The sequence below is a fragment of the Mustela erminea genome, chromosome 4 (genome assembly GCF_009829155.1).
Source record: "Mustela erminea isolate mMusErm1 chromosome 4, mMusErm1.Pri, whole genome shotgun sequence".
Classification (NCBI taxonomy): Eukaryota; Metazoa; Chordata; class Mammalia; order Carnivora; family Mustelidae; genus Mustela; species Mustela erminea.
In genome coordinates, this window is record NC_045617.1 from 137,858,304 (window position 1) to 137,930,101 (window position 71,798).

Below are 71,798 nucleotides of genomic sequence, written 5' to 3' on the forward strand. Positions count from 1 at the left end.
GATAGTGGACAACTGAGTGTCTGATCACGTTTTGATCTTTAGGTGAGGTCTGCTCTGTTTGCTGTGAGATGTGAGAAAGCCTGTGATTTAGTTATGTCATGCTACTTTGCGCTCAGGTGGGCTGCTGTGTGTGTGTGTTGTGGAGGGGCCCCTTTAACTTGTCTGCATCTCTCACTCACGTGAGTGACCACAGTCAGACGTGAGTGATCACTTTTCTTTTGGCTCCATGTTCATTTGAGTTCCCTGAAGGGCAGTTATAGAGTAAGTTCTGTGGGGCCCTAAGGAAGCATGGGCCATGGGGCTCCTTACCAGTGGGACAAAGGAGCGAGTGCAGATTCTGAAGTCCCAGCCAGGGACCACATTTAAGTGTGGAAAAGAGTATTCAAAATTTGCAATGCTCAAGACATATGCTTACCATATCTAACTGTAGTCTTTTTGGTCCGGTCTAGCGGGGCATCAATTCCCTCAGGCACAGAAGTAGACATTATAGTATCACCTATGGGAATTGTTGGAAGGATTAAGTGGTGTGTTGTGTGTGTGGTGAGGACCACTCAGGACAGGTTATTTCTTTTCTCTTCCTATCCCTAGTGGAATGTGTTTTCGAGGGGCACTGCTGACATATATTCTTGGGGCGCCTGCTTGGCTCAGTCGGTTAAGCATCCAACTCAGGATTTCGGCTCGAGTCCTGATTTCAGGGTGGTGAGATCGAGCCCCATGTCGGGCTCTGTGCTCAGGGGGTCTGCTTGAGATTCTCTCCCTCTGCCCCACCCCACTCTCTCTCTCTCAGAATAAATAAATAAATCCTAAAGAGAGAGAGAGAAAGAGAGAGAGAGAAACCCTTAAGAAACCTTAGATGCTTTTGTGTGTGAACATCTTTACTGCCATTATGGTCGGAGACGGACACTCTGACGTATCAGCTTTTCCTCTGACAGCTGCTCCCAGATCTGTTCGGGTGGGGGAGACTTTTCCTGGCCTTCCACAGAACTGTCATTTGTGCAGGGCTACACACAGCAAGGAAATGAGGGAAAGTAAGCAACATCTGGCACTAAACAAATACCATCATCTTACAAATGAGTTGTCTGTGGGGTAATGATTCTTGCATATGTAGAGCCCAGGGAAGTCAACACCAGGACCAGATCCTAGAGAATCAACACCTGGAAGGCAGTCCTCAGGCTTCGTGATAGCTCTGCTGTGTCTACAGCTGAATTCCAGGAGAAAGCTGAATTTGGAAGAAAGAGTAGGTGCCAGTGTTCATAGATTTCAGTCCCACCAGATGACGGAAAACCCACCTCTGGCTCTGTGGTTTGAAGAGCAGAATTCAGCAAGCAGCATGAGAGTGGGTCAGTGTTCGCGGGGGTGGAGGGTGAGCTCGTGCGAGCCCCGGGAACATCTCTTGTCTTGCTCCCTCACCCTGGCCGAGACCATTCTCGGTGTGTGTGTGTGCCAGGGTAGCTGGGAGCTCCTGAGATGTTCTCTAGCATCCTACACAGGTATGCATGTAAATGACTAAGACAGATGCTTTATGCCTTATCTGGTTCTTATGGGGGGTTATACCCCCAAAGAAGAAAAACTTTCCTGAATCATTCAGTTACACTTATGTAACTCCAATCAGGCTGTGATGAGAATGGCCCTGGGGACAGCTGGTGATGGAAAACTCTGTCTCTGGCATCCACGTGCTTTGTCCTCTCTCCTCTTAGCATGACTTTTCCTTTCTCACCTGAAATCCCAGGCCATCAAAGATCCTCTCTGTTAGGTCCCAGACAAGCCTGCTGCCACCAGATGTTGCGTGTCACAACATAAAGGAGAAATTGCATGGGGACTGTCATAGAGGTGTTCAGTTCGTCTTGCATGGTGTTCAGACAAAAATCTATTATTTGCAGCATTTAAGAGATTTCATAAATATCTAAATTCTTGGCTTCTCTCTCTCTCTCTCTTTCAATCATGTGTGTGTGCATGCACACACATGCACATGCACACACAAACCCTGAAGGATTTGGCAAGCCTTGTTTAATTTCATATTAGCAGCCATTGGCTGGAGCTGAGTAGTGGCTGCTCCTTTTAGATGGGCTGCTGTTGTTCAGTTTGCCATAGTCCCCACTATTCCCTATTGCCTCATTCTTACTTAGTTCAAATTTAGTCAGGCAACTGGCTCTTTTTATTCACTCACACTTTCCTCCTGGTCCTGTAGGTGTTTATTTGAAGTCTCTGTTTTGGATCTTCTGAGCATTCTACCTCCTCACCTGTTTCCATACAAACCTCATCAATTTGTGCCCATTTCCCCTAAGCTCCCCTGTTTTAATGACAACTGAAGATGCTCTAATTGGATCAGCAAACTCACAGAACAATATTAACTGTCCCTAATAGTTGGATAACTACCAGCTAAAATGGCCTTGATAATATTGTTTAAAAACAAATCACAGAATCTTTGTGGGGATTCAGCAGAAGGCATTCACTTTGTTCAAGTGGTCTGCTCGTGGATGAAGGTCACCTGCTCCAGGTTGGGTTAGGCTGGAGGGGAAGGTGGGGGATGGCTCTGTTAATGTTTCTTATCTTCTTCCTGGGACTTGTGGGCCAGCTTAAACATATTCTTCTTATGGTAACAGCAGAGGTAGGAGAGAGAGACCTAGATTTCTGCCTTATTCTACCACCCAGCAAGTCACAAGATGAAACCCATGGTCAAGAGGTATAGGGGCATTCCCACCCACAGCTCAAGGTGATGGCCAAGTTATAAGGCATATGTATAGAGACGCGTTAACCTTATCCCAAAACAGATCTGGCTTTCGCCCTTGGCTATTGGTGGATGGTCACTAGGACCCTGGAATGTCCTGCTTGGTAGGATTCTCCTGTCAGCCTGGGGGCTTTGGCCACTGGACAAAAAAATTTAGCGATGTGATTTATGGTGGAGGCTTGTGGTGGAGATAGTGTATCAAGGCTGGCTACGGAGAGACTGAGGACTAAAGGTGACTAGGACGTGATAGAACCCAGTAAAATCTCTGGACACGGAGGCTTGGGTGCACTTTCCTGGATGGTAACAGTCCACGCATACTGTTGCACATCATGGCTGGGATGGGGGGATGCTTCTCAGACTTTGCCCAAAACCTCTTCCTGATTTTAATCTGCATCTTTTCCCTGTAATAGATCATAGCTATGAGTGTAAAGGTTACCAGTGAGTTCCGTGATTTTTCAGAACTGTGGGTGGTTTGGGGAAACCCCTTGAAGTTGACTTCTGTGAGTGGTTCCCTAACTTTGCAGTTGGCCCAAACTCACAGCACAGAAATAAGAAGGGATGAAAATCAAAGCTAATAATGCAAATTACCACAATATCCCTCTCAAGTACATCTTTACCCATTTATTTCATTCAGCAAACATTTATTGAGCACCTACTATATATATGCCTAATGCTATTCCAGGATCTGAAACTAAAAGAAGTTCTTTTACTTTAGCGGAGGAGACAAAATATAAAAAAGCAAACCAATATATGAGATCATGTCAGATTGTGAGACACACAATGGAGAAAAATAAAGCATGGCTCAAGAGGTGGTGGAGAGAGGCTCTATTTATATGGGGTAGTTAAGAAGGACTCTTAAAGAGGTGCCTGGGTGGCTCAGCCGGTTGAATGTCCGACTCTTGGTTTTCGCTCAGGTCGTGATCTCAGGGTCCTGAGATCCACCTCCATGTCAGGCTCTGTGCTCCGCAGGGAGTCCGCTTGTCCCTCTCCCTGTGCTCCTCCCCCAATGCTCTCTCTCCCTCTTTCACTCTCCCTCTCATTCTCTCTCTCATAAATAAATAAAATATTTTTAAAAAAAGGACTCCTAAAGTCCTAGAAAGGTGACATTTGAATAGACTTGGATGAAATGAAGGAAAAAATTGGGATATGATTCAGGGCAAGAACGTTCTAGAAAGATGGATGAGCAAGTCCAAAGACATCGGACGAAGGAGCATGTGAAGCGGGCATTCTGGCAGAGATGTTACGGTAACACAAGGAATTCATCCTATGGAAGGTTTTCCTCCTGTGTCCTTGGAGGACAGTGTTGTACCTGAAAGGCTTTTCTCCCAAGTGTCTCCAGTCAAGCCTGGGGCCAATTTCTCTGTGTTTTGTTTTTGTGCACCTTGTTTAGGAGTGTGGTCGGCGTGGGGATCATCTCACCCGCCTCTCTCCTCCCTCGCAGAGGATGAGCAAGTGTCTCCAGAGGCTTCTAGCTTTTCAGAGGGTCAGAAAAAAGCAAGCAAGAGAACTACAGGAATACGAGTTATTTCTGTTTATTTTGTTCATTAAGTGAACAAATGAGCCCATAGCTGGAAAGTACACGGTGACTAAGAAGTAGCCCAAAGGGAAAAACCTAATGGGGGAATTTTATTAAAAAACATAATTTACATATCAACCCTTTGGGCTTCCCTCTTGGCCTCTCTGTGGTTCTCAAAACCCCGGGGGGAGTGGGAGGTGTGGGATGGCAGGGCAGGAGCTGATGCCAGAAAAAAAATGAGTTGTGTAGGGTGTGCATGAAGGTCCTTTGGGCTTGAGGGATCCAGGGCCTTGAGACCAGCTGATAGGAGTTCCCCACATGGAGCTGTGTTGGAGGCTGAGATGCAGAAGGTGCTTGCCAAAACCTTGACTCCTACAGGGCTCAACAGTTGGTAGCCGCTGTGGTCGATTTGCTGGCGAAATTAGTCCAAGTGTATTCCTTTCTCTCAAAAACCCTTCTCTGGAAAGGTTCAGAAGGCACGATTGGGGCAAAGGGGAACCCCGTCTTCCCTTTTCTGTAGGACTTCCTTCTCTGCCAGATCTGTCAACGCAAGGGCGAGAGACTGCAGGGACAGATGGGTGCTCAGAGGATTAACGCTGCTCTTTGCCCCCACCCAACCCTCCCACCAACCAGCAGCTGTCACCAGACAAGCTACTCCTAGTCTATCTCAAGCATCTTTTGCAAATTTGTGATGGGCTTAGCGTTTGAGAGGTACCCCAAGGCGACACCACAAATGTGCTCCCAGGCCCCTCCTGCAGGATTTTCCTTAAAGGGTATGCCTTCCTCTCAGTTCCTTTTTCCCCTTATCCGATCTGTGCTTTCCCTGAATGCTTGCTGTCCTCACTAGTTCCTTCCCTCCTTGTAGAGCTGCCCTCAATCCCTGTACGCCACCCTCCTTGCCCCTAGCCTCAGGCTTTCAGAGAGAGAAGGTGTAGAGTCGAGAGACCAAGCTAGGTCCACCTTAAGAAGTCATGTCCTCCTGCCTCAACTTCTTGAGAACAATCTTCTGTATGCACAACTTTCAAGCTGCTTAATAAATGTTTAACAGTGAGCTACGATTTTCTCCTGGCCCTGCCCATTTCCCCGTGTCCCTGCCCTGGAAGGGGAAGGTGAGAAGAACTTAATGGAACATTCTAGAACTTTCTCCTCTGGGTCTCCAATCTCTGAGAGCTCTCAGATGTTCCAAATGTTATGCCATGATTTTACTGGCATGCTTTCCGAGAGAAACAAAAAAACAGAGCTGCAGTCCTGGCTTAAGGAGTAAGGAGAAAGGAGGCTTTGAGGGTCGGCAGAAATGGTGAAGGGCACAGGCTATCCTTGTTTTCTGCCCACGGTTAATGAACGCCTGCCAGCGGCGGTGAGGATGTGTAACCACGATGCCTTCTAATGATTTAGGGTTTTTCTCTTTTTAAAGTAACAGAGCAGAAAGATGTGCAGGTGACAGCTAGTGGTTTCAGGAAGACCATAAGCACTTTGTATTCACTTTTCTTTTCTCTCTGCAGTCAAAGTGGAGATCGAGCATCTTGTAAACTTCTCTCACTTGTTCCAAGAAGACCCCGAGCTTGTGCTTGGAGTTGTTGCTTTCCCACGTTCCCAGCTACTCCAGATCTCCAGATCCACGCTATGGGGCACTAGTTTTTCAGTGGAACGTGTTGGGTAGTTAACGTGAGAAAGGTTCCTAGGGAATGGCCTTCTCGGAATTATGTTCATGCCTCAGTACGAGGGACTATGTAGAAGATGGGGAAGAATAAGTGTCAAAATACACTTGGGTGCTCCAGTGGGTTAAGAGGGAGTTGCTGTGAAGTCACGTCGTTAGGCTATTAAATAGCGGGTTGGGTACTTCTATTCTTAGCAATGTGGTTTTCTGTGTAATTAAAAAAAATCCCTTTTGCAAATTTCTTGAACTAAGAAATAAAGTTGAAGCTATCTCTAGATGTACCTGTGAGACAGAAAGGGCAATCTGGAGGGGCAGAACAAAGAAAGTGTATGAACCCACATGAACTGCCCTGGGGGCAGGAGTGTGGGGGGGTGAGGGACAAGGGGGTGAAGGTGGGGGAGGAGCCATAGTCCAGGCTTGGGAATTGGCTGTGGAGTCAAGGAGCTTAGGTTTTAAGGACCAGCAGGCACACAGGAGGCACTGGGACCCAGGAGAGGAGAAAGGCAAAACTGAGCCCCCCGTAGAAGGATGAATTGAAAGCAGATGCCTGCTCATGATTTCTCCCTTTAAAATTCATAATCATAGAGATGCCCTCACATGAATGTGATATTTAAATTTATATTACTAGAGTGGTCTCGCACACAACCCTCCAAGAAATTAGTAGGAAATGCTGTCACAGGCGAGTGACGGCTTTAGGGCCCCTGGTTAAAACAAACATAAGCTCTCCCTGGAAGTCCACACCCTCCACACAGAGCGTCCAGGATTTTGCTACGAGAAGTCACAACTAGAGATTAATTTACAACTAAAAATCACAAAACACAGGAAAAAAACAAACCATAAAAAACAGGAGTTAGCAAACCAAAACAAAAATCAGTATCAGAGAACTTCAGATAATGTAATTGTCTGGTAGATTATTAAATAAACATGCCTCAAATTATGCAAGTCACCAAACAAGTAACAAAGAACACCGTAAAAGAGTAAGACACCATCAAAGAAGACCAGACTTGAGTTAAATAAGAAGTCGACTGTTAACTTCAGAAACTTAAAGAAATATATAATTTAAAATTTAATATGTTAGACTGAAGATTACATATCACCAAATAAATAACTAATAGATGGGAAGATTGTTTTGAGGAATGTTCAGGGGTCTGTAGAGAGGAATGAAGAGGGGTGACGCATGGGGGAAGGGCTTTACTGATATGGGGTGTACAGTGGTAGGTTCAGTACACATCTATCGGGTTTCCAGAAGGAAACAGCAGAACAAATGGAGATCAGGCAATAGTCCAGGAGAATAAAAGAGAATTTTGCAGGGCTCTTGAAAGCTGCAGTCCTTAGCAGGTTAAAGAATACCACATTCTCTACCAGATACAACAATGCCAAATAGAAAGGGAAGATTTTAGAAGCATTTGTAGATAAAAAAGAAAAAAAACCATTACCTAAAAAGGAATGAGTATCATATTGTCCAGAAGTTTACAGCACCAACAACAGAAGCCAGAGGGCAATGGCATGATATATTCAAAGCCCTAGGAGGAAATAATAATCCCTTTTAGATTACAAGTAAATGACCATTTAAGAATAAGAGCAAAAGAAGAGTAGAGAAACAGGGCAGAATGAAGGTACTGGTCCCACCAGTAGTCAAAATGGTCAGGGAATGGGCAGACGTTATTGAGACATTTTGGGGAGAAGTAGGGTAACATTAGTTAAATTTAGACTTTATTAAATCAACGCTGCTTATTAAAATTATGTAAAGGTAATCATGTCAGATGAAAAATTGTACGTACAATTTTTTTTTTTTTTAAGAGCAAGAGTGGGCTTGTGTGAGAAGGGAGGGGCAGATGGAGAGGGACAGTCTTAGCCTGGGGCTTGATCTCATGGAATCTGACATCACGACCTGAGCCAAAGCAAAAGCCACACACTTAACCATCCGAGCCACCCAGGCACGCCTATATCTTTCAAACCTGTTGAGAGAACACCGTTGAATACAAAGTAATTGGTCAATATTAAACAGATGCAAGAAAGAAAGAAAGAAAAAAAAGAAACAGATGGAAACCAGGTTAAGTATACAACATGAAATCAGATGACTGAACTAGATTCAATACAGCAGAATTGAGACAAATGTAAAATTAAACTCTGAATTAGAAAGAGTTGTCAGTTGTATAGGATTAGAAAAATTTCAACCACATGCTTTAAAAAAGAAATGTAGAACTTAGAGGCAAAGAATTAGTGAACTCAGAAGTATAAATAAAATAAAAGTATAAAAAAATATCAGTCCAGAGAAAGTGGTGTTGTTGTAATAGGAGTGGACAAAATTCTTTGAAGTGTAAAAGAAATGTTAGTGGGGAAAAGGTCATAAAATTAGGACTTTTAGCAAGCAGCACTGGAAAACTGGTTATCCATATGGAAAAAATAAGTTAAATCTCTACATCAAACCATATTTAAGTGGATTAAAGACATGCTTACGAAAAAGCATGACTGAAAATGTTCTGAAAGAAAATGAAGGAGGTTGTTGTTATGTTCTCAGGATAGGAAAAGATTTCTTAAACACAGCACCAGAAGCACAAAACATAAATGAAAAGACCCATACATTTGACTACATTAGATTATTTAAAAAACAAAACAAAACAAAACCAAAAAAAACCTTCTTCTACATTAAAGACATCATAAACAAAGTAAAAAACACAAATCTTTGACTTGGAAAAGATACTTGGCATGCACTTGTAACCAAGAAAGGATTTGGCCCAGAATTTATAAACAGCTCCAATGGAAAAGGCCAAACGATATGAGAGGCAGTCCTCAAATGACAGCACCCAGTGGTTTCAAAACATAAAAAAAGATGTTCCTCTCTCCTGTAATCAGTGTCATGTAAATTAAACAAAAAAGATCTGATATTTCATACTCGTTAGATTGGAGAAGACGGAAAAAATCTGATGATATCAAGTCCGGTTGAAGAGTATAAATGGGCATGTTTATTTTGGAGAACATGATGTCAATGTTTATTTATTTTTTTTATTTTTAAAGATTTTATTTATTTATTTGACAGACAGAGATCACAAGTAGGCAGAGAGGCAGGCAGAGGGAGAAAGAGGTGGAAGCAGGTTCCCCACTGAGCCAAGAGCCCGATGTGCTCTTGATTCCAGGACCTGAGCCAAAGGCAGAGGCTTTAACCCACTGAGCCACCCAGGCGCCCCAGTGTCAATGTTTAATAAGGTGGTGGGATTGCTTGGCCAGAGGATCTGACCATGTCCAGCTTCAGGCAACATTGTTTACCACAGTGGCAAGTTGGAAAAAGGCTTAACAGGTATGGGATCTAGCAAGGCACAGATGTTTTATTAAGAATATATTGCATACAGATGTGCCTGGTACTTTCATTTTCTACACTTGTACGTCTGAACATTTCCCAATTAAAAACTTAGGTTGGCGAGGGTTTGGGGGAAAGGCACTTACCCTGTCAATTGCTGTAACTACTTCCAAGGGCAACAGTTTATGCTGGCGAGAGTGTTGGGAAACAGGCGCCCTCATACACTGCAGGTGAGAATAGAGATTGAGAACACCTCCGCAAAGGTAATTTTGGCAGTGTTTCACGAAATTGTAAATTCCTTTGGATTTAGTACAATTTCCTCTAGGCATTCATTCAAAGAAAACGAGCAATGTGGGAGCAAAGGTTTCCCTCCAAGTTCATTGTAACAGTCACAGCGCCGTTTGTAATGTTAATAGTGAAGAAGCCATCTCCCACCACCAAAGATCCTGGACTCACTATAACGTTAGACCCATCATGTCTCACTCGATCTAATTGGTTCCAATTTGGGGTGGAACTGCCTGATGGAATATTCTGCGGCGAACAACATGATGCTGTTGCAACTTTCTAGTGGGGTGGAAACTCTTGCAAAATATTAAGCTAAAAGAGGGTAGGTTACAAAATAGTGGGTAGAGTGTCCCATTAAAAAAATACCAATGTATGCATGGAAGCCAAGACAACTTAAGTCAACAGAAGTTACTTGTGGGTGAATGGAAGGTGATTTCTATTTTCTTCCGCTGCGTTGTTTTGTTTTGGTCTGCGTGTGTGTGTCTCATTTTAACAGGAGAGGCTCTCCTTGGGCCTGATCGCCCCCGCCAGCAGGCAGGGAGCCACGTACTAGGCTTGCGGAGTTCCGCGGGAAGCCTGAGGCGTCTCTGGTGACAATCGAATCTGGAGCAGAGAGTCCCGAGTTCACCTCGGGCGTCCCCACCCCCACGCTGGGCGACTGGGGGAGCTGCCATCACTCTGACTCTGGGGTCGTGCCAGGAGTAGACCGCCCCCTCCCCTGGCTGGGCCTCGTTCCCGCTCGCGGGGAGGGTCAGCGGGGCCCCGACATGCGCGTCCGCGCCCTTTGCAAAGCCCAAGCGCGCCGCGTCACGCGCGGGTGGCGATCGCCGCGGCCCCGCAGCCACCGCAGCGGCGCGGACTCGGGGCGCGCGGGGGAGGGGCCGCGCACGGGGGCGGGGCCGGGACGGGGGCGCCCCGCGGGAGGCAGGCGCCGGGGAGGGCTGGCCGCCCCGCGCTGCCGCCGCCCGCCGGGGATTCCCCCAGGCCGGCTCCCGGGGGAAGTCCCTGTACGCGCGTATAAGACAGCGGCGCCGCGGAGCGCACCCCAGGCCGGCAGTCCCCAGCCATGTCGCGCGGCCTCCGGCTCCTGCTCCTGAGCTGCGGTAGGGCCCCAGACGCCTGTCGCGCCCCCTCCCATCCCCTCTCGGCGCTCTCCCCCCCACCCCACCCAGCCCCGTCCTCTCGCTGGCTCACGCCGCTCTCTCTGTCGCTCTCGCAGTCTGCAGCCTGGCGTCCGCGACGCGGGAGGTGAAGGTGGCTTGTTCCGAGGAGGCGGACTTACCGTGCACCGTCCACACGGACCCTCAGGGCCCCTACAGAGTCTTCTGGGTCAAGGTAAGCGCGGCGATGCCCGCGGGCGAGGGCTCGGCCCGCTTCGTCGGAGGCAGAGGGGGACCACCTCCCTGGGGCTGGCGACCCTGTGTGTGGCTCCCAGCCGGACTGCCTCCAACTCCCGGGTCTTCCCGCATGCCTCCCTTAACCAGTCCCCTCCGCATCTTGGTACCAGGCGATTAGATTAGATTAGATTTTTGTTCCCCAAGGACCTAATCCTCTTCCTGCCCCTAAAGGTGGCCTGAAATGAAGGATCCAAATAAGCCCCTGGGAGCGCAGAGACCCTCTTATTTGGATGAATTCTGGAGGCCACCTGTGGTTGTGGCCGGGAGGCCACGAAGAAGGCAGATATGGATATCAGACAGGAGGCCTGTCCCCAGATTTCTGACTTCTCATGTCTGGGGACTGTGATGCCCAGGATTTGGGGCAGAGAGGGAAGGAATAAAGGACTAGGAGATCATCCGGTGTGATTTCGGCTTATTTCCCTGCTGGGGTCGTCTGTCAGCCATCCCCATGGTGGGTTCTCCTGGCCCCTCGCTGGTCCTGCTGCCTGGGACTCTGGCAGGCAGCCCCTAGAGGTGAGAGGCACAGCAAGGGGGTCATCTGGGAAGGGGCTGGCCCTGTAAGAGAAGTGAGCTGCTCTGGGGCATTTTTTAAGGACTCCTCTCAACCGGAACATTTTCAGATGCTAAGAGCGCGGTTCTGGCAGTCTTTGACAAGCCAAGCGGTCCCTGGTCTTTTGCTCACCTGAGTACATGAGATTAGGGCCATAGGAGCACCTCTAGTTTGAGCCAAGTGCATGTGATCTCCCAGCCTTAATCAGGGGCTCTGATTGAATTGTCTGACCTTAGAGGAAATCCCTGCATCTGCTGCCTTCCACAGAGCGCAGGCCTTTTCTTCTGCCCTCCAAAAAAGATGCTGTAAGAATCCGCAGCTGCATCAGGCCAGTTAGCAAGGCGGCTTGGAACAGCTGTGTGTGTGTGTGTGTGTGTGTGTGTGTGTTCTCCTGACCAGCTGGTCAGTTTCCCCAGACGGTGCTGCGACATTGCGTTCCTGTATTCTGCACAACACCCAGTGGGTGGCCTGCTAATTGCGAAGGTGCTCCGTGAATCCAGGCTGGCTCTCCGTGAGTTCTGGGCACCTGCTATGTTGCTGCTGCCTTGGAGCACCATATCCTGTAGGAAAGTAGGTTTGTGACTATTCCCACTTCGTTTCCACTGTATTCACAGTGGGATCAGAGAATGTAGCAATTCCGAAATTGTTCTTGCAGTAAAAACAATAGCACTTAAACAGAAATATTGTAAAAACATGATTATTTGACTCCTCCCTCTGTGCCAGCCTCTGAGGTGAATCTTTACCTCTGTTACCTGTTTCAGTCCTTCCAGTGGACTTAAGAGATCATCTGCCCATTTTACAGATGAGGAAACTGAGTCTCAGGGTGTGAAGGAATCCCTGCTCACTGTTACCCAGCTGATTAAGGGAGGAGGAGGGTGGGCTTTGAACCAAGCAGTCTGATTCCACAACCTGAGGTGGTTTTCAGAGGTGTTATCTTGATGTCTGTTTTCTACCTCAGTTACTTAAGGTAAAGAAAGTAAAGGTGTTCTTCATCTAGCCAGGCAGAGACTTAGTTATCTTAAAGAAGGTGGGGAGGTGGAGGGGGGACGTGAAACCACCATCCCTTCCCGAGACGAATTTAAAAGAGAAAATAGTATTAATATCCCCAGGGGAGTAATTAAAAAGTACTCATGAAACAAGTAGGTGGCATTTCAGACTGTAAAGTTCCAACAGTTGTCAAGGTAACTCTTCTTGCGCAAGGCCGTTTGGAATGTTGCAGTAAACCATAGCAATTAACCTTTGGCTTCTCCTTGGATGTCAGCTGATGATGTAATTCTATAATGTATGTGCTTGTTTATTGAACATAGTTCTTGCGTGATTTACCCTGAAGGTCTCTCAAACTCTGTTAAAAAAAAAAAAAAAAAAGATGATGGTCTCTTGGCATTTTCTTTTTTTCTGTTGGTTCATGGAATAGAGTTATTGCAAAATCATGCCATAGTTATTTATTTATTTATTTTTTAAAGAGATAAACTGTGAACAGGTCGTGGTGGATAGGGGAGCTTCGAGATGCCAGTAAACTCTTCAGATCCCTTGAAAATGAAATGCATTGTTCCTTCAAGTGCTTTTTGACAGGTCTCAGCGTGTTCTGTAGGTGGTTATTCTTTTCCAGCCCAGTAATTATACTTTTGTGCTTATTGTGTTTGTACAACAAAAGTGGGTAGAGTATTCTGGAAATCAGGTCAGTGGTGAAATGCTGAAATACTTAGTTTTACAGAAGATTGAGCATCTTGTCATTTTTCCCCACATCGCTTTCTTGCATAATGTTTCAGTGGACGTGAAGAGGTGGTTATAAGAGGAGGACCGTAAACCTGAGGACCACAGCCAGCCTCGCGCATGTCACCTTCCTCCTCATCACTAGTGTGGCTTGTCAGATCTCTTTGCACAGTCCACAGTGAGCTGGACAAGGGAAGCAGAGGGTCCCTTGGAGGGGGTTTGTTGTTGTTTTATTTTGTTTTTACCATCTACCAGATTGATTCACGTTCTCACAAGGACTTCTGCAAATCACAATTATGGTTATAATGGCTCACAATTTATTTTTTTGAATTTTTTAAGATTTTATTTATTTATTTAACAGAGAGAGAGAGAGAGAGAGATCACAAGTGGGCAGAGCAGCAGGCGAGAGAAGGGGAAGCTGGCTCCCTGCTGAGCGGGGGGGGGGGGGTTCGATCCCAGGACCCTGAGATCATGACCTGAGCAGAAGCTTAGCCCACTGAGCCACCCAGGCACCCCATGACTCACAATTTAAAATACCGTGTACCACTCAGTTCTCCCCCACCATTGGGTATCCTGCCACTATCCAATTGGCAGTGATTACTTGTCATTACCAAAGGACCCATGTAAACTGTGTGTTTCTTATCGTGCCTTGTGCGGAAAGATCCAAAACAAAGAGCATCCAATTAGCGTTTGTAACATTAGGGCGAGTGGGGGAAGAAACAGTGTCCATTTTATACTCTGTTTCGAAGGCACAGTGAGAGGGGCTAGGGGAGGCTTAATACAGACATGCACAGGGGTCCTGGGGGAGTGAGGAGTGGGCAGAGATAGCCCAATTCCTGTGAACTCAACTCTTACTTGCCATGGACCAGTGTCCTTCTAACTGGGACCCATCCGTGGGTCCTCCTGTCATCCTTTCCTGCGTGTGCCTGTTAAGGCAAGGGGATGACTGAGATGAAATAGAAATGTGAATTCTTTCATATATCCAGGAAAACAGCAGCTAGACTTAAGCCTTTCAAGTTGTGAATTGACTGCGGTTGTTTAGGGAGATCTTTTGAGAAATTACGTAAGCCGACTTTGGTCCAGCGTCTCTCCCATTGGCTGCGAGCCTCTTGCATCAGAGGGCACAGCGCCATCGCACGTTGGCCAGGAGTAAGCCGATCCATTAAGGAGATACTCCTGGCCTTCATGCTGAGCATGGGGTCATAGTCTCTTTACAGAAACTGCACTAGGTTTGGAGGGAGAGGACGATACTGGATGGGGTGTTTGAGCACGGTGATTTTGTCACTGGTGATTTTGCCGCCAGTGATAACAAGTGGTTATTTATCAGAGAAGTGCACTGCCATCTTGTAGCATGCTGGGAGCCCCGATAGCCTATGCTGATGCATAACGAAAGAGGATATGTAGTGTCACCCTGGGAGATGACATTGCGGGGGTGAGGACAGAGACGCGTCACAAGACAAATGCCCTTTTCAGATTATTTCCAGCGGAAGGGAGAAAGGGGAAGTAAGACTGATTTCAGAGGTCAGTCTTGATTTTGTAATAGTGAGAAGGGCCCCCAGCGGGGACAGATCCTGAACTATCTTCAGGCTTAACGGAGCTGGCGGAGAGCTGGTTAATGGCTTGCATGAAGCAGCTTTGAAAGTTCAAGGATAGTCCCTACGCAGATCTTGCTTGTTCTCCATCTGTTATGAAGCTGTCTTCCGTGTGTGTTGCAAATCTCCTTTTCAGTGTAGTTGTATTTTCTGTCTCGACTGCCTTGTGTGATGGCGCCCCAAAAGCAAGAAGCCCTCAAAAGCAGAATCCCTTAGCAGAGGCTGGAATTGATGATCCGTCTGAGCAGATGTAATCTACACGGCCACAAATGCTGATGGTGAAGGAGCCAGTGTGTGCCACTTACTAGATCACTAGACTTCCTTGAGTCTAGAATTTTATCTGCTGTGAGACAGAGTGAACAGCATGTTTTTAGGAGAGGAAGGATACATTCTCATCTTAAACAGAGAAGCCCTGAGACACTGAAATGTGAAAGTGATGTGTGTGTTAGCATCAAAGGAAAGTTCTGCCATCCTCATTAGCACCTACTTGACCTGGTTGAATTGCTTTTATGGGCTTTACCTTAGGTCAAACCATGAAGAACTATAAAGTTGGTTTTCAGAAGTCTCTTGTATTGACATTTGGATTAGCCAACATTTCTAAAGTCCCAACTTATTCCAAGTCCTGGCCCTCGTGCTGGCCATCTTAAAATCAACGGGGAGCTTTTGCCAGAGGACCATCTTGAGCAAAGGAGTGGAAAAGGAACCCACAAGCATTTTAAGGAACCAGTGGGATGGCCCAGGATCTGTTAGGGAGAACTGTACAGGAGAGGGCTGGGAGATGTTACAGAGAAGGTGGTGAGGAACCTCGGATGCCCAACGATAATGGCTTGAACTCCTTTTGGCAGCAAGGAGTCATTGAAAGTTTTTAAGCAAAGAGAATGACCTAATGGCACATATTTGCAAAGAAGAGCATATCTCTTGTGGTGAAAGACATACTCGGATTCATCCTGGGAGATGCTGAGTCCCAGGGGAGACCATGTTCTCTCCCTGCAGCAAAATCCAATCAGGTCAACTCAGCCGAGACCTCAGCACATTTCTGAGATTTGCCTTCCCTTCTTTCTTGGCCACCTGTTGTGTCCCCACAATTCTATGAACGAGTCGGCAACACAGCACGTGGCTGCCTCGGAGGGGCTCTGCAAGTCTCAGCCAGCTGCGAACAGGTCATCACTGAGATTTTGGGGACAGTGACAAATCAGAGCAAAGTTGCTCCGGTCTTACTGTAGGAGGAAGAAGGCAGCTGGGAATTAAACAAAGAAATCAAAACCTTGTTTTCCATGAGTAAAAGGGGGAACCTAGGTCATGTGAGAAACAGTATTATCTTACTTCTGTATTTGGTTATGTCACTACACAAAGAAGAGGAAGTTAGGAGAAGGTCTCAGTGATGTAAGGGAAGGTTTAGCATAGAGCAGGGCTAAAACGGGTTTCTTCATCTGAAATTGTTTGCATAATCTTCGGACTTGGGAACCCAAGGCTTATTTCTATCACCTGGCGTTTTGTGGAACCGCAACCAGTCTACTGCGTATTCTTGTCCCAAATCTCTAGGAGACAAGAGATTCCAGAAGAGGGGGTAGTTCATTAGGATTATAGGTCCGGGTGGGGAAAGCCCTCGAGAAAAACAGGGTACCAGTTGCCATAAGCAATTCATAATCAGATACTCTGGGCCAGTTCTGGAGCACAAGGGTTCTGAATCGGATTAGGTCTGGAGGAGAGGCACGTATGTGAGTTCAGGGGACAAGGGACTGGTCTACAGGCTGAAGCCATGTGGAGAGACCTCCCTCCATGTCACATTAATTTATGGGGCAGTTTGAAGTGTCCCTATCCGTGAGGACCCTTTTCAGTTGCGAAGTGTTGTGATCCAGTCAAAACTCGTTTCAAGTAAAGGGAATATATTGGTTTATATAGTTGAAATGGAAAAAAAAAACACACAAAACTTTAAAACTGTAATTCACACTTGAAATTGAACTGTGTCCCACAGGAAAATTATCTCTGGTATCTGCAAATGTGACCTTATACCGAAATAGGGTCTTTGCAGAAGTCATCAATTAAAAAGCCATCAATTTAAAGCGAGGTTATACTAAGTATCTAGGGTGGGTCCTACTCCAATGCCTGGTGTCCTTGTAAGAAGAGAAAACAGAGCTACCGACATAGACACACAGGGAGAACACCGTATGAAGGCAGAGGCAGAGACTGGCGGGATGCGTCCACAAAAGCCAAGGAACGACAAGGATGTCTGGCAAACACCAGAAGCTTCAGGAATGGGGCATGAAGCAGATTTTCCCCTGGACACTTCAGAGAGAGCATGGCCCTGCCAGCCCCTCGCTTCTGGGTGTTCGGCCTCCAGAACTGTGAGAAAACACATTTATTTTTTAAATTTTTATTTAAAAAAATTTAATTCCAGTATAGCTATCCCACAGTGTTATGTTAGTTTCTCATGTACCGTATAACAGTCCGACAGTTCTGTCCGTGACTCAGCATTCTTCATTCCCTTCACCTAATTCGCCCATCCCCCACCCGCCTTTCCTCTGGTCACCATCAGTTTGTTCTCTAGAGTTAAGTCTGGTTTTTTTGTTTGTCTTTTTTTTTTTTTCCCTTTGTTCATTCATTTTGTTTCTTAAATTCCACTTCTAAGTGAAATCGTATGGTATTCATCTTTCTCTGATTGACTTATTTCACTTAGCATAATACTCTCTAGCTCCACCCACATTGCTGCAAATGGTAAGATCTCATTCTTTTTTATGGTTGATAATATTCCGTTGTGCGTGTGTGTATGTATGTGTATATGTGCACACACACGCGTGCATGCGCGCACACACACACACCCCACATCTGCTTTATTCATTCATCCATCAGTGGATGGTAGGGCTGCCTCCGTAGTTTGGCTATTGTAAATAATGCTATAGTAAACATAAGGAGGCATACATCTCTTCAAATTAGTCTTTTCATCTTCTTTGGGTAACTACCCAGTAGTGGAATCACTGGATCATAGGGTAGCTCTATGTTTAATTTCTCGAGGCATCTCCGTACTGTTTTGCACAGTAGCTGCACAAGTTTGCATTCCCACCAACTGTGCACGAGGGTGCCGAGAAAATACATTTCTGTTATTTCAAGGGGCTCAGTGTTGCACTTCGTTATGGCAGGGTCGGCAACAAATCCAGCTGGATTTAGAGGTTCGTGACTATCTCCAGGGCTTGGTGTCTTTCTGTCCCTCAACTCTTCCTTTCTTCATAGTGGTTTTGTCATCAGTCTCCATCCACATGGCCAGGAGACAGTGGCTGGTAACCGCAGTCTTGCGGACCCTCTCAGGGTCACGTGCAAAGGAAAAATATTGTGCCTCTCTTCTCTTATTTCAGCAAATGTCTGATTATATTTAAGTGGCTTTGATTGGGTCACATGGCCCTCGGAGCCGGTCTTTCTGGTCCCAGATGTCAGGGCTGAAGTTACATGTGCCTCCTCTAGAACCAGGTGTCGAGATCTCAGAAGGCTTTGAATCAGTGCTCATAAGACTGCCCCTTCCAGGCCCCGCAGGACCCAGAAGTTGCAGATGGAAGAAAGGACGCTTGGCATGAACAACAAAAGGGCAAGTCCCAGTTTCAAAAGATTTTGCCGCCTTTATTACCATGATGCTTTAGTAAATTCAGAATGTTGTAGATATCTTGGATGCATCATGGGTTGAAAAACAATTTCTCTTTTGAGCAGAGGTTGGGACTTCTAGGACAACTTTTCCAGGGAGGAAACAGGAAGTAATCAGCAGTAAAGAATGATGGAGAGCATGGATAGAGTGGAAAGCTATCAGATAGAACAACTTCTACAACCAGTGTTACCCATTGTAAAACACTTTCATATGTTTTCGCTTTGGATACTTAAAATAGCTTCCCGTAGCAAGTAAGAGAGTCACAGGTGGGGATATGAGACTCAGAGATGAGGTGCTATACTGAAGACAACCCAGCTCATGGACCACGAATCTGCACACTGGGCCTTTGATTCCAAAGCCAGTGCCCTTGTAACTCCCTCATTTTCTCTAAACGTCGCCTGTTCACTTGGCAAATGCCTTTTGAATAATTCCAGTGTGCCAGGAGCTATTGAGAATGCTGAATGAAATGTGGGCTGGGAAAAGGAGAGAGAGTGCTAACACGTTTAGGGCTCTCTGTGTGATGGACAGATGGGTGCAGGGCTGATGGACAGTTCTACGACACACGTCCATCATCGTGGGCGTCTTCACACCGCCCTGGTGAGTTAGAATGACCCCCGTGTCCCCAGAGCAGACAGGAGCCGCTGGGTCAGTTGTCCAAGAGCAGAGTGAGCTTCGGTGGGGCTGGGCTCTGCTTCCAGGTCTGTTCGACTCCAAAGCCTGTGCTCTTAATTTCGTTGTCTCTGCCATACGCAGAACTCTCTTAGAAGCCATCAATTCAGCTCTGTCTGTTAGACCCAGTAAATTTCAAAGTGGAAAATCATTTTTCCAATAAAACTACACTTAGAAAAAAACGATGTTAATGTGCATACATTCTGCCCTCATTATGACATCAACCTCCGAGCCAAACTATTTTGCACGTTATAAAGAGCTGTTTTTATGATGAATGAGGATTATATTGGCACTTTAATTGAGTTAGAAACCAAGGTACCTGAAAGTTAGTGCATGAGAAATGCAATAAAGAAAAAGCTGTTCAATGTGATTGGAATATATCAGATTACTTTCATACCACCTTTAAATACATAAATTCCATACCTTTAAATACATTTAATCAAATTATTGGATTAAATATTTAAATGCATATAGAAGCACACACATTTTGCTTCTCAAAAAGCTCTCTTCCTTTTCTTTTAGTTTTCTATCACATTCTTAACAGATCTCATGTATGATAAATTTGAATTCCAGATTTGTGATCAAAATTCTCTCTTTGCAGCAGGCATGGGACTATTTGCTCTCTTATATTCAAATATGGTAATTGGATAAAATTATTTAAACTGAAAAAATAACTTTTCACAGTAATAAGATTTTTGACTGAAATATCAGTTCAACTTCCAACATATTAATTCTTTATTTGGTTTCTTTTATTCTAGTTTAAATTTGTCCTATTAAAATAAACACTTAATTCACATGCCCTTAAAATTAATACTTGTATTTGTTTCCTTTAGTATTCGTCAAATTAAAGAGTTTATTTAATTTGGGCCTTGTGGTTTCCTTAAGGTAAAATCTCCATTTTAGAGAAAGAATATGTTACTCAAATTATTTAAGCACACCGAGGGCCTTGAGACAAATCAAATGTCCCTTGGCTTTCTGAAAATGAATTATCTTGTACTTTACCCTTCTCTAATCCAATCAAAAATATAGAATTGTCAGCATAAGAGTTAGTGCAAGGAGCGTGGATTTTTAAAACATAATTGGGATGACTGTTTTGAGGAATTAATTTGCCCAAATCGTGTTGTGGTTTAGCACACTACAATATTAGCTTTGTAAAGTACGCATTAAATAGTCCCCATCAATTATGCTTGGCTGTGAATGAATCCGAGGGTTCCTTTTGTTATAAATTACTATTTCCTAAAATGCTTTTGCAGAGAAGCAATGAAACGCGTTTGGATTTGGAACGTTTAAAGAGCCGTTCTTTGCCAGTGGTTGATTTTGAGTCAGCTCAGATGTTTATAAGAACTCCTAAAACAAAGCCAAGTTGAGGATGGCCCCTTCGCTGGTTGCTTTGTTTCCCTCTTTCTGAAATTCTCTGGTTCTTGAGCGGTGCTGCTTTTGCCACAGTGGACTCCGCTGATAGCCGCTTGGTCACAGAACTGAAGTTAATGATTTGAACTTTTGGATAAAAAGTCTCTTGGTATTGCTGGTACCTGCTTGCTTTTTGAGCATACGATGTGAACATAAAATCCACAACTATTTTTGCAGCTGTAGGCAAATCCCAGAATCCCCAGATGGAGTCACGTGAGAAGATCTGTCTTGAAATGGCATAAAGATGGGGGACGAGGCATTGTGTGTACCTACAGCCTAAAGCGAGAGGGAGTGTTCTGAAACATTTCCAGGTGCCCGGAAGGCTCCTTTTGCTATATTGGTCATCAGGCACAGACCGCTGCTTGTGACTTTGACAGAGTTCCCAAGTTCAGCCCGTTGTCTGCTCAGTTTTCCGGGTCATTCAGAAAGACCCAGGAAGAGGCCATTGGAAGATGGCCCCAGGAGAGTTATTTTGCCATGACCCCTCGGATGGCTGTGATGGGTCAGTAAATCAAAATTCTGCAGGTTGCTTTGGGGTTCTTTGTTTTGTCTTTTCCCTTCTTCTTTCTTCTGTCTTTCTCATGCTCTCACTCGGCCTCAGTCCTGCCCTTTGAAAATAACTAGAGGCCCCCTGGAGGTTTTGCCGCAGGCCCCGTGGAAATCTGACCATCGAATAAACGCCTTCGCTGTTGTTACTGCTGATTTTTAAAGTGAATTCTTTTCTGCAGGTAGGCGGAAGGCCACCGCCAGGCCGTTCTGATCACTTGCACACACTCGCTCCAGCCGGGTTTAGCAGCAGCAGGATCACAGGGCCACCTTTCTGTAAATAACCCCAATAGTTTGTTTCCTACCCCTCCAGAGGGCTCCGTGGTTTTGATCTTGACTTTCAGATGGTTCTTTCTGATTTGAGGGAGGGGTCACTGGATGAGACCAGAGGCTCCCAAGGAGAAAACCGGATATAATCTCAAAATGATTGTTGCGACCAAGTTTCTGTTGTTTCAGATGCAGGATTTCTAGCAAGACAGGGTCTGGGGAAATCTATCAGAAATAAATTGAGCTGAGGCCTTTGGAGGTTAATTCAGAAAATAAGGGTGGGGGAGACATGGACGCTGCAGAGACGGGGCTGTGTTCCTTCAAAGGGGTGGTGTGGAGGGAGGGGTGAGGGCAGCTCTCAGGACACATGGTGCCTGGAGGGTCCTGGGCACCTGCCCCTCAAAGGCCTGGTAGGAGGAAACCCCTCTGCCAGGCACAAGGGACGGGACAGGCGTGAGTACACGATGAGGCTGCAGTTTGTGGTTTAATTAGGCTTGAAAAGAGAAAAACTGGGCTCAAGTTGATGTATTCCAGAATCAGCTATGTGGCTTGAATTCCCCTTGAGTTTCCTTGGGCACCCCTTGTATTTTGCCTTATTTTTGATCATCTGAAGGCCCCGGTCTACAGACCCTTGATGATTTAGGGAGGAGTCTTTTAACACAGGAAGAACCGTCAAGAAGTGGGATTTACTTCCAGAGACTCTGCCTGAGCAGAGCCGTTCGTCTCGGCCTGTGAGGGGGCAGTGAGTGGAGCGGGTTTCTTGCGGGAGCGGTAAATCTGCCACCAGATGTCCCTGCAGCCCGCTCCGCAGCATGCTAACGAGCCTGCAGCCGGGCTTTCTGTCTGCCTCCAGGTGCGTCCCCTCACTTAGTGAATGCAGTGGAAGCCAGCGAGCGTGTGGGGAGTGTGTGGTGTGTGTGTAGCACATATGTGCTGTTTGTATGTGTGTGTATTATGTGCATACTTTGTATAGTGTGTGTATTGTGTGTGCAGTGTGTGTGGGTGTAATGTGTGTGGTGTGTGAAGTGCGTGTGTAGTGCGTGTGTTGTGTATGTGCTGTGTGTGTCATATCTGTGTGTGTGCAGTGTGTCTGTATTGTGGGGCTGAATGCGTATATGTAGTGTGTCTGCAGCATGTTTGTAGTGTAGTGTGTGGCGTGTGTACAGAGTGTGTATAGTGTGTAGTACGTGATGTGTATGAGGCCTGTGTGTAGTGTGTAGTGTGTGGCGCATGTGTGGTCAGTAGTGTGTGGTGCGTGTGCCGCATGTGTAGTGGGTGTGTACAACGTGTGTGCAGGGGTGCGTGCGTGCCCTTTCCCGCGCAGCCCCTGCCTCCCTGGGCCCTGCCCCGATTCCTTGGCCCCTGCGGTCCCCGCACTGGCTCCCCCGCGGCCAGCGGGAGAGGAGCTACCGGCTCTCGGCGCAGGTGACACACAGGGAAAGGCATGTGACGCAGGGCGGGGAACGCTGCTGACCCCCAGGTCTTTCCCGGAGGTGGCTTAGGGCGCTGTCCCAGCACTGGGGCAGGGAAGGAGTGCCACCGAGGCGCAGGCTCCATGCTGGCCCCGGCCATCGGACCCAGGGCGGGGTGCCCCCCTGAGCGCGGACAACAGTGACTGGCCTTCCCGTTTGTGTCCATCAGTTTTGGAAGCTTGAAAACATTTCCGTGGGGGAGCGGCGGGCAAGCTCATCCGGGAAACGCAAACTCTCCATGGGGGAATGGGGCGGTCGCCTAACCTTGCAAGTAACAGAAGATGCAAAGACGCCACCAACCGGACTGCGGAGACAGTTCAGGGAGGGAGGCCCCCCATCAGCGGGGCTGGACTCGTTGGCCTCTCTGGGCGGGGACGGTGATCGCGGCGGTCAGAGTCTTTCCACGTGCGTCCTGGCGTGAGCCGCGCCATCTGACACGGCCCATCTGCACACGGGGTGGCGGCTGCGCCCTCGTGCCCCGCTGGAGGCTCAGCACCATGTCCCCCGTGATGTCCCGCGGGGGCCCAGCGCACACCACGGTTGGAAGGACGCAGTGTCCATTTCTAGGAGGCCTGGCTCAGGCGCCCCGTGCTGTCCGCTGAGCCGCCCCGGCTTAGGAACATTTAGATGAAGGGCCGAGATGCTAGGAGTCATTCAGTGAGGGGAGCTGGCATTGGAAGGAAACAAGAGAACGTTTCAGACAGAGCCGTCGGCCGCGAAATGGGACTCAAAGTGATTCATGCACTTCTGCTCGTCACCCTTGTCCGGCGGTCCTTCTTGTCCCTGGCGCCGCTCTGTCCTTTGGGGAGGCTGGAAGCTGGGTTACACGGAATCACCAAAGGCAGGCCTCACTCTGTCCCAGCAAAGATAGAGCCTGAAAGAATTTTCATAGATTTTTCTCCTCCTCCCCCGAAGGCCACACATGCATTATATATATATATATATATATATTTTTTTTTTTTTTTTAAAACTAGTTGAGGATGAATGTTATGAAAATAGGAGGCAGAACCTTGATGGTGGTAGGGGCGCGGGGCGAGTGTGCAGGCTGTGTCACGGTGTGATGAAGTGTGACTCTTTCTCGACAGCTGACGGAGGGCGGCCAGGAGAGGATGGAGGTGCCCCAGGAGGGTCTGCGGTCCCACCCGCAGAAAGAAGCCTCCTTAGAAGCCTCCGGGGAAGGACTCTACTTGAAGATCCGGAACACTAGCCGCTGCCACGCGGGGACGTACAGGTGCACGGTGGAGGAGCTGGATGGGCAGAGAAACCAAAGCGGCACCGTGACCTTGAAAGTGACAGGTGAGTGACCTGCTGCCCCTGTGTCCTCCTTGCAAGACGCATGGGCACTTGCAGGAGGTCCTAAAACCCATCCTCCCGACTGGAGTCTGACTGGGAGCTTTGGGTCGCATCCATGGCTGAAAGCTAAATTCTCCTACGAGAATGTCATCACCTTTTCTGCTCCCTCCTTCCTTCTAAAGACAGATCTACCCCAGTCGGATAGATAGATACCAAATGTAGCCAAACCATGAATCCGGGGGTTGTGTATCCCTACAAGAGCCCTTTGAAGCCAATCAGAAGTATCCAAGACTAATTTTTGGAGGACAGAAAAACCGTGTAGTCCTGAATGCATCAGGCGGCTATGTTCCACCTTTCGGGCCTTTCTAACCTGGCCTAAGGGGGCTGTGTCTTGTTGCCACCTTTTTACCACGAGAACAGCCTTTCCCTCCCCTTTACCGTGATGACTTTGCCCCACACCTCACCTAGGGCCAAAGAAAAAGGACACGTGGGAAAAAAACGTCCCAGGGACAGAGCGCACATTTTTGCTCTATGCGGTAATACCAAGACTGGAGCTCCAGTACAAGGATTGTCTCTTTGGATTTTTTTCCCATACTTTTTCTTTATGGAGCTTAAAATATGCCTTGCATCTGACTTTTGCCCAGCGCTTATTAGGGGTGGAGGCCTGAAGTGAGAAACATGCTGTTGTCATAGAGTTTCCTGATTTTTGCACCATAAAAACTTTTCCCTTTTATTAGGAATGTGAAAGGAATCTGACTCAAGAGGATATTCCTTTTTTCCACAAGAACAGGATCGCTGTGTAGGGCTCAGTGTTTGGATTTGGTTCACGGTCTCTCTCTCTCTCTCTCTCTCTCTCACACACACACACACACACATACACACGCTCTCCTTATGCCCTTCTCAGTCTCGAGCCCGTTATGCTGCTCTGTTGACCTTCGTGCACCTGCTACCTCTAACACGACCCGCCCTGGGCTGGTCTCTGTGGTGGCCGTTACACAGTGGGCTGCGCGGGAATATTCAGGGTCACACGAGTGCCCGAGGGAGAGCAGAGAGAGGAGGCCTGTCCTGTGGTGCGCGGAGCCCAGAGAAACAGAAAACAGCTGTTTTCCTCTCCTCTCCTCTCCCGACGGCTGTGTTGCCTGCAGCTTAGCTGGAGTGTCCCTTGGATCTGGTTCTGTTAGGAGCAGGGCTGCTCATTAGTATGTGACCTTGGGCCAAACACAGTCCTCTCATCCCGAAAACAGGGGCCCTCCCCTCTCCAGCATGCTCTTATGGTGACGGAGGAAGGCGGTATTGTACTCAAATGATTTGTCCCATGCCTGGATGCACTGAGTGCCAGATAAAGGTTAGGCACCATTAAGACGATGGCTCTCTACCTTTCTTTTCTTTAGTCTCAGACCCTGGCGAGATCCCACCTCTATTGCCACTTATGAGATGTTGAGTCCAGCCTTGGGGGTGGCCAGCAACCCCTGGCCATGGGGGAGGACCTCCCCCATCACCTGCACTCCACTTGCCCCTGCCTGGGCCTTCCAGCAGATTCAGCACACATTGGCTGTCACGTCTGAGTGAGGAGAGGCTGTCCCGTCCATGTCTCCTCCTGGGCAGAAGGGCTGGCTGCTCCTGCCGACCCCTTGGCATCGCCAAGGTCTGCAGCCACAGCCTTTGGCAGTCCCCGGGAGAGCCCCTTGGCTCACCTTGGCTGCTGGCCTCGGCTGAGGAGTCTCATGATTCTACAGAAACGTGCTGACTCTGTCACCAGCCGGGCAGCTCGCCCGCCTTGTTCCTTCATCCCCTGGTCCTCCCGATGGCAGAACACCTAGCATTCCCCACAGCACCGAAGAAGCTAGATAGATCACACACAGCTTCACAAAGGGTGCGGCATCCGGTGCGAAGACATCAGACAAGCCAGGAGAGGCCCAGCCTCTGAAATGGAGGCAGATGGGCAGCGGGGCCAGTCTGGCCCGGACTTCTGGCCCTGCCACCCGCCTCACTGCCTCAGCCTCTCTGAAGCCCGACCCTTCCATCTGTAAGATAGAGATGCTCCCACCTGCCTCCAAAGCTCAAGTGAGATCCGTAGGCCAGGCCCGTTGCACTCAGCCAGGCACAGGTGCGAGTGAGCGCCAGCCGCCACGGTCATCACTGTCACCGCTCTTCTTCCCGACGGCGCCGGCGTGAGGTTGGGAGTGGGAGACAAGCAGGGCTCGCAGAAAGCCAGTGCGAAGCATTCTCAGCTTTTCATCATGGTCAGAAAGTCCTGTTCAGCGGCCTCACGTTTTACTCATGTTTTGTTTAAGGGTGCCCTAAGGAACGCAAAGAGGACACTTTTCAGAAATACCGAGCTGAGATTGTGCTGCTGTTGGCGCTGGTCGTCTTCTACTTAACACTCATTATTTTCACTTGTGTAAGTATCTTTTTAAAAACTCTGATGATGATGGAAAGACAGGCCGGGGCACCAATCCGAATATATGCTGTAGACTGTGGATCATTTAATGGTGGCGAGAGATGTTCTCTGAACCTTGCACCTGCCAAGGCGCCCGCACTCTGAGGAGAAAACAAAGCAAGGCGTGCGAGGCAGGTTTGAGAAGGCCCGGGTGGGAACAGTGGTGGTCAGTGCAGCGGCAGCCTTCCACCATCCCGGGGCAAAGGCACCACTCTTGCCGTAGGCTAGTGATCCGGGGCAGTCACAGTAGTAGACTAGTTTCCTTCTCCTGACCTTGAACTGCTTCCTCCAAGCGGGTTCTCTTCTCTTATATTTTCAGACCTTCCACCCACTCTTTCAGAATTAACCCCAAGAAGCCAGGGTAGTGGGGCGTACAGGGAGTGTCCTGGTGTGAAAGATGGCTGGCCAGTGCTTAAGTGTCCTTGACATGCCCTTGAACCGTTGGTAGCAGGCTCTCCTGCTTCAAGACCCTGACCCTTTTTCCACATGGCTACGCACCTGGATTGACCAGAGTTGTAGGGGAGCAAGGCCAGCTCTGGGCTGGGCCCACTAGGAAGTGCTCTGTCCCATAGATCACAACAGTGTCAGGAAGGACTGGCTACTGGGGGACCAGGACAGAGCTCACCCAAGAGCTATCCCTGGGCCAGTTCTTGTCACTCACTGCCCCCCACTATTCACTTCCTTGCCTCTCTGGCCATGAACTCATCTCTTGGGTGCTATTTTGGACATCAGCCAATCCAGTAAGCACCTACTGTATACAGGCATTAAGCTAGGCACTGATAGGGGACATAAAAAGGTTATAGGACATAGCTCTTGCTCTCAAGGAGCTTATGATTTGATTGTTAGAGTTATTTGTGCACAAGATAGTTAGAATTACTGGAGTGCAAATTTTAAAATTGAGTGACTTTAGTTTTTTGCAGGCAAATTCCTGTCTCGGTGGGCACTGATTTTCGCTGAAGATAACTAACCGTAGGGGCTGAAAATGGCCTCAGTCTGTAGTCAGGGGATCTTGTGGTCAGTTTGGAGTTGCCAGTGAAACAGTAGGAGCCCACTTGTAGACTGAACGAGGCTGCCAGAGTGAGCTGGCGAGCCCACTCTTAGGGAACGATGCATTTTCCCGATTGCTCATCTCTCAACTTACCTTTTATTTTTTAGAAGTTCGCACAACAACAGAGTATTTTCCCAGATTTTTCTAAGCCTGCCATGGAACGAGCATTTCTCCCAGTCACCTCCCCAAAGAAACATTTGGAGCCAGTGACTCTTCCCAAGACCGAAACGGTATGAGCAGGATTTCTGCCCGTTATATTTCCTAAAGTCGAGGAAGGCTCAGTGGTATGCTGGGACGTCACTCAGGACGAGAGAAGAATGAGCCCCACACCGAAGAAAGCATCCTGCCTGGGAAGGATGTCCTTCTGAAACCCTTGACAGTGGATCCTAGCCCACTTTTTTGTGAGCAGGACTTCAGAAACTATTATGTGACCACGTAGTATGGGGCCACCTGCAGGAAGTCCCCGGTTCTGCAGCTCCACAGCTACCTTCCCTAGCATGTTCCTCAGCGATCTGGTCAACCTCTTGGAACTCTTTTCAGTCGTGTACAAGCTATGGTGAGACGCAGTTGGAAAGGGATCTTGGGAAATACGGATGCCTGGAGCCGGCCCTGTGACAGACTTGTCAGGACCGCTGTCCTCTGCACATCTGGGAAACATCTCTTTAAATTTGCTGTGTTTTCTTGCACCAGCCCAGATGGTTTATATCTGGGAGAAATCGACAGCGCCAAACTGTGAGACAGTGGGGAACATTTAGCAAACAATTTCCCAGTGTGAAGGCTCTGCTATTACGAAGGAGTATTGTGTGTTCATAGAAATAACAAGTTGATGAACTGTTCTCAAATGGGGCCTTTTCGTCTGGGAAAGACACCCATAAAGGAGCAATAAAGAAGAGTGCTATGTTTATTTTTATAGCCATAGATACCCGTCAAAGAAGGATTTGTCTTTTGTTCTCCTTTTGGAATTGACATGTATAGTCAGGTGTCAGGGCTGACGGACAAGTGACCTCAGTATGGAGGTAGCATATGAGTGAGAGGTCAGAGAAGTCAGAGGGTATGACCACAGGACAGCCGGATAGGTGATGACCAGCTGGAGATGCTGGCCCAGTCATGCAATCTGGCTTCTAGCCCTGGTTGTCTCACTACCTGTCTGTATGATCTTGAACAGGGTCCTCATGATTTCTCCTTTCTCAGCTGTAAACCGAAAGGTTGTTGTCTGAGTTGATTGCAATAATGTATGTGAAAATGCTTTGGAAAAGCATAAAGCACTATAAAAATTTGAAACTCCCTTGGGTCATTATCCTTGTTATTACAGTGGTCTTCTGGGCACGAGAAAATAGCTTTCACTTTTCATGTTTTCCAGCATTCCGAACAAAGAAGGCCACAAATAAGATTTTTTCCATAGTCTTCTGTGAGTTATTTTGGGGAAGTGAGGAGGCCAGGTCAGTGACACAGCAGCCAATAGTACTCTAAGATATGGACGCCCAGGAACCCCTGGGCCATGGGGAGAAGGGAGTCCACAAAATGTTGCATTGACATTTTGACAGTTGCTGCGTTTCTTTTATCAAACTTGGCCCTTTCCCAGTTTGCTTTCCAAAGAGATCTTATCCCATTAGTAGCATGTGCACAGCCCACCCTGATATTAGGGGGTCAGAGGGAAGCCGAGATAATTCTGTGTTCTTGTTTCTTTGTCATACCCTTCATGTCATGAAGTGACTGCATGTGAATAGAGAGCGTTTTCTTTTTTGGATTTCAAACTACTCCTAAAACGTTGGGATCAGTGATCGGATGTCTATAAACTAGTTTGAGAACTAGAACTCAAGATGAAATTCTGGAGATGTAACAGTGGCTGAGCACTGCCTCTGAGTGGGAGGGCAGTTACGGCTGCAGACCCCTAGCAAACAGCACCCCCTTGTGCCCAAAGATGCCCAGAATATCCATCTTCTAGCTGCCTTGCCACCAGGATGTCTACCATCAGCTGGACCACATGTGTGACTGCTGGTGAGGGCTAGGGGGATGGAAAGAAGGAGGGTCTTGACTTCAGACCCCTTACTGTGGACAGTCAGGGGCTCCACACCTAGGATTCCTGCGGTTTCACTCAAGATTTGCAAATAGGTCCATTACCCTCAAAATGATAAGAACAGTCTAGCACGAGTGGCTATAATAGTTGTAAAAGTATCATAGGTGAATCCTTTTTGGAAAATGGCTCTTTATAAAGATGAATGCTCATAAAACGTCTGTAGAAGCTGTAGATTCCCTTTCAGAGGAATCCGGTCCATTCTTAAATGCTTTTCCAGAAGTGCTGGGGAGACCCCTGGCCTAGTAATCAGGAACTCTCTGCTCAGCCGGGTTTGAAGCCCAGCTTCAACAGTTACGTGTCGTACTGGTGAAACTCTGGGCCATGAACACCCCTGTCTGAGCCTCAGATCAGATCTTTAAGAATAAGAACAGCATCTGCCTGAGAAGTTTGCTGTGAGGATTAAATGAGGTAATATGTCTAAAAGCTGAGCCCAAGGTTTGGCAAATAGTCCACCTTAGAGTAATGTCAGAACAAGAAAGAACAAAAAGGCAGCTGAGAAGGTAGCAGTGAGTATGAACCTTGGACAGACAAAGTGATTTTGTACAAAGCAAGGAATTGGCCTGGGAGTCGTGTTGCTTTCAGTGGATGAATACACAGTGAATGCTTCTTGGCCACTGCGATTATAGTTCAGGAAAGACCAGGGAGGGGGGCCGCCCTTCATTAGCTTGAGCTGACTCCAGCAGAAAGCATGATGGAGATTTGAAATCAGACTCAATGTTTGGCACCTAGTGTTGGGAATGAGAAAAGACATGTGTGTGTGTGTGTGTGTGTGTGTGTGTGTGTGTGTGTGTGTGTAAGAGACAGTAGGGTAAGGGGAGTAGGGCAGAATTTATCAAGGAGGGTAAACTGCCTTGATGGAGAAGGAAGATGATCATGGACCATACTTGTGCTTTGTCTCCACTGCCGGGGAAAGCTTTATTCTCAGGGCTCTCCTTAGTCTATGCAGTTAAATCTACGGTTCAAATAATTTCACCTTGGGATGTCCCAAGACACAAACACAGACATGAGTATCAGCTCCGTGTCTTTCCAAAGGAAGGCCTGTGGTTTTTGTTTTCATAAAAATTCTTAGCAGGTTTCATCACACAAAACACTGAGCTGCACTCACAGAACCCAACAGAGCTCGATTATTTGCCGGGCTTGCAGGAGAAGGGATCTAGCCGCAGCCTGTGGACATAGAGTATGTGAGGCTCATGTGTTCGACCCCGGAGCTTAGGGACAGTGGGAGTCTCAGAATAATACTGTCTGGTTCTCCTGCCCTTCCCTCATTGCCAACTTGATTTGGCTGGATTAAGTGGATCATTGTTTGATACTCCATCTTACCCATGTAAAAACAGCCAAAGACCTAAAAATCCTCGGGTAGGAGCTGTTTGCTTAATTCAACAGCAGTTTTCCCTCATAGCTCTGCAGCTGATTGTTTGCAGAGCCAGATTTGATCAAACTGGCTGGTAAGATACAATCAATCAGTTCTTCGGTCGGAGTCTATCACGGCTATGTATTATCCTCTTAAGACTGTGTGTTTATTTTCTAATTTTCAATTTTTAATTGCATGAGGAGATCAAATTCTACCCCCTGTAGAATTCTACCACCCTGGAGTGTCTGGTGCGTTGGGTGGGTAAAGTTAAACCTTAAGTGTATTTGCTGAACGTTTACTCTGGACAAAGTGCTATTGTGGGAACTGTCTGTAATGCTCAGAAAAAGCAAGACACACCCTTCCTCTCAAGGGCTTGCAATCTAGTGGAGGGAGAAATGAGCTCAGAGCTGGGAGCACAGAGACCTGTTAACCTTAGGCAAGGGTACAAAGAAGAATGGGAACAAACAAAGGGCTGTGGGAGGGTCCAACTTCACGTGGGAGCGCCTTGGAAGGCTTTAAAGAACGGCTTCCATTTGAACTGGGATTTGAAAGATAAGCAGGATTTTGAATGGTAGTAACAAGAGAGAAGGTTTGGGGGGAATGGCAAAGAGAGGATCGCCACGGCAAGAGATGGAGCACACACCTGAACAGCAACTTGTGTGGGCGTTTTGTAGGCAGAGGGCACCCAGACCCCTGGCCAGGTAGGGAGGAGGCAGTAATGGAGGGTAAACAAGTTTTGGTAGAGAATTTGTGTGGTAGAGCAGTCTCGAAGGATTCTGAGCCAGGCAGCCGTAAGATGAGATCCATTTCCAGGACAATAACCTGAAAGATGGAACAAAGGAGCTAGAAGATGTAGGAGGCAGGAAGACCATGGGAAAGACGGATGGAAGCCTGATGAAACAGCACCCACAGGAGAGAAAGGGAGGAATGGAGATGAGCTAATTCTTAGGCTCCAGAAAGGAGCTATCCCCTCTATCCTAACCTCTCCATCACAGGCTGAACTTGAATCATCTTAGATCACAGAAAATGGCCTCATGTGTCACAGCCGTTGTGACAGCTCACAAGACTCTGGTGGTGGTGTAGTACCAGATGTTGCATGAGTAAAGCTGGTTTTATCCATCGTTGCGCCCACTCCTGCCTCTGTTTCCCTGTCCCAGCAGACTAGTCCGGGGTTTTCCCCTTACAGAAAATCTGCTACTACATTTGGTTGACTCAGGAAACATGGAGTTCATGGTCCCAGCTCTGTAGGTGGGATTTTCCCGTGCTTACAGCCACACCGTGGAGTTTCTTTCATTCATCATTTCCAAGCCCTTAGACTTTTATCCAGCTGATGACATGCTACATAATTGCTCCTTAGCATATTTTTACAAATGAAATCTTCTGGAAGTTGGCTGAGGAACAGATCCTGCCAACAAAGCGGGATGATAAACCAAAAAGATACCTTCCAGGTTGCCCAGTAGGTAGGATGTGGCAAGCGTGGGGTGGGTATGAATATATCTACGTGGAAAATGGTGCCACGTAATATGGTTGCTTGTCCCAGAGCTGGACAAATGCCCTAGGAGACCCTTTCTGTCATTCAGATATGAGGCATTTCACTTGCAGACTTTCCTTTTCACTTCTTTATGTCATCTCCCCGTGGGATCCCACGCAGGCGCACAGTTCGGTAACAAACGGCTATCAGGAAAACATCATCTAGGCGGGGTGTATTTGTTTCCATGGTTCCTGAGAAGTTAGAGTGAAGGAAGGAGGCAGAACGTGGCCCCTGCCAGCAAACCTTCTCTTCTTTTCTCCTTTCAATGCATGAACACGTACAGAATCCCTCTGGGCAGCAGAGACGGACCTCACTTAGTGGTTCATTTAGATTCTGCATGAGAAGAAGATATTGTCATGGTAAGAGGAACTATTTCTTCAAATTGACCATTTCCCCCCGCTCACTCTTTTCCAAAGTAGCCTGTTTACAATCTCTTCTTGCAGATTATGGTACTTAGTAGAGACAAATAGAGAGAAATTCAGATACTGAAAAGCCTCAAGACATCCCGCAGAGTTGGAATGCTTTTTACAAAGGGGGAAAAAAAAATCTGCAAATGTGTGTGTACATGCCTCTCTACCTGCAAGAGCCAGCTGGACGGCTCATAACCAGTTCCTATTCAGGAACAACAAAAGCCTGTGTCAGAAGTCAAGGGACAGGAGGCTGAGAACTAATAATAATTTTGCACTTACACAGCAGTTTTCATCCGAAGACCTCAGAGTGCTTTATAAACATTAATTAAATTGCCCCGCAGCCCCGTGAGATGGTTGTGTATCACTATTTCCAATTTGCAGGCGGTGGAGGGCGGAGAGAGGTATGCATGGAGCGAAGTTGGAACCGGGCCATGCAGCAGTGCACGTGGATGGTGGACTCAGAAATAGCAACAGGACCCCGTTCCCCCATGAAGCCAAGGCTAGGGTCATGCGCCATGGTAACTGTTGGGGTGAGGAGGAGATGGTCTGGCAACTGAGCAGCTCAGAACCCCTCCCTGGTAGGACCCACCTTGAGCAAGAAGTGAACAGGCTGCCACCTGCCTCGGGCTTGAAGAGTGTGGACACGTGCTTATCATCACACACGCCAGGCTGCTGTTACTGCAGACTCATTGCTTGAGGGGCCCTCAGGATGGCAGGTGGGGATCCCCAGAGGTGCTGCCTCTGGTTACCTTGCTGTGCAGCAGGGACAGCGCTGCGAGGGCCTGTGATGTCCACTCCGCTCAGCAGAAGAATCCCATGATCAATTACTGATTTCTGCCCTGCCTGTGGGAAAAGGTAGCTGTGGGTTGAATGTTATGCAGCCCCCCGCACCCCACAAAAGATACATGAGTTTCTAACCCCAGGACCTGTGCACGTGACCTTATCTAGAAATAGGGTCTTTGCAGATGTTGTCAAATTAGGATGACATCGTATTGGATTAGAGTGGGTCCTCAGTCCAATCACTGGGTTCACAAAAAAGAGGACGTTTGGTTACAGACACAGCAAAGCCAGTATGAAAGTGGAGGCGGAGACTTGGGGAACGAGTCTAGAGCCTTCAGAGAGAGAGCATGACTCTGCCAACGTCTTGATTTCAGACTTGGAACTGCCAGAACGAGGAGAGAATCCATTTCTATTGTTTCAAGCCACCCAGTTTGCGGTATTTTGTTACAGCGGCCCTAGGAAGTTCACACGAGAGTCTAAACATTGGAAGTTCCAAATGCAGAATCATCAAATAGTCATTGACTTAAAAACTCATCCCACCATTGTAAATAAGTGAAGGAAGGTTTCCAGGAGAGATGGGGCGGTAACAGGGGAGGGGAGGGCAGAGAGGGTACATGGTAATGCCGGTGACAGTGACATCACTGTGTCCTCTGACATGGCACACGCTGATGGTTCTCAGCCACTTACATGTTTTGGCAGGTCAGTCCTAGTATAATGTGTTGAATTGCAATCGTGCAAATGTATTTAATGTACCCCATTCCTTAATCCCTATAAGGAAATAGAAAGAAAAAATAAACGGTGTATCCAGAAGCCAGATCAAGGGTCACAAGAAGGAAAAATAGTTTATAGGAATTAAGATCCAAAGTCTGGGAAAAACTAGTCTGGAGTGGGTGAGGTTGCTGACTTTTGGGGCAAGAGACCATCTATTGCCTTTAGGTTCAGTATTGCCCTTTTTAAGGCTTCTTATTTAAAAAATGCAGACAGTCCTGGGGGGCGGGGGGCGGGTAATGGATAAAGCAATAAAGCAAAGCAATCATTCGAGGCTACATACAGTTCTGGCAAGAAAATGGTCTTCGGAGTCAGATAGATGTAAGTTGGAACTCAGGCTCAGTCATTTACTAGCTCTGTGGCATGAGGCAAGTCACTCGACCTCTCTGTGCCTTGATTTACTCCTCTGCTGAGGGGGTGTCATGATAGTCTCATAAGCTTGTTGTGAGAATTCAATGAGTTGGTATTTGTTTCAATAAGACATGCAGTACTCTCAGCAACACTTGCATCTGTTTGGACAGTGGCGCTCCTTCCCGTAGAGAGTGAACGAAGAGGGAGGGGCAGGCTGGGGAGGGGCAGAGGAGGAGGTCGAGGGGGACTGCCCTGGCCGACCGATCCTGCATAGTTGACTCTACTGTTGGACTGTGGTTTGAGAAGTGGATCCCTTCTTTGCTTGGCCTCAGGTTAACCCTGTTCCTAGGATTCTTCTTCCCCCCTTGTCTAAGGTCCCCCAGAGCTGCTGGGAGTGAGAGCAGCAGCCTGCCCATCATCATAGGCCAGCTGCGGGCAATGGGGCTGCTTTCTCGTCTGCTCTTGCTCTCTATGGGGCCTGGAGATAGGGAGTCCCTGGAGGCAGCTCCAGTGTCAGTGGAATCCTTTTCACAGGCCCAGAACTAAGCAGAGCAAAGAAAAAACGTAGAAGTTGCTCCTATCAGACTGGGCCAAGGGAGAAACCAGCAACATTACCTCCTTGGGTAGTGATCTCTGAAACGCAGTTAAATGCATCAGCTCTGATTTACCCAAACCAAAACAATCTTTGCCAAGTGGTTCATTAGCTTCTCTCTCTCTCTCTTTTTTTTTCTCACAATGCTAACAAGTTTTGAGTATAATTTCTTATACTTCTATGTATACAGCCTGCTCCCAGGCTCTATACAACCAAAGGCACGAGTGTCGGCCTTGATAATGATAAAAATATCTTTAAATAAATAAATAAATAAATAAATAAATAAATGTTTATTTATTTTAGAGAGAGAGTAGGGGCGTGGGGGAAGGACAGAGGGAATGGGAGAGAGAATCTCAAGCAGACTCCCTGCTGAGAATGGAGCCCAATGACGAAAGGCTTGATCCCATGACCCTGAGATGGTGCACTGAGCCGAAATCAAGAGTTGGACGCTCAACCGATTGAGCCACCCAGGTGCCCTGATGATAACAATATCTTTGATGTCAGGTTTCCCCCACCAAATATGGCTGGTATCCCAAACACTGACCCAGCTCCTTGTGGGTCCTCAGTGGCTCACCATTGCCCTCCGCCACCAACAGGTTTTCCTCTTGGATGGCCGTGCTACTCTAGCTCTGCCACCTACTGGACTTGTTCAGCAATTGCATCCTCCATACGTGGGACTTACATGCCAGAAGCCGGCAGGTGCTATTTGCGGCTGTTCCTGCTGCTGTTGCAGAGGCCAGGAAACTTGAAAAAGCCTCTCTTGCCAATAAAATCTCCCTAACTAAGTTAACTTTTTGAAATGTCTTTCTTCTCTTCCTAGAACCAGGACACTTCCCACCATCCAGCTGCTGTGTTCAGGAACATCTTGTCCCTGTGCAATTATCCAAAGGCTACAGTAAGGCCCAGGCACTTGCCAAAGACTCTTTCCTTTGACCAAACCTTGGCCAGGCTCCTTCTGTTGAACTAGGTCCAGCCTTGTCGTCTCTCTCTACTCTTCTAGAATCCATCTGGAGCAAAGTGATCAAAATCTTATAAGGTCAGTTTAGTGAAAATTCCCCACCTGCGGTCTGACCCCTCTTGAGGGTAGGCTGGTGTCAGTCTGGGCTGTCTTCAACAGGGATTCTCTGGGGCTGGTCTAGCAATCAACCCCTACTGCTGATATCTCCTCTTAGAATTTTCCAACCACTGATCCCCACTCCTCTCCTTCACTGCAAATCCCCACTTGTCCCTGTTGAAGGCAGAATTGAGTCCAATCTCTCTCCTCCATTACAAAACCCCACCCTAGTAGGCCCAGGTGAATGAGAGTTGCCTGACCACCTTTAGCATACATGTCGTACATAATTCTTTTTCTTGAACACACCCCAGCTGTCACGGCAGGAGGCCTGCCCTGCCCACATGGGGCATCACAGCCTGGGGCAGACTTTCTCATCTTTGAGACTCTTAATCCCAGGAAGGCCCTGGCCCATCAGATTTAAGTTCTCTTAGTAATCTCCACCAGGAGGTCTACTGAAGCTGGCTGCCATATATCCTAGATTTGGATGGGCATTTATAAGTCCCAATCATCCTTCTCACTGCCAGAAATGAGGCTGAGTTTTTGTTTAAGAAAAGGTCCCCATACAGTCTCACACCAGTCAGAATGGCTAAAATTAACAAGTTAGGAATCAACAAATTTGGTGAGAGTGTGGGAAAAGGGGAGCTCTCTTATGCTGTTGGTGAGAATGCAAGCTGGTGCAGGCACTCTGGAAAACAGTATGGAGGTTCCTTAACAAGTTGAAAATAGAGATACCCTACAACTCAGCAATTGCATTGTTAGGTATCTACCCCAAAGATACAAATGCAATGATCCAAAGGGACACCCACACCCCCTATGTTTATAGCAGCAAAGTCCACAATGGCCAAACCATGGAAAGAGCCCAGATGGCCATTGGCAGATGAATGGATAAAAAAAGATGTGGTATCTACTTACAATGGAATATTACCCAGTCATCAGAAAGGATGAAATCTTACCATTTATATTGACATGATAGAACTAGAGGGTATTATACTGAATGAAATAAGTCAATCAGAGAAAGATAATTATCATATGGTTTCACTCATATGTGGAATATAAGAAACAGCACAGAGGATTATAAAGGAAGAGAGGGAAACATGGAATGGGAAGACAGAGAGGGAGACAAACCATGCAAGACTCTTAACTATGGGAAAGAAACTGAGTTTTTCTGGAGGGGGAGAGGGGTAGGGGGGCAGAGTAACTGGGTGATGGGCATTAAGGAGGGCATGTGATGTGATGAGCACTGGGTTTTATATGCAACTGATGATTTACTAACTCTACAGCTGAAATTAATTATGTCTTATATGTTGGCTAATTGAATTTAAATTGAAAAAAAAAAAAAAAGAAAAGATCTTCATGTCTTCTGCTCAGGCATACTGGGGCTCCTGATCATGCTAGGGGTACTGTGGACATTCCTTGGGACTCCTACACCAATCCTTCTCTGGGAGAAGGTGAGTCCAAGAGTCCAGCCACCTCCTTGAGCCTCAGAGCCTGCATGTCCTTCATGACCTTCTTGATGACTCAGCCCAGAACTGCAACTGACTGGCTGGGATGCGGCTGGGAGGACAGCTTTCTTGGGTTTCTGTGTGCTGGGGACTAGATACGGGCACAGTGGGCAAGGGAGAGGAAGAGATGTGCTTTTGCTCTCATTTCTCCTCCCTGACTCCCTGCCTAACCTCATGCTGTTTGGGAATGTGATGCATGAATCTGGATATATTTTCCTCATGAAAATCCAATCCTGTGGTCCCCAATTCCCAAATGTGTGGTAAAGAGAGGGCCAGGCCAAACCTCGAATATGATAGCAGGAAGCAAAATGGCCCTGAGATTCTGGGCATGCAGAGGAGGAGGAGAAGACAGAAGCTCCATAGAAAGCCTTTGTAAGAACAGGGGCTGGAGTATAGTAGACATGAGGAGCATGGGCTTTGCGCCAGGCACTTCACATCCATTAGCTTTCCTCCACTTTATAGATTAGGTAACTGAACCTCAGAGAGGTTAAATCATGTCCCTGGGTCCCATAGCTCATGAGTGGAGCCAGGATTCAGACTTGGGTCTGCAGATCTATTTGACTTCCATGCTCTGGCTCTTTCCATGAAACCCGAATCCTCCCACGGGGGGGAAAATGTGTGTGCTCCTGGGAATAGGTACTCAGCTCTGACACATCTTCTGCAGAAGAAGCCTTGTAGTCTCCTTCTGCTGCCCCTCCGAGACACAGATTTTGTTACCATTCATGAGATTTCCAATAAAATATTTGTAATAATCTCTGAGGTGACAGAAGTGGCACCAGTCCTTAGACATCTGGAAGGGCTCAAGACTGCCATGACCACTGGTAGAGGCTCCAAGTTCCGCCTGCATCTGCTGTAGAACGCAGATGGTCTGAATCTGATACCTGAGCAGCGAAGGGCGTGAGCACAATGGCAAACAGGCCCGGGAGGTTTCCCTGAGACACAGCCGTGAGTTATGTCCCTTTGGTAAGGCTGATCTGTGCAGCAAGCCCCTGGGGAGTAGATAGCCCAGCCTGAGAAGCGACCTTGACAGAATTACAGCAGAAATATTTTCAGTTGGTTGAGCCATTCTTGGTCAATTTCTCCAGAGCGTTAGGTGCAAACATAAGTCTGTGACTCCTCATTGCAAGTGCACGTGTCTGCCTCTTCCCCTTCGCTGTTTAAAGTATTTATCCTGTGGCTTGTACAAGCGACATCTTTCTCTTCCCTGGTGAGAATGAGAGTCTCCAGTCTTCCCTCCTCCCTCCACTGGGTGTGCAGCGAAGCAGTGCGGACAAGGATCTTGTTCCAGGCCCATTGAGCAGTGCTAGCATTTACTGACCTTCTGCACCAGTAATTCTGTCCTTCGGGGATTGAAATTGATTTTCCTCCTTTCTGTGTGTGAGCATGACCCGAGGGTACAGCTCTGTTACGAACGCTGATCTCAGGTGTGTATTTAAAGGTGAACAGCAACACTCTTGGAACAATAAATGAGAAGAGTTGTTTCAAGAATGCCCGCTATAACCTCTACAAATGAATAGAATGTGTGCTTATGTTTCCAAAGAGTAGCTTTTAATTTCTCCATGCCACTGTGTGTGTGTGTGTGTGTGTGTGTGTGTGTGTGTGTATGGGGATGGGTGGGGGTGGATGATGCTGGGAGAGAAGATGCCAAGCTGAGAGCCAGGCAAGCAAGGTGCTTGCCTTTGGTATAAGATTTAAGGATGTGTCCAAAAACCCATACTCAAGCTACAATGTTTAATGTATTTTTAAGATAAAAAATAATGCAAAAAATCCACAATAGGCAAATGTCAATATTTCAAATAAAGAAACAATTGATGTTACTGATCTTTTTTTGCTGCAGTCTCTAATATAACTCAGCACAGCCCTTCTTCTTTTTTTTTCAATTAATTTATTTATTTTCAGAAAAAACAGTATTCATTATTTTTTCACCACACCCAGTGCTCCATGCAATCTGTGCCCTCTATAATACCCACCACCTGGTACCCCAACCTCCCACCCCACCATCACGTCAAACCCCTCAGATTGTTTTTCAGAGTCCATGGTCTCTCATGATTCACCTCCCCTTTCAATTTACCCCAACTCCCTTCTCCTCTCTAAAACCCCTTGTCCTCCATGCTATTTGTTATGCTCCACAAATAAGTGAAACCATAAGATAATTGACTCTCTCTGCTTGACTTATTTCACTCAGCATAATCTCTTCCAGTCCCGTCCATGTTGCTACAAAAGTTGGGTATTCGTCCTTTCTGATGGAGGCATAATACTCCATAGTGTATATGGACCACATCTTCCTTAGCCATTCGTCCATTGAAGGGCATCTTGGTTCTTTTCATCAGCACAGCCCTTCTTCATAAACTTTTGCTCTTTCATTGTTAACTTTTTTCACATTAATTTTGATTTTTAAAATATTGCCTGAATGTATTATTTATCTTGATTACTGAGTTTTCTGGCATCTCTTTACGTTTCGGATGCTGGATGAATGGACCTCTACCTGGTCCCAGTCCCCTTCAGGCATGACCTGAATCAGAGGGCAGAGCTGTTTTTGAGATTGGCCAAAGATACTAGCTGGCTTTTATTTTCAGCCTCCAAACTAAAAATGAGTGGCTGAACTCTTCTAGCTGATAACTGTTGAAGCCCAGAATGGCCTTCATATTTTGTCATTTGTGTGGTCATGGCTGAAGTCCTCTTGAGTGTCATGCAGGAGTTAACTGGAATTGGTTCTCTTGGGGGTAGTGTCAATTCTGTCTATGCCGTGGATGGTCTGGAACTATTCAGGCCATGGGAGCATACAGCAAGGGGCTTGGTAGGTGCTCAGCTTTCATTTTGATGTCCAGTCCTTGCTGCTGATGTTTGTAGAAGAGCTTCAGCCTCCTCTCACCAGCTACATAGCTCATGGCATGTGCTCAGCTGTGTGCCCAGACCTCTTCACCCACACACGTCATTGTCACTGGTGCATGCTCACTGGAAAGAGACTGTAAGGGCAGCATTTTGATGGCTACCCTTTAAGAATATGGCCTGATGACTTCTGGTGCTTCTAGAAAAGCTAGCTATGTCATAACTGTACCAAATGACCTCCATTCCACAGTTCCACTCCACAAAAGCACATTTCCTGGCAAATCTGTCTAACCCAAACTTAAATCACATTTCCTGGCAAGGGATGGGCAAGCAGTTGAAAATGTCACAGGAGCTACTGCCCTCAACCCCTAATACTCCTCTACAATCAATAGGTCAGCTTGTCTGGGTCTATTAACTGGTAATGTTCAGAGGCGACATCATAAGTTTGGAGTCCTTTCATTTGGAATAAGAGGTCAGTGAGAGGCTGTCTGACTCTTTTTGGTTTGAACTTTCCCATTGTATTCTTTTCCATCTCAAACCTGCTCTTCCCTCTCTTGTATGCCTTTTTTGAGTTGATGTCATCACTTATACCCAACCACTCATTCCCAATATTACCTCTTTCACCGTCTAGATCCCACTCTGCAGCCAGAATGCTTGTTAAAATGCTGATGCGACCATGCTGCTTTACCTTTTAGAACGTTCTGTGACTTCTTCTAGGCTAGAAGATGAGGTTTAAATTTCCTGTTTTGGCTCTGCCCACATCACTGTGCATGTGGCTCACTGTTCTTTCCATCTGTCCACTTGCATCTTTCTCAACCGTTGGGCCTTTACACACACCCTCCCTTCCTGTCACACTCCAGTTTCTGGTCTTAGGGTAACTGCATGGCTGCCAGCCTTCTCAGATTTGAGCAACCAAGGAGGTGGCAGGTGCGTCTCAAGGTTGAGCATGTAGACTTTTACCCAATGCTTTGATGTCAATGGAGTGCCACTCTTCTGCCCTCCAACATAACTGGTGGTTTCTGTTTTGGAGCCTCTCATAACATCCCCAAATAAGACCCATGCACCACCTGGTGGATGGGATTTGGAACCAAATGCTCCTCTGGACAAGCTGATGGAGCCTCCTGAAAGATCTTGCTTTCTAGACTTCCAATCAGTCCTTCTGTTTCCAGTCTCCTGCCTCCTTCCTGACTTCAACTTCTGAATCTTTCTAGGATTCTAGAGAGCAGATCACTGTTCATCCTTGATATCCCTTTTCAGAGGCACTGAAGATTGAGACTTTTTGGGCTTGCTAACACCCTTGGTTGGACTTCATTTTACTTATCCATAAAATGATAAAAATTCTACATCATGTCATGTTCAATTCCACTGAAGGAATTGAGTGAGCTAAGCCCACGGGTGACTTCTCAGCCAGGATTATCTTACAATTAGTCAGGGAACTAATTGTGGGAATGTTGTGACATGTCTCTCTCTTTCTTAGCTGACGTGATCAGAGGGAAATCAGAAATTGTCAGTTCACAGTAAAACTGGTCAATTCATGTACATTTGGTTTTAGATAAAAATAAAACTATTTTATTTTATTTATTTTAGATAAAGTAAAATGTTTATTGATTGGACATATCAATCTTTTTAAAATTAACATATAATGTATTATTTGCTTCAGGGGTACAGGTCTGTGAATTATCAGTCTTACACAATTCGCAGCACTCACCATAACACATACCCTCTCCAATGTCTATAACCCAACCACTCTATTCCTCCTCCCCACCCCCCAGCAACCCTCAGTTTGTTTCCTGAGATTAACAGTCTCTTATGGTTTGTCTCCCTCCCCAGTCCCATCTTGTTTCATATTTTCCCTCCCTACTGCCCACTACCCCCTACCCTGACTCTCAAATTCCTCATATCAGAGAGATCATATGGTAATTGTCTTTCTATGATTGACTTATTTCACTTAGCATAGTACCCTCTAGTTCCATCCACATTGTTGCAAATGGCAAGATTTCATTTTTTCTGATGGTTGCATAGTATTCCATTGTGTGTGTGTGTGTGTGTGTGTGTGTGTGTGTGTGTGTGTGTGTGACTGATTTATCCAATCTGGTTTATCTAATAATCTGTTGATGGACATCAAGTTTCTTTCCATAGTTTGGCTATTGTGGGCATTGCTGCTATAAACATTTGGGTGCACGTGCCCCTTCAGATCACTACATTTGTATCTTTAGGGTAAATACCCAGTAGTGTGATTACTGGGTCATAGTGTAGCTCTATTTTCAACTTTTTGAGGAGCCTCCATCCTGTTTTCCAAAGTGGCTGCACTGGCTTGCATTTCCACCAACAGTGTAGGAGGGTTCCCCCTTTCTCTGCATCCTTGCCAACATCTGTTGTTTCCTGACTTGTTAATTTTAGCCATTCTGACTGGTGCGAGGTGATATCTCACTGTGGTTTTGATTTGTATTTCCCTTCTGCTGAGTGATACTGAGCACTTTTTCATGTGTCTGTTGGCCATTTGGATGTCTTCTTTGCAGTTAGGTTTATTCCTAGGTATCTTATGGTTTTGGGTGGAATTGAAAATGGGATTGACTCCCTAATTTCTCTTTCTTCTGTATTGCTGTTGGTGTACAGAAATGTAACTGATTTCTGTGAATTGATTTTATATCCTGACACTACTGAATTCCTGTATGAGTTCTAGCAGTTTTGGAGTTTTACACACAAATTATCATATCATCTACAAAGAGTGAGGGTTTGACTTCTTTTTTGCAGATTTGGATACCTTTTATTTTTGTTGTCTGATTGCCAAGGTTAGGACTTCTAGTAATATGTTGAGTAGCAGTGGTGATAGCGGACAGTCCTGCCATGTTCCTGACCATAGGGAAAAGCTCTCGTTTTTTCCCCATTGAGAATGATATTCACTGTGGTTTTTTTCATAGATGGCTTTGATGATACTGAGTTATGTACCCTTAATTCCTACACTTTGAAGAGTTATGATCAAGAAAGGATGCTGTACTTTGTCAAATATTTTTTCAGCATCTATTGAGAGTATCGTATAGTTCTTGTTCTTTTTTTTTATTAATGTATTGTATCACACTGATTGATTTGCAGAAGTTGAACCAAAGTTGCAGTGCAGGAATAAATCCCACTTGGTCATGGTGAATAATCCTTTTAATGTACTATTGGATCCTATTGGCTAGTATTTTGGTGAGAATTTTTGTCTTTCTGTTCATTAAGTATATGAGTCTGTAATTCTCCTTTTTGATGGGATCTTTGTCTGGTTTTAGGATCAACGTAATGCTGGCCTCATAAAATGAGTTTGGAAGTTTTCCTTCCATTTCTATTTTTTGGAACAGTTTCAGAAGAGTAGGTATTAATTCTTCTTTAAATGTTTGGTAGAATTCCCCTGCGAAGCCGTCTGGCCCTGGGCTCTTGTTTTTTTGGGAGATTTTTGATGACTGCTTCAATCTCCTTACTGGTTATGGGTCTGTTCAGGTTTTCTATTCTTCCTGGTTCAGTTTGGTAGTCCATATGTCTCTAGGAATGTATCCATTTCTTCCAGATTGTCAAATTTGCTGGTGTATAGTTGCTCATAATATGTTCTTATAATTGTTTGCATTTCTTTGGTATTGGTTATGATCTCTCCTCTTTTGTTCATGATTTTATTTATTTGGGTCCTTTCTTTTTTGTTTTTGATACGTCTGGCCAGGGGTTTGTCACTCTTATTAATTCTTTCAAAGAACCTACTCCTACTTTCATTGATTTGTTCTACTGTTCTTTTGGTTTCTCTTTCATTGACTTCTGCTCTCATCTTTATGATTTCTCTTCTGTTGGGTTTAGGCTTTATTTGCTGTTCCTTCTCCAACTCCTTTAGGTGTAGGGTTAGGTTGTGTACTTGAGAACTTTATTGTTTCTTGAGAAAGGCTCGTATTGCTATACACTTTCTTCTCAGGACCTCCTTTGCTGTGTCCCAAAGATTTTCAATAGTTGTGTTTTCATTTTCATTTGTTTCCATGAATTTTTAAGTTCTTCTTTAATTTCCTGGTCAACTTATTCATTCTGTAGTAGAATGCTCTCTATGTATTTGAGTTCTTTCCAACTTCCCTCTTGTGATTGAGTTCTAGTTTCAAAGCATTGTGGTCTGAAAACATGTAGGGAATGATCCCAATCTTTTGGTGCCAGTCAAGACCAGATTTGTGACCCAGGAAGTGATCTATTCTGGAGAATGTTCCAGATGGGATGGGATGTTCTGAATAGATCTGTGATGTCCATCTGGTCTAGTGTGTCATGTAAAGCTTTTACTTCCTTGTTGATCTTTTGCTTAGATGATCTGTCCATTTCAGTGAGGGGGGTGTTAAAATCCCCTACTGTTACTATATTTTGTTGATATGTTTCTTTGATTTTATTATTAATTGGTTTATATAATTGGCTGAGCCCATTTTAGGGGCATAGATATTTAAAATTTTTAGATCTTCTTGTTGGACAGACCCTATAAGTATGACATAGTGTCCTTCCTCATCTCTTATTATAGTCTTTGGCTTAAAATCCAATTTATCTGATATAAGGATTGCCATTCCAGCTTTCTTTTGATGTCCATTAGCATGGTAAATTGTTTTCCACTCCTTCACTTTAAAACTGTGTCTTTGGGTTTAAAATGAGTTTCTTGTAGACAACATATCAATGGGTCTTATTGTTTTAAAATCAATTCTGATACCCTGTGTCTTCTGATTAGGGCATTTAGCCCATTTACATTCAGGGTAACTATTGAAAGATAAGAATTTAGTGCCACTGTATTGCCTGTAAGGTGACTGTATATTGTCTCTGTTACTTTTTGGTCTGTTACTTTTAGGCTCTCTTTTTGCTCAGAGGACCCCTTTCAATATTTCTTGTAGGGCTGGTTTGGTGTTCGCAAATTTTCTTAGTTTTTGTTTGTCCTGGAATCTTTTGATCTCTCCTTTTATTTTCAATACAAAAGTCTACCTGGATGTGGTATTCTTGGCTGCATATTTTTTCATTTAATGTTCTGAATATATCATGCCAATCCTTTCTGGCCTGTCAGGTTTCTGTGGATAGGTCTTCTGTCAATCTAATATTTCTACTGCTGTATGTTACAGACCTCTTGTCCTGAGCTGCTTTCAGGATTTTCTCTTTGTCACTGAGACTTGTAAGTTTTACTATTATATGATGGGGTGTGGACCTATTTTTATTGATTTTGAGGGGTGTTCGCTGTGCCTCCCAGATTTTGATGCTTGTTCCCTTTGTCAAATTAGTGCTATAATTTGCTTCAATATACCTTCTGCCCCTCTCCCTTTCTTCTTCTTCTGGGATCCCAATTATTCTAATATTGTTTCAGCTTATGGTATCACTTATCTCTCGAATTCTCCCCTCATGGTCCAGTAGTTGTTTATCTCTTTTTCTCAGCTTCTTTATTTTCCATCATTTGGTCTTCTATGTTACTAATTCTCTCTTCTGCCTCATTTGTCCCAGCTAAGAGCCTCCATTTTTTATTGCACCTCATTAATAGCTTTTTTGATTTCAACTTGGTTAGATTTTAGCTCTTTTATTTCTTCAGAAAGGGATTTTATTTCTCCAGAATGGAATTCTCTAGTACCTTCCATGCTTTTTTTGAGCTCAGCTAGCACCTTGATAATTGTCATTCTGAACTCTAGTTCTGACATTTTACTAATTAATGTCCATATCGATTAGGTCCCTAGCCATCAGTACTGCCTCTGGTTCTTTTTTTGGGGGTGGGTTTTTCCACCTTGTCATTTTATCCAGATAAGAATAGATGAATGAGAGAACAAAATACGAGAGGGGTAGTAATGACCCCAGAAAAATATACACTAACGAAATCGGAAAAGACCAGAAACGGGGGGGGGGGGGGGGAGACGAAAGAAGAGGAAGAAGAAGAAGAAGAAGAAAAATAAAGATATATATATAGAAATATACATATATATATTTTTTACATTGGTGAATGGAACAGGAACACACACTTGATTTTGGGTGTATTTTGGTCTGTTAGAAGAAACTGCCTCCCAAAATTTTAAAGGAAGAAAGAAAGAAAAATAAATAAATAAATAAATAAATAAATAAATATATGTATATACATATATATATATATATACACACACACACACACACAAATAAGGTTAAACATGATGAAGGGATAGAAAATGACTATAAAGATGAATATTGAAAAATCTTCTAAAAAAGAATTAATAAGATAAAATAATTAAAAACCATTAAAATAGGAAAGAGGAAAATTTAAAAAATAGAATAAGAAAAAAAAAATTAAAAAATTTAACTTTGAAAGACTAAAGAATCATGGGGAAAAGGCCATGAAATCTATGTGCTATATTCTCATAGCTCTGACATTTTGCAGTTCTCATTGATCAGTGAGTGAACTTGGTCTTGGCTGGATGTTCCTGCTGATCTTCTAGGTGAGGGGCCTGTTGCCTTGATTCTCAAATGTCTTTGCTTGAGGCGGAATTACACCACCCTTGCCAGGGGCTGGGCTAAGTAATCTGCTCGGGTTCACGCTCTGGAGCTTTTGTTCCCTGAGCGCTTTCCGTAGAGCTCTAGAGGATGGGAATGAAGATGGCAGTCTCCCAGTCTCTGGCCTGGAGGAGCTGAGCACTTGGGGCTCCACTCCTCAGTGCAACCTCGGAGAAAAGTAGTCAATTCCTCACATCTCCCTGGTGTCCGGCCACGCTCCGAGCTCACCCGACCTGTGACTGAGCATTTCTATCTCTGGTGCACAGCCCTGTTTGTAGTCTCCAGACCCAGCAGATTCCTGCCACACACTCCTCCTAGAGGAAGGTGAGTCTCCTGGATCTGCTGCTTGTGGGGTCCCTGCTGGAAGAGCAGTGGCCCGGCCGTTCCTCACATCACAGTTTAAGGTGACCCTGAGCTGAAAGCCCCCTTCTCAGCACCACCTCTGTAGCTGGCTTCCCCTCTCTCATACCTGGGAGCTCTGCCACACTCAGACACCCCTAGTCTTTCTGTGACCCCATGGGTCCTGAGAGCACACTGTCCCTCCCCCCACGGTTTATCTTCTTGTCACTTCCAATTCACTTCTCTGCATGTCCTACCTTCTAGAAAGTGGTTGCTTCTCTGTTCCTAGAATTGCTGCTCTTCTCTTCGATCTCCTGTTGAGTTTGTAGGTGTTCAGAATGGTTTGATAACTATCTAACTATCTAGCTAAACTCCTGGGACCTGATGATATTTTGGTCTCCTACTCCCCCTACCATTTTGCTACTACACCTCAATCTTTTTTTTTTTAAACAATTGCTCATTTTACGAGATGTTTTGATGAATTTCTTGGCAGTGATAGTGTGTGGAGAATGTGTTTTTTTGCAGAGACTGCATGAAGGGAAATGAGAAGGGGCTCATGCTGGGGAAGATCTTGAAGGGCCTCCTTAGAGAGCCATGAATGATGTCACCCTCTGGCTGGGGGAGTAACACATTACCTGTGTCCCCTCTGTGACTTGGTAGGTAGTGGCATAAGGTTCAGAGAGAGATGTTACTGTTCGATTAAATAATTTACAGCCCTTAAAAAAGACCAACTTTTCATGATGCCTCAAGAGTGGCTGTAACTTTTAGGTAAGCACACACCAGCCACAGAAGTCTGAAATGCATTATGACTCCATGTATGCACTGTTGTTTGATGTATGGGACATCATCCTGAATGGCTACTTGGGGAGCTGTGTGTGGTCACCCACGGCCACAGCCAGTTACTGGGCAGTACTTTCTTGGCAAGTGTGGACAAGATCCTAGCGCTGTGATTACTTTGGAAGGGAAAATGAGCAGATGTGCCCCTTGCCTGCCTTCCTGCCTGCCGTGGGACTCATTTACACATTCTATGGGGGCTCCAATACCCTAAGGCACATAGTTGTTTTGGTTAATTGTTATTACTGTGTGTAAGAAGAACTCTGGGTGAAACTGCCAAGTCTTTTGCTAGGGCCAGAAATGGAAAAATCTTTCAAACAAAAAATGAAGTTTAGGTTGGCATTCTAATAGATCATTAGCCAGAAAATGTACATTTGGCCTTGGCGGTAGGTTTGAGGAAGGCAAGAGTGATTATGCAGAGTTTATGGGCTCTGCCATTCGAGGCTGGCCTTCTGTCCCATGGGACCCATAGAGCTCTAGGTCTGGCTGAAGCTCTGCTTCATATGGGTATTCCTGCCATGTCTCTTTGCTGTCAGGGGAAGGGTTGGTCTGCCCCCAGAGTCTCATTTACAGCATGAGCATTTGGCTCTGGTGGATATTACACTTGGTCTTTTCATTCTTGCTGCTTCCTGTGGCTATGCCAGCTCCATCTGACTGGCCCTTACTCCCCTGCATGACTTGGCTTTACTTCTGCCTCCTGCCTCCACCATGCAGTCTGTTCTGCAGAGTTCAAAATGATACTACTGTGATTTCTTCTTTTCTCCTTCTCTTCCTCCTCCTTCTTCTCTAAAGAAAACGATACTCCTGTGATGATTTCTTCTTCGTCTTCCTCCTCCTTCTTCTACTTCTCTTCTTTTTATTCTTCTTCCCCCTTCCCCCCCTCCTCCTCCTCCTCCTCCTCCTCTTCTTCTTCTTCTTCTTCTTCTTCTTCTTCTTCTTCTTCTTCTTCTTCTTCTTCTTCTCCTCTTCCTCCTCCTCTTCCTCCCTTCATTGTCTACCCCCTTCTCTAAATATTTATTTATTTATTTATTTTAGAGAATGAAGGAGAGAGATAGAGAGTGTGAGATGGGGAAGTGGAGAGGGAGAGAGAGAATCCTCAAGCAGACTCCACACTGAGTGTGAAGCCCAACTGAGGGCTGGATCCCAGGCCCCCAAGATCATGACCTGCGCCAGCTAGGCACTCTAAGTTGTGATTTCTTCTAAAGTCAGAGTCCCTTCTTGGCGATCCTGTGCCCATGGAGGATTTTGTCTGATTTTGTTTGGTCTGTTGCATGGTTTCCACAGAGGCTGTTTACTGAATTTCTGACGTGGTTAAATTTCATCCCATGTGAAGAGAAATATACGAGTCTTTGGATGTTTACAGCTGGGTTTGGAAGCCGATTGATCTCAGTGCTGATGCAGGAGTTATGAAGATTTCTTTGATGAACTCATCTGATAGGTCATACCAGGAGGACTTCAAACACTCTTATCCTGTCCAAGCTGTAATCATAGCTTATCTGTGTTTTTCAGTGTTCTTCACGTGAAGGTCACAGACTCAAATGAGATGCAGGCAAAAACCCCAAAACATTCCATCATGAATTGACTCTGTATGTGAGGAAGTGTGGAGCAGGACCAGGGAGGGACAGAGAGAGAGACACCCAGCTCTTGTTGCTTGGAGGGAGCAGGGGCTGACGACTTCAGTGGGGAAAAAGGAGAATTCAAAGAAGACAGAAGACAGAAGAGGCTATTTCAAAATAGGTTTCTGAGACCTCATACTGACAAAGCTTGCAGAGAAACCAAATAAAGTGGACCAGGGCTTGACACACCTTTAGGGTCAAATATGTAGAGTCTGAATCCTGACCATGCCAATCACTTACTTTGAGACTTGACTCCATGCCTCTGTTTTTTATGTTGTGGGTTCCACAAAGACTAAACAGTCAGCCCTCATGATTGCTCCATGGAACTTGTAAGAGTCTGTTTCCAAGTGCAGAGTGAGTGAGGTGTGATTGCAAAGACCAAGCCTGTAGACAGGATTCTGTGAGCTCTTCCACATAACTAGAGGTCAGGTGCTAGAAGCGGGTCAGAGGCAGGAGGAAAGGCATCATTTGCTCAGGGCCCAGAAGGAATAGAGCTTAGGTGAGCAGTAGGAGAGAAAATACCATAGGAAGAAATCTCAGTCTGAGCCAGGGAGGCTGTCCTCAGGAGCACAGTCTGTTGTGTTTACTCTATCCCTTAAGATGTGGCCCCAGAAACCCCTAGAACATGCAACCCTACGAATGAACTGTAATGTAAGTTGTGGATCTTCGGTGGTACTGACATATCAGTGTGGATTCATCGATGTTTGCCATCTTACCACTCTGGTGGCAGCTGTTGGGGATGGGGGAGGCTACATGTGTGGGGGAACAGGGGGTTATGGGAAATCTCTGTACCACCCCCCAATTTTGCTGCAAACCTAAAAGTGCTCTAAGAAAGAAAAGTCTTACTACATTAAAAAACAAAACAAAACAAAACAAAACAAAACATGGCTCCAGGAAGCAAGTTCTCCATGTAGATGGATATTGTCTAGTCAATGACCCACTACATTTGGATCTGGGCATTTAAACCTTTATTAATACAAGGTGTTTTCTTTTTCCTTTCCTTTCCTTTCTTTTCTTCCCAGCAATCATTTTATGTTAGTGGTTCAAATTGGTTAGAGATGATTTGAAGTTATAGGTGAACATATGTGAGTTCTCCTGATGTTGCAGTTGTGTGTGTGATTTCAACAATTCTAAATATACTATTTTATATTCAGTTCCTCCAAATCTAATTGTCTCTGATTTAGATCATTACTCCAATTTGTTAAGCTCTTTTTGAGACTGAGGTCTGTCTTCCAATATGCTATCCATTATCCCCAGCTTTCTGATAAATGCAGATTTGATTCTCAGGTTTGATAAGCTTTTACTGACAGAAAGTGTTGAAAAGATAGGGTGATGAACCATTTTTGTAGAATTTCATGAGTGATTTCTTTCCAGTTTGATAGCAACCCTTTTCAATCAGCCAGGGGTTGATCATTCTAGTCAACATGCCTGATACAGAATCTATTTCTCCTTCGTGGCTAGCAATCATGCTGCTGAGTCCACCCTTTCCCTGTCATCATGGCTTTCCTACCTTGATTTTATGGGAAACACCCTTACCTAACCTCCTACTTAGGGACCCTTGCTTTGTATCTGTCACCACACCCCCTTGCTGACTCAGCCTGACTCAGGAGAAGCCATCTTATCACCTTTGGCCTGATGCAAAAAAGCTGGGCCAATCTGAACTGAGGAAAATGAGAAGAATTTTATAATTTGCAATAGATCAGATCATCAGGTTAATAGGGAGAGACAGAGAGATGAGGAGGAGGTCTGAAGGCTTCCTTTGTGTCTGAGAGAATTCTGAGAAGGTCATTAAAGTGTGGACTGTCTTCCCCAGAGAAATACACAAATGAACATGTATACAACATTTGGCTTAGAGTTTCAAGATGTTTATACATCTTCTAAATCTGGGGATAGTTAGTCTTAGAAAAGAGCTAATCAATCTGGTTGGTACAAGACAGTGAAGAAGATACACAGAGAGAAATGGAGTTGGAGAGAGGCAGAGACCCCTAGACCTGCCTCATCTTCTGTGGTCTGTAGGTTGGGTTCTGGTCCACTTGACCTTTCCAATAAACCCCACTTTTCTTGAGATAGATTGAGTGAGTCTCTGTTCTTGCAACTGAAGTTATCTTATTAAACAATTAGGTTATCAGGCAACCTGCCACACAAGCCACACACCCTAGAGTCACATCTGTATCTCCAAACATCACTTTCCAAGAGTGCCATGCTTGACTCTCCATGCTTCTTACTGTGCTGATATTCCAGGGGCAAACTTGTCTCTTCTCTATCACTTATTTGCCTATAACTTAATGATTTCTATGCTTCTTACCCAAACTGTAGACAAGGGATCCAACCACTTGCTGAACATCTCTACCTCTTTGCCTCCTAAATATTGTGAATGTAACTTTGAAACCAAACTCAGTGTTTCATAAAAGAGAAACAGAAAGAAAGAACAAAAGCAAGGCATACACAATTGTTCTTCCGTAAATATGCTTTGTGTGTGTTTTTTTTTTAATTTGCCCACAGTATGCATTCTAAGAAGCCTAGGAGGCCTCCCTGACGCCCTTCTCTCATCTGACCTCAACCGAGCCAATCATTACAGCTTGCTGATTCTATCCTCTGCAAAGTTCCCACACCCATATGTTTCTTTCACCCTCCCACCATGACCCTACTCTGCCTTCCTCATCCATCACCTGGATGAGGTTGGTTGTAAAATAAAAAGTCTAATCCGTCTCCCTGTCTCCAATCTTGACCACTCTGAGCTATCTATCCTTTAGCTGCAGACACACGGTCAGGCTCAGTGGCAAATCTAAGAAACTCCCACTTCACATTCTTTGGTGGTTCCATACTGGCTATGAGATCAAGTACACAGGTCCTGCAGGGCAGAGGGACCCCCACAACGTCTCTTGCTTATTGTCCTTCTGGCACATCTCCTGGCCCTCCCTGCATGCCCTTCATGCCCCAGCCAGCTGACTTGCTTACACTTCCCATGATTCTGCTGGGTGTGCCCTTCCCTAGGAGGTTTCTCCTAGGCTCCTCTTCAGATAAATTCCTTTTGGGGGTCTGAAATATAGATGTACAAACACACAAAGTTACTGATGCTTTCATAAAGAAATTAAGAATTGCACACCCGAGACCACATAGCCAAACATCAGAAAATTCCATTTAAAGATATATAACATACTAAGCATATCTAATATCTCCTTCTTTCTTCCTTCCTTCCTTCCTTCCATAAAGAAAACTATGATTCTCATTTATATTTTCCAATTAGCCTCCTTCCACTTAGCACTCCATTAGCAAAAGCAACATTTTTCTAGGAATTGAACTTCAGTGGAAGGCAGGGTGAATCTGAAATATATGAATTTTAACTAACATGTAAATTTTAAATATCATATAAATTTTTAAGTAACATTTTTCCTACTTATAGAGGTGATTTCTGTTCATTGAGGGAATACTAGTAATTACAAACGGATATAAAGAGGAACCTAACAACTACCTCATTACTAACTACCACAGACAGAACATTTCTCTCTCCCTCTTTGGTTTGGCTAGGATCCCCACCAGAAACCAGGAAAAATCTCTCCTAGGACCACTTAGAAGCCTGAAATCAAGCCTAACTTGCAAAAAATTCTGAAGAAAGTTGAAATAGTCTTTTCTTTTAATGAAAACAAATCACTGCAAACAGGAAACCCATACATATTCTCTCTCAAGAAATGACTGATTTTAAGTGTCTGACTCTTGATCTTGGTTTAGGTCTTCATCTTCTTGTTGTGAGTTCAAGCCCAGCATTGGGCTCCATGCCGAGCATGGAGCCTACTTAAAAAAAAAATGATCAATTTAATCTTTGAATAGGTAGTACATGACATGGTTCAGAATTCTAGCAGGATAAAAACTTAGTGTGGTTTTTAAATAGGTCTACAAATTCTTTGCCATTCCTTCCATCAAAAGATAGAGTCTTGATTCCTCTCCCCTTGAATATAAACTGGCCTTAGCAGTCCAATTTCTTGAAGGTCCATCCAGAGATTTTTATGTACTTGAATAAAATGTAAATACGTATTTTTCCCCCTCCTCTTTACACATTATTTCATACTTTGATTTTTTCAACCATCAATACCTTTTGGAGATTTTTCATTCTCTTTTTACAGTTGAATAATATTGCCTTGTCTGGGTCCCTTTTTAATGGACATTTACATAGTGTCCAATCTTTTGCTCCTACAGTGTTGTGACAAATAGTCTTGTATATACATCACTTTGCATATATGTGGATATAACTGTAGGATAAAGGTCTTGAAATGGAATTGCTGGGTCAAAGGGGAGGCACATTTGTAATTCTAATAGATCTTGCCATATTGACCTTTGTAGCCTTCCCATTTATTCTCCCTCCGGTGATAAATGAGTTCCCTATACTTCAGGCCTCACCAACTCCAAACATTATTGGACTTCTGGATCTTTTTTCAGTCTGATTGACAAAAAAAAGTATCTCAGTGCAGTTTTAATTTCTTTTTTTTAAACAAGTGATATTGAACATATTTCGTATATTTAAGAGCCTTTTAATATTTTCTTTTCTATGAACTGTTTAGATCATTTGCCCACTTTGAATGGCTTGACAGTCTTTTGAAAAATTAATTTGAACTTAAACTATTAGGGAAATTGAGACTTTGTCAATGATGGAAGAAGTAAAGTTTTCCCCTATTTGCTGTTTGTCTTTTTGACTTTGCTCATAACATTTATTGCATGGAGAGGTTTTATTTTATTTTTCCATAGTGGAAAGTATTGTCTTCTTTTATGGTCCTGAATCTTATGTCACAGTTGGAAAAGTCTTTCTTATTCTAAAGTCACTAAATAATTCCCTTAAGCTTTTTTTCTCCTACTCTGGGGTTTTAATTTTCTACATCTGGAATTTTTCCAGGTGTAAAGTGGGCGGTGTGGATCCAGCTTTCCTTCTTCAAGATGGCTTCTGTGTTGTTTCAACGCCATTGACTGAGCCATCCGCCTTCTCCTTCCTCATTGGAAATGTCACCTATAGATATATTCTGGTTTATTTCTATACTCTCTATTTTGTTCCACTGATGTGTCTGTCAGTTCTGAGGTAGAATCATACTTTTTTTGTTGTTACTGTCTTAGAATATGTTTTTATATCTGGTATACATATTCTGCATTCACTACAGTTTTCCAGATAAAACTTGTTTACTTGTCACTGTGAAATTTTGAATCAACCTATCTGCCTTTTTAGAAGTGATATCTGAAGTGAATGTCTACCTATGCCCTTAAAACTTTGATGATAAGACCTCTATTTTTCAAAGTCCTTACCTCGTTCGTACTCAGTCTTAAATGGTTCTTACTATTTGGTCAGGGGCATTTCTAAGGGACACAACTTCCTCTACCTTCTGAACATGAAATCATCAGCCGGATAAGGCAAAGAAACCATGCAGCTAGTGAACTTGGTCTTTTGCACCTGTCTGGAGAGTTTAAATCCATCACTAGCTCCAGGCAGATTTTAGGAAAGCATTAGCAGTGTCCTCTGTCTGTCAGGGCAGTCTGCAGCATGGTGCAGAGTCTCTCCCCACACTCTCCACTGATCTTTCCCTTCATATGCATGGATTTCCAGACTTATTTATTCATCAGCTATTTGGGGGGAACCCACCATGTGCGAGGCACTGTTCTGGAAAATGGCAATGCAGTAGTGTACCAAAAAAATTCCTTGTCTTTGTGGATTGTGGAATTTACTTTCTAGAAATCTGGTGGGCACATATATGTAACAACACGCAAGTATAAAACAAAATCTGCTCTACTCTATTACCGAACCAACTCAAGAACTTCTGACCAATGTCCCAGACATCTGTTTTCTTGGCGACTTGGCTTCCTGGCCTCTTACTTTGACAGCAGCACTCTGGTTCGCTCTCCTTTGGGGAACCACCCTTCCCACCTCTGGCTCTCCAAGAGCCAACAAGAATGCTTCAAACCCTTGAGCTTTGTGACTGGTTCGGGCATATGTGACATAGTAAACAGATGAATGAGAGACCAGGACTTTTTCTGGAATCATTGAATAACATTCCTTACACAGGATTTAAAGTTCATAGAAGGCAAACTGTGCTTTCTGTGACCATCTCAATCACCCCTGGAGGGTGGAAAGTTTTTAAAAAATGAGGACAACACAGAAAAAAGCAAGACCAAGACCCTTTACATCTATTTTACTGACTGAGCTCCTTGGTCCACCTCGTTTGTTTGTTTGTTTTAGAGATGGGGGAGGGGCGGATAGAGAGGGAGAAGAGAGAATCTTTTAATTTAATTTTATTTGAATTCAATTAATTAACATATAGTATATTATTCATTTCAGAGTTAGAGGTCAGTGATTCATCAGTTGCCTGTAACACCCAGTGCTCAACATCCTGTGCCCTCCTCAATGCCCATCACCCACTTACCCCATCCCCCAACCACCTCCCTTCTAGCAACCTCAGTTTGTTTTTTGTAGTTAAGAGTGGGAGGGAGATTCTTAATCAGGTTCCATACCCAGTACAGAGCCTGACTTGGGGCTTGATCTCACAACCCTGAGATCATGACTTGAGCCAAAACTAAGAGTCAGGCTCTCAACCAACTGAGCCACCCAGGGGCCCAGATCCACCTTGTTTAAAACCAGATCTACCCTTAGACTTTTTACTTCCATGGGCCACCTATTGTCAGTTGAACCCATGAGATCACATTGATTTTCTATTGTTAGAATTTTATTTTATGACTCCTACTCTGGGTCCTTGCTTATGAACTGTGAAGCTATAAGCATTGTTTTAAGGGTTCTTCTCCACTGTTCTTTCCTAGGAGGATCTAGAGACCCACCTTACCCCTCTTTGTTCATTCTGTGTCATGTCTGTTTTTGCTGTGCCACCAAGACTAAATCAAGACTGAGAGAGGACGGCCTGGCAGAACCCTGTCTGAGGGTGGGTGTTTCCAGGGCTACACTGGGCATAGCGGTCATTCCAAGATGATCTGGCTGGGTTGTCATGATGAGGGAACAGTACAAAAGCAGGAGCCAGAAAACCAAGCCATGGTGGGGAGCTGCTGTTGGTGACTCAGTGGATGGAAGTTGAAGAACCAGCTAGAAAGTAAGATGAAAAGTAGAAGCAGGTTGAAAATGAGGCCGTCAAGGCCTGAAATAGGGCATAAGCAAGTGAAATGGCTAGGTCTTAGGACCTCAGTCTATAAACTCTGTCCACCCAGTGGATGCTGGCGGATGGAGTCAACACTCGAAGGGAACAAACTTGGCTGGGCAATGACATAGCGCTTGTCTGAGTTTTTCTCCTTTCTGTACTTAAGTATCATTCAAAGTCATCTTGAACACATTATCAGGTCTTGCTAAGTAGGTGGGTCTGGTATTTACAGGATATACCCTAACCTATTCCAAGAGCCTATCATTTTAGTACAATAGACCATGATCCAGAAGACTAGCCCAAGCGCCTTGGGGGAATCCAGCACCACTCAACTGGATACTGCTCCCCATGGGGGCAGCTGGAATTGTGTTGTGGCCTTCGTTGGTTTTCACCATGATGTGGGGGGCAGTTAACCGGTATCCATGGGCAGCAAGTAGATGCACTGTTGGTCTACAAAGGGAAATATTATCACGCCTAGAGTGAAAACTGTGCTCATCCCCAAATGGAAAACTCTGAGTGTACTCTAGACAGTAACTTCCACTGTCTACTTCCTAAAGGCTCCTTTACTTCCAGTCATGGATTTCAGTGGAAGAAGAGCTAAAAACACTATCTCAGTCCCGAACTCAAGCTTGCCTCTTGGAGGTTGGAGATTATCTGTTTACACCTGAAACAGAGACAGTGGGAGGCTCTCAGGACATCTGGGGAATGCCTGTCATGTTTCCTTTACTTCCCATTGGCTGTACCATGTGTACCGAACAGCAGCCCCCATTCTCAGTGGGGAGTTCCCAGCTACCATGACGAGTCTTTTCCTTCCAGGTTTATTTGGCCATGCATTATGAAATGTTTATGCTGCTTCCTTTTGAAGCTCCAGATACACTTTCTGTGGAAAGAGGCTACTCCTGACACAACGAACAAATTAAACCTTTTCCACTTACTCATTTCCACTTTCATTTCTTTGGTCACATCATGAAGTAAGCATTTTGTGCAGGAGGCCATGCTAAGGGCTGGGTGTGTTTCTTCCTCATGCCACGTGTTTTCCCACTCATTAGCTTTTCACTTCTAGTTTTCACTTCAAGTTCTTTTCACTTCTATTTTCTCAGAGTTCTTTTTCCTCTTGATGCTTTTGGCGATTATTCTGGTCATCACATGTAGGAACTACTTATCCTCTCTAGCCAACCAGAATTTAGAAGACCAACTCCCAAACCCTTTTCTCCCTAGCAAAAAGGTTTGTGTTTGTATCACACCCAATCCACAGGGAGACAAACGTGAGCAAGTCCTGCAACTCCACCAGATAGCTTGGTCCTGAGGACATCCTTCTGGACCCTTGCCTGGAAACTGCTATGGTATTGAGACCACATGCCATATTTGTTCACCAGGTCACTTCCGGTCTTGAGGAATTACTGGAAACTTCTACTTAGAGGCAGCAGTCTATCTGTCTCCAGGTGTGGATACAGTGTTCCAGCTAGTTGATTGTGTATTTGCTTGCTATACAAATTGTACAAATCATTGTAAATACTTAAAAAAATTCCCCTACTCTGCGATATCATCAAGTATCCCTTTCAGTTCACTGAGCTTCTTTTATGAGGACTAAATCCGTCCCTTTCTCAAGGCTTCTGATTCTAGGGTTACTGCAGTTCTTTAATGGCCAGAATTGGTCTGATACTTCCTTATCAGAGTAGCCTGACAATTCTCGTTTGGAGAATTCTCAGCTTCTCTAGTCACTTAGCCCTTGTTTATCTTGTTCTGAGTCCTGTTCTGCATGGTCACACCTTCCACGCGGCACAGGGGCTGGGGTTTGAGGATGAGCTATCTGCTGGCTCACAGGGAGCCCAGAGGTAAGGTAATCCCACAGGGAATACCTCAGTAATTCTGCCCCTACAAGTAGAAAGTGTCCTGGTACCAGGCCCACAGAGACCCAACTTTGACACCAAGGAAGCTCAGGCTTCAAAATTGTGACACTGAACAGCAAGGAGACTGGAGCGTGCCTCTATTTTTAAAAAGTCGGATCTACTGCAAACACAGAGTCCTTGAGAGGGAAGATGCAGTTATTAGATGCTTTAGCCTAACACTCAGAGTCTCAAAGAATAGAATTCTCTGAGATGAAAGAATTCTGCTTTGTGAAAAGAGAATGCCCAATGTTCCTCTTCACTTTCACCGGCAGCCTTCTCATGGTCTAGATGACAGACTGAGCTCGGTTCTTCCCAGAAAGATCTACATGTGGAAAGAAGGCACTTCCTAAAGGAACGTTTAAGACATCAACTCAGGGTCTGTGGTAAAGGCCTGCTTTTCAGGGCCTCAGTGGGGAAGGGTAGAGGAAGTTATGAAGGAGAGGAAGGGGAATTTCTTGCAGGAGGCAGTAACTCAAAGCAAGGATTGGTGGGAAGCAAGGGTGGGAAGCAGAGAGACATCAAGCTTATGAAAAGAAAAGTGGAAAACCTCTGAAAGAAGAGGACAGAGAGATGCTGGAAGCCCTGATAAGTCAACAAAGTTGGGAGGTAAACCAAACCAAACCAAATCAAACACTGAACAGTAACAAGAATCAGAAATCCTTTTTCTGGGGCCCTCTGAAGTGTGAATCTTGGCTGCTAGTAATTGTGCAGTTGACAGGTGTAAGCTGATTTCAAGGCGTGACAACCTTTACTTATTTATTGTTTACTTACATTTTCTGGAATACCTGAATTTTCACAATTCTTTCCTTGGCATATGCAGGACTGGCTCACCTTGCCCTGAGCAAAGTGGAGGCATTCTAGTTTCCGATGCATTTTGGTGGCATTGGAAACTTCTAACTCAAGGCCTGGGCAATGCTAAGTGTCTGTTCATTCACTGTGCTCTGGATAACCAAATGAGGGGAAGTGGATGTCAATGTCATTTCCAGTGATGGCAGACATGTAAACACCCTTGACACCCTGCAACAAATAATATAGCCTGTTTAATGAGTACTCTCGGTGCTTCCTACAGATAGTAATTGGTTTGGGCAGAATAGATCTGCAGATTCTTAAAATAGTTTGTGGGCCTGAGGGTAATTGTCTTTGAATCTATGTACATAAGTGAACATAATTTCTGTGGTTGCTGTTGAAACTGTGTCCCTGTTGAGCTCCTGAATGAACACTGGAGACCCTTTTCCTCTGGACAGCTCAACATGAAAGTTGAGGCTCTACTACTCACAGATAAAAAGACATTTATTCATTTTATGGACTGAACTGTGTGCTGACCATCACCACCCACTGCAAGTTTGTATGTTGAAGCCTTGGTATCCAGTGTAGCTGTATGTGGAGACAGGACTTTTAGGGAGATAATTAAGGTTAATAGAGGTCATAAGGGTAGTACCATGACCCAGTAGGGCTGATGTCCTTGTAAGAAGAGAAGGGACACTGCGGGAGCTTGTGCACAGAGAAGAGACCATGTGAAGACACAGAGAGAAGGCAACCAACTACGAGCCAAAGGCACCTTGCCTTTGGACTTACAGCCTCTAGACCTGTGAGAGAATAAATTTCTACTGTTTAAACAACTTAGTCTGTGGTAATTTGTTATGGCAGCCCTTGCAGACTTAGACAACCATGAACCTCTCTTCTATGGCTTTTCTGCTTCCAGTGGAGCCATATGGGGGCTTGAGCTCCAGCTTTGGTGTGGCATTAGAACTTTGGCATATGAATAAATTAAAAAAACATAGCACATGAGAGAAACCAGAGCTTGACCCCTGGCTAAAGCTCTGACATTCAGTAGGTGCCCAATAAATGCTTATGGACTAAATAGAGAAGAAAATGGGAATGACTTTTCATAAAATGGGCCTCTGGAACTTCCAAAGGAGTAACCACTATCTTGACCCAAAGAATAAGGAAGAGATTCTGAAGATCCAGCTGGGAAATGGGCCATGGAGAGCAACACCAAAGAGGCTCCAGCAAGGAAGGGTCTGGAGTGGGAAGAAGCCACCCAAGGGAGGAACAGAAGTGTTTCAGAAGTAATGACCAAAAGTTGGCACAAAACTTCAGAGATATTTTTGTTATTATTGTTTAGTTTTTGGGTTTTTTTGGTTTTGTTTTGGTTTTGGTTTTTATTATGAATGGATGAGTAGGTTAGGGCCCAAGGAAGGGGTTTAGGGTCAAATGATCCCACTGGCTGGCCTATGCAGGGCTCCAGAGTCAAAAATCATTGTTCTTGTGACACTAGAGCCTTGCAGTGGGGTGGGGGTGGGGGTGGAGCGTGGCCTGGGGAGGCAGGGGTCACAGCCTCCCCCACCCCAGCCAGCATGGAAACCTCAGCTTTGTCTACACAAGACCCTACTAAAAATTGCTCTTCTGTATTCCTCCATGGCCGCCTACTTTCCGTGCTCATCCTGGGCAGTGATGCTAATACACAGTAAGAGGGTCAGCTGAAAACAGTACATGAAACGCGGAGCTTGGACAATCCAGAGTGGACAAAACGCTGGTGAAAACACTGGATTCCATGATATGAGAGCCATTCTGCTCCTGGACCCCTGGGTAGGGAACGGCTCTTGTCACCAGAGGCTTGCTTCTTCCCTTAGCCTTTGTCTGGCTCCTCCGAAGTCATTCAAGTCATTCCAAGCAAGATGCCAGCCCAGGATTTCCCACTTCACCTTTTATATAAGACACAAGTCATCTTTATCCTTCAAGAGTTCTCGCCAATGCTCAGTTCCTACTCTTCTCCCTTCTCCCTTCCATCCTGTTCACAAGCCCTTTTCAGAACCCCTCTGAGTGCTCCAACCATTATTTCCAACTGTCTCTGTGGCCCCATGCGGCCTTCTGGAACACTCTGTGTTGCTCAGCTACTTGAAGAAGTTCCCACGTGGAAGGCCAACCAGTTGCCTCCTACACACCAGGAGATATTCCAGTTCTGAAGGCATTTCCCTCCCACCATCCACTCTCTGGCTGCAGCAGCATACAGATATCAGGAGCCTCACCTCACGTCCTTCAAGCTTGGCCTTTGATGCTCTTTATAGTTGATCCATTGTCTGCAGAAACTTCACATGCCCTTGGCATTGTCACTCCAGAGCTGAAAGCAACGTGTCGGCATTGCAGAATATTTTGTGACTCGTCTGACTCAACCCACATGAGAATGTCTAATTCCAGCATCATGAGAAAGGATGAAAGAACATAATTTTCTGAGGAAAAAAAATTGTTAGAAATAAAAGCCTGTGAACCCAAGAAGCACAGTGTCAAAATGGAGAAAGCAGAGAGTCTGAGGCAGTTTTCTGAAACTATAGATTTTTTATGATCTGCAAGAATAACTTTGAAGAAAAATAAAAATCAACACACTAGGGGGAACACTCTGTGTCTATAGCAGTTTAAAAATATGCATTTGTTCACACTCAAGAGTACAAAACCTCTTGGGTTCTTCTTCCTACAATGGCTTTCTGTCTCGCTCTAACTCAACAGCTGTAAATGGCTTTGGTAAATCGTGCTAGTACATTTCCATTAACATTAGCAAAATTTATGTCAACTGCACTGACAACAACTGTCAGTCTTCAAAGACACTAATCTTCCTTTGCAAGAGAACACACATCTGTGTCACACCTACGGTTTCTCATGCATCCTGGTACCATTTGTCTACCTTGTTTCCCTTTTGTTCTCCTCTGGACTCAGAAGGCTCCTGGCTCATCAATCAGTTTTAGCGTCAACGAGGTCTATTCTGACTTGGTACAGGCTCCCTTATTATTCCCTCCTCTGGCACAGCTGCCTTTTTATACTAGGGAATGACGTTTTCCTTGCAGAGCAGCTACATTTGCAAAGACAAGAGACGAATTGATTTAGAAACTGCGTTATACTGCATAACTTTGGGATAACATCCATTATTCCATAAGCAGCACTTTTTTTCCCCCCTGCAGAAACACGTACAAGGGCTTATGACCCCCACCCATCAGGAAGCATTCCCCCAGTTCTACAGTTTTTCCAGAAAGTCATGGGATATGGACGGTCCTCAAGCTCACAGCCTGTCCTCTAGACAGACTGAAACACCTCTGCATTTGATCCAGCTGAAAACTCTGAAGGCCCGTGCCTTTTATTTTCAACATGTCATGGACTGTGATTTTTATAAAATGCAAAATCAGATGCTTAGATGCTGTGGCAAGTTCAGATTTCAAACAGAACTTTCTAAGGACTTGCTCTCACTTTCCATACTTATTGCAGATGGTGATGGTTCATGGAGAAGCCCAGATCTGGGGAGCAAACTCTGGGGAGCAGTGAGTCTGGATCTCTGGTCACACGATGCTAAGACACACCCCACAAAAGCCATCATGCGATGCAAGCTGTGTTAGCCTCTGTTTCCTAGAACGGGATAGATTTTAGACCTATGAGGAGGGAAATGCTTTAAACTTGCTTTTAAAAGAACAGGTGCTGAAAGCATCTGTCTTTGTTGGAACCCTGAGTCACTGCGATCAAAGCATGATGGGGTGCGGCATTCGGGTGGGAAGGAGAAAATAAACAAACCCATAAGAGAGCGAGCAAACCCACTCAACGGCTACTCTGAATTGGAAAGGAATCATAACCGAGAGTACAAATGAATTAGAAAAAATAGAAAAAGAATCATTAAAACAAACAAAGTTTATGTATTCATCCATTCACTCGCCAACAAATATTTGAGTATCTAGTGTATACTGGTCTGGTCGCTGGACACACAGGGAATGAAAAATCCCTGACAAACCCGTGAGGAGGCATAGCTAAAACCTGACAGAAGAATAAGACACAAAAAATGACCGCACAACCAAACCAAGCCAGAGATGAAGCCAGTTTACTAGGATGCCGTGTTATTTAAGGGACACATGGGTACCTTGAATCACAGAGAGGGCCATGAGGGGACAACATTATGTTCTATTAAGCATCCCTGAATGATACTTTAAGAGAAACAGCCCTGGTTTGGGTGGTCTGCGGAAACAGCCCAGGGTACGGATGAGTGGTGTTTTCTGACTGTAGATGTAGGCTTTTGCAGAGGAAAATGTTACAGGACAAATAAAATGGTGGCAACAATGCCAACCACAGTTAGCAATAACATAGTCACCTATTCTAGGCAGAGCCATGTCCTGAGTCTGTAAAAATTGAACAATAACATACTGCTTGTCTTCCGTGACTTGTTTACATTATATAATTTTATTTTTGCAATAGTCCTAATATTAGATATTATTATATTCATATCAGACATGAGAAGACCAGTTAGACATGGATTCATGTGGGATTAACACCCAGGTTTGCCTTATGCCAAAGTCACTGCTTTTTCTCCACCGTACTACACTGTCATCTCCGACCCAACTGTGGGAAGACAAGGACAGAGAGAAAACCTTGAAAGCCACAGGAGAGAAATGACAGACTATGGTATGAAAGGGATCTTCAAGAAGACGAGCAGCTCACTTCTCATCAGAAACCATGGAAGCCAGAAGCCAGGGGGATGCCATATTTGAAATGCTGAGAAACAAAAACTGTCAACCAAGAAATCTGTATCAGGCAACATTACCCTTCAAAAATCATAGAGAACTAAGATATCCCCAAAGAAACTGAACACAGGAGAATTTGCTTCTACCAGATGTGCCCCACAAGAAACATTCTAGAGACATCTTCAGGCTGAATTAAAGGACAGGAGACAGTCCCTCAAATACACATGAAAAAATTAAGAACGTCAGTAAAGATAGTTACATAAGATAATTATAACACAGTATTAGTGTGTTTTTAAAATTTTTTAAAAAGGTTTTATTTATTTGACAGAAAGAGTGAGCACAAGCAGGTGGAGCAGCAGGCAGAGAAAGAGAGAGGAAGAAGGCGGCTCCCCTGAGCAGAGAGCCCAGTGAGGGACTCAATTCCCAGGACCCTGGGATCATGATCTGAGCCAAAGGCAGACGCTTAACTGAGTGAGCCACCCAGGTGCCCCCAGATGATTTTAAAGTATTTTTTTGCTTGAAATTCCTTTTTTTTTTGGTATATGGTTTAGATGACAACTGCATAAAGCAATAAGTATTAATCTATATTGATGCAGCCACAATATATAAAGATATAATATGTGACAACAATATGAAATAAGGGTACAGAGCAGTATAGGAGCAAAGCTTTAGTATACTGTTGAAATTAAGTTGGCATTAACCTGAACTAACTTTTGCATAGCAAAAGAAAGAACCAACAAAACCAAAAACCTATTGAATGGTGGAAGATATTTGCAAATGATATATCTGATAGGGTGCTAATATCCAAAATACATAAAAATATAATTTCCAAAATATATAAAGAGATAATACAACTCCACACTGAAAAACAAATAATCCTATTAAAATGGGCAAAAGACCTGAATATAGATTTTTTTCAAAGAAGACATAGATGCCAACAGACACATGAAAAGATGCTGAACATCTCTCATCATCAGGGAAATGCAATTCAAAATCATAATGAGATATCACTTTACACCATTCAGAATGGCTAGAATAAAAGAGACAAGAAATAGCAAGTGTTGTTGAGGATATGGAGAAAAAGGAACCCTCCTGCACTGTTGGTGGGAATGCAAACTGGTGCAGCCACTGCGGAAAACAATATGGAGGTTCCTCAGAAACTTAGAAATAGAACTACTATAGGAACTAATAATTCCAGTACTGGGTATCTACCCAATGAAAAAGAAAACACTAATTTGAAAAGATACATGCACCCCTATGGTTATTGCAGCATTATTGACAATAGCCAAAATATAGAAATAAGCCAAGTGCCCATTGATAAATGAATGGATAAAAGAAGATGTGGTGTATATACACGATGGAATATTATTCAGCCATAATTAAGAATGAGATCTTGTCATTTGTGACAACATGGACGGATCTGGAGGGTATTATGCCAAGTGAGACAAGTCAGACAGAGAAAGACAAGTGCTGTGTACCTTCACTTCTATGTGGAATCAAAAAGTCAAACAACAAACAAACAACAGAAACAGACCTATAAATGCAGAGAACTGATGGTTGCCAGAGGAGAGGGGAGTGGGAGGATGGGCAAATGGGTGAAGGGGAGTGGGAGACATAGACTTCCACTTACAGAATGAAGAAGTCACGGGGATAAAAGGCACAGCAAGGGGAATATAGTCAAGGGAATTGTGATGACGTCGTGCGGTGGCAAATGGGATCTATACTTGGGATGCACGTCGCATGCTGTAGAGAATTGTTGAATCACTAATTTGCACACCTGAAACTAATGTAGTACCGTGTGTCACCTCTGCTCAAATAATAAAAAAAAGATGTGAGTATTATTCAGCCTCAAAGAGAAGGAAATCTTGCTGTTTACAATACAATGAAGCTTGAGGACATTAGCCTGAGTGAAATTAGACAGAAGGATCAATGTTGTATGACCTCACTTCTATGCGGAATCTAAACACACCAAACTCATGGCCACAGAGAACAGATTGGTGGTAGCCAGGGCAGCAGTGGGGAAGTGTGGGTGGCGGGTGGTCAGGGAGTATGGGTGAAGGTGTTCGAAAAGTCTAAGGTGAATAAGCGATGTAATGTACACACAGTGCAGTTGTACTTGACAATACTGTACTGTATACTCAACAGCTGGTAAGAGGGGAAGTCTTAAAAGTTTCCACCACACGCACAAGTTGTGACTCTAAGGTGCTGAGTGTGTTAAGCAACCTTAGTGTCATCACAACATACATCAAGTCACTACCGTGAACACCTGAAACTTACACTGTGTGTCAAGTCTATCTCAGCAAATCTAGAAAATGAAAAAAATTACAAAACAATGCAAAATCTTGAAGGGTTGTATGCAAATTTGAATATTTAGGTCCCCTGGCTGCAGCTGGAGAACGGATTGTCAAGGGTAGGTGAGCAGAGATCAGGTGAGCAACAGGTCAGAGGAGCACAGGTGAGAGCTGGGGCTGTGAGCAGGTCCAGCTTCGCCAGTAGGCACCATGGCCCATGGCACCTGTTAGTGGCCCGTGGAAATGTCTAATTTGCTTGGCTTAGAATCAGAATTTAAACATGAATATAATAATGACGAACATAAAAAAATGAATTCAGCTTTGATTGTATCTGTCTTTATGTGAACTAAGTGATAAGATGTAATTTTAAATATATTTTTTATGGCAGAAGGGCACCATGAAGGCAAGAGTGCCCAGGGCTCCCTGGCATCATCATGGGGCTCCGGCCATGAGAGCAGAAGGCAGGTGACTCAGAAGATAAAAACCGATAATGTTGGCGATGATTGGCTCTGACGCTGGATGTGAGGATCACACAGCCAGGGGCGGCCACTGTTAAGATGGGAAGCAGTGGGGAGAAGACTGAACTGGAGAGAATAGTGATGAGCTCAGCTTTGGACACTTTAATTGAGGAGCCCATGGGACCTGGAGGACAAGAGATGGACAATCTCTGTGCATAAACCATGCTGCGGTCCGATCAGCAAAGTCTCATTTCTTTGGTCTCTGCCACTGGAATAAGAAAATCACTTTCCCGAATAGAAGCTTCCTTCTCAATAGATTTTATTATGCTGGGGTTTTTTACCTGTCTTCACTTTTATTATAGTAATTGGAGGTCTGGGGAGCGTTTGGAAAGATTTGAAGGAGTATCATTCTTTTGCTGAAATGTGTAAACTCTATCAGTACTGATTACATTTTGCAAGATGCAGAAAACCCTTGCTGATTTAAAAATTAAAAAAGAAAGAAAAGAAAAACAAAAACAGCTATTCACTCAGCCCCTCTTTGCACATTTAGGCAGATAATACCATGAATGCTGGAGCATAAACAACAAATTATATTAAACAAGCCACACTATGTACATCTCCATTAGAAACACGTTAGAAAATGATACTCAACAGCTGCCAAATGTACTAAATGATCAAATCAGAAGGAAGCGAGTGTCTTTTTTGAAGCTCTCCAAGAGGATTTACAAATGGAATGTTAAAAAAATTGGGAGATTCTATGCATTTGATGGTGACCCCAGAAACATCTAAGAATCTATCGACGGCATCTTCAGTTCATGTTTTATTAAAATTGTTGTTTCTTCAATTACATCCAATAATACAAAGCATTTTGTACATTACAGAGGATCTGAGGTCTTTTGCCCATCTTAGAAGAAAAAAAACTCACATAAAAGATATGACATGCAATTTAGTCTTCTGTAATAAAATAAAACATCACCCAACGCATCGTAATAAAAGGACAATTGAACCAGACCAGATGATCTACGTCTGAGAAAACACACACGTCATCATTTTGATAATTTCATCTTCCTCAAATATCAGCAGAAGTGGGTCTTCTGTAAAAATTAACTATGGGGGTGCCTGGGTGGCTCAGTGGGTTAAGCCTCTGCCTTCGGCTCGGGTCATGATCTCAGAGTCCTGGGATCGAGCCCCGCATCAGGCTCTCTGCTCAGGGGGGAGCCTGCTTCTACCTCTCTCTCTGCCTGCCTCTCTGCCTACTTGTGATTTCTCTCTCTCTGTCAAATAAATAAATAAATAATCTTTTAAAAAAATTAACTAATGCTATAAGTCTCTTCTCTTTAAATTTCTTCCTGACAATTATGTTTTTTTTTAGATCAACAGGAACCATAAAATCTATACACATCGCGATCTCACCATCTCCTTTTTCCCTTTTGCATCTGATGCCTGGGGTCATGATCGGGCCCCAAACAATGAAGCAGAATGTAGGTTAGTTCCCTGGGTGATCAATTTACCTATTCCTTTGGGTCCTCACTCCGAAGATTTCCAGGCCTGCTGGAAGGGATTCTCAGCTCCAACAGCAGCCAGGAGATGACATGACTACATATGGTGACCCATTTCTTTGAAGAAGAGGGCAGATCCGATGCAGAGTGGAAGACACTGACTGGAAGGAGAGCCCTGGGCTGGGAGTCAGGTGCTGGACTGTGGTCATTAACCAGCTCGTGTGTATGCGTTAAGTCTTTCAGCCTCTCCAGACCTCAGTTTCTTCTTCGGCAAAGAGGGTCTCAGTTTGTCTTTCAAGTTCTCTTCATGGACTCCCATGACAATCTTGGTGGCCAAAGAGTCTACTGTGAATTGATCTCCCCCTTTCTATGAAGGGTTACTTTTTTGAATTTGGGCATCTTTTCTTCTTCCTTAGTGTGGAGGGCAGAATAACACCCCTCCCCCAGGACGTCCACATCCTAATCCCTGGAGATAGAATGATAGATCTTGATGTGGAGAGATTACTCTGGGTTCTCCTGGCCCAAAGGCACCGGGAGGATCCTTATAAAGAGGGAGGTACGAATGCCTGAATTAGAGGGGGCGGGATTTGAAGATGCTTTCCTGCTGGCTTCGAGAATGGAGGAAGGGGCCATGAGCCAAGGAATGCAGGTGGATTCTAAAAGCTGGAAAAGGCAAGAAAACAGATATGCCCCCAGAGCCCACAGAAGGAAGCTCTGCCAATCCATTTCAGACTTCTGACTTGCAGACCTATAAAATATTAAATGTATGTTCTTTCAAGCCACTGAATTTGTAGTAACCACAAGGAAACTACTGCAGCTAGAGCAGGAGAGTCTGTCTTCTCCCTCTGGTGGCATGGTTGGGTAACACTACAACAGCTCAGCTGCTTAGCACCTGTCCATCCCCAAGGAAAGATTTTTCATTTACAGGCTAGGAAACCCCTGCAGGGGATGGACACTGGCAGGAGAGGAGAGTGAATGGTTCAGGCAGCACTCAGTCAAAGAAGGAATCTTCCTGTTCACTTAAAGCCATGTCTATAAATATCCCTTCTCCGTGGAAGCAGCCCACCTGCAGCCAGGGGTGGGGAGGTGGGGGGTGGATTTGCATCTGGAGGCTGAGCAAGGGGAGGCAGCATGGTTTCAAGGTGTCAGATGAAACCTTGTTTGGATTTGTGTAGTATCAAGTTGCTCAGAGCCCAAGAGCAATGGAAATACAATTGCAAGGTTGGTGTGGCTGCTCCAGGAAATTCAGTTTAAGGAATGGATTCCAGAAACAGACAAATTGGGCACCTGAGTGGCTCAGTTGGTTAAGTGACTGCTTTTGGCTCAGATCATGATCCTGGAGTCCTGGGATCAAGTCCTGCATTGGACTCCCAGCTCCATGGGGAGTCCATTTCTTCCTCTGACCTTCTCTCCTCTCATGCTCTCTCTCACTCTCTCAAATTAAAAAAAAAAAAAAAGAAAGAAAGAAACTGACAAAGTCTGTAATAGTTACGTGTTGATCGATATGCGTCTGGTGGGTAACAGGAAGGTTGGGGTGTGTCTATGCTCATCTGAGCTAGTTTGAGACCCCCAGGGCGGAGGCCCAAGGAAAACCAGCTAAGGTGCAGATGAGGCTCACATGACATATGACATAATGCATTCAGTTATTGAACAGCGATGGCTGGCAAAGGGACATTTGATGGTGCTCTACGGGGATTATCATGGTGATGGAACTCACAAATCTTCTCAACAGCAAGTCTCCACATTCACCATGCCTTGCATCACTACAATATCCAATATCCATACCCCAGAGGAAGAAGGACCAACCCACAAAACTCGCACTGTCCCAATAGGGAGCTGTCAGATGTCGGAGGCAACACTTGGCGAGGCATCTTGGGGGGAAGCAGATTCCTGGAGAAATCGACTTGATGTTGTGTCAGCTTTTGAAAGCACTTAGTAAAAGGGCTTCAGCAAAGACTTAGTCTTGTTGGTAACAGAATTGGACCAAGAGACATTCCAGAGAAGACCGCATTGCACAGGACAAGTCTGGCAAGCCAACCCACTGCCTTATTCATGCGGCCACGCTGCTCATCCCTGAGAGGACCAGAAGAGCAATGTCAGAATCTAAATTGCTTAGCTTTTAAAATGTATATAAATTCACAGAGGAAATGCCACTGCTTGTGTTCACGGAGTCCTCCTGCTGGCTTTGTGCAGTGCTCCCAGGCATTCACAAACACGGGGAGCTACTTGCTGCAAGACTTGTGCTCATTGTCTCTGAGGTGCTGATGGTATGAGTTTAGCCATGAGTTTAGCATAAGTTTAGCATTCTCAGGGAGACGGCATCTCCTGGTGATGAAGCCCGAAGCTTGGAAACCCTGAGAAGTTGAATGCATGTGTTGTTTCTGCCATGAACCGACTCTGTAATGCGAGGCACTTACCTTGCTCCTCTCGGCTTCAGTTTTGTTGATTTTAAAATGGAGGTTAAGATAGCACCTCCCTCTAGGGTGTTTATGAAGGAAAAGAAAAAGGAGTTAGTGCCCACAAAAACCTAAGCAAAATAAATGCCTCGTGCAGAATCAGTTTTTGATGTGTCCTTATTATTATTAAAAATTCGTCTCTCTGTGGGTTATTTCTGCCTGTGAGTGATGATCAGGTAGCCAAAAGCTGTGAATTCAGAATCATCCCCAAGGGCAGCTGCTCTGTGGAAGAGATGAGCATGATCTCAAAACCCTAACTACCCTAATATTCAGTGAGTCCTGAGCACCTGTTTTGTTTTCATGGTTGGCAGCTTCCTGCAAGTTCTCTGGCAAGAGCCACTCCGTTTTGTAGTAGAGATTTAAACTACCTTCCTATCCTCTGTAGGGCCAGACCATGCTTTGGGGGTCTGTGTGCTGATTAAATATGAAAGCTCCAGGACTGGAGAACTGGAGAGAAATCTTTTCTTTCTTTCTTTCTTTCTTTCTTTCTTTCTTTCTTTCTTTCTTTCTTTCTTTCTATCAGTGAGAAGGCACAGCAGGTGCCCTTCCAAAGGCAGAGAACACGGATGCCC

The 71,798-nt window shown here is 45.0% G+C and overlaps 1 protein-coding gene across 2 annotated transcripts; it reads left to right on the plus strand.

The window, feature by feature from the left end:
• The first annotated feature begins 10,413 nt into the window (after positions 1–10,413).
• Positions 10,414–28,797, plus strand: CD83 (CD83 molecule). Of its 2 annotated transcripts, none has more exons than XM_032341152.1 (5): positions 10,414–10,587; positions 10,704–10,819; positions 23,817–24,027; positions 26,319–26,425; positions 27,623–28,797. In XM_032341152.1, the coding sequence occupies exons 1-5, from the start codon at positions 10,551–10,553 to the stop codon at positions 27,746–27,748; spliced, it is 597 nt and encodes a 198-aa protein (XP_032197043.1). In that variant the 5' UTR covers positions 10,414–10,550; the 3' UTR covers positions 27,749–28,797. The 2 variants fall into 2 exon arrangements, with proteins under 2 accessions (XP_032197043.1, XP_032197042.1); XM_032341151.1 differs by having other exon boundaries at positions 10,418–10,587; positions 27,620–28,797.
• Positions 28,798–71,798: the final 43,001 nt, after the last annotated feature.

Coding starts and splice junctions, on each gene's coding strand:
- CD83 (XM_032341151.1), top strand. CDS start 10,551: ATGTCGCGCGGCCTCCGGCTCCTGCTCCTGAGCTGCG. Junction 10,820..23,816: donor ACAGAGTCTTCTGGGTCAAG/GTAAGCGCGGCG, acceptor CTTTCTCGACAG/CTGACGGAGGGCGGCCAGGA. Junction 24,028..26,318: donor CGTGACCTTGAAAGTGACAG/GTGAGTGACCTG, acceptor GTTTTGTTTAAG/GGTGCCCTAAGGAACGCAAA.